Below are 72089 nucleotides of genomic sequence, written 5' to 3' on the forward strand. Positions count from 1 at the left end.
CTTCTCCATTTCTTACTGTGAAAAAAATTTACATGCAAATTATATTACAAATTGACTCCGTGATTTTCGATACGATATGATACAACAGGATAAAACAGTAGGTGAGAGAGGACAGTTGGACTTACAATATACTGTAATTGGTTGGCCTAAATATTTAGAGGGAGAAAGAAGAGTTGTTGAAGTTTGATCATAAATGTGGAGGGTTTTTGTTATATATAGGGTGAAATGAGTGATAGAGAAATTTGAGAATAGTAGTTAAGTTGCATGTGAGCCCCTAAACTTTGTGATAATTAATAAGGCCATAAATGCAAAAGATAGGTAAAGGAACAAGTGTTGGCTTCGCACGGCTCTACGCTGCAAGTGGGGATTTAATTCGAATATTTCTTTTTTATGTAAAATGAGGAAAATGCTATCTAGCTTTGGAACATACTAGATCTCTTAATTAACTTGCTTACATTCTAGTAAATGATTGTTGCATTTAAATTAGCTATCGATATTAGTATCGCTCAGGTAAATTAGCCCATTAAATTCTCTTTGCTTTTATATTTCTTAATTAAGCCATTGGTGACTTGTGCAACACAACGTTCTTTAAAATTCTATAATAAATTGTCGACATGCGTAGTTTATGGCTATGACTTAGTTGTTGTTTACTTTTGTGAGTTTTTTGTTTCTTGCTATTTGTGATTATAAAATTTCTCTGGCTAATAACTTCAGTATATATGTTGCACTCGTGTCCCTTGGTTTCTATTTTCTTGTGTTCGTTCGTTGTTTTTCTTATATAGTGGTTTTCGATCGAGTGTTTGTTTTTCTCTTACGCTTCATGTTGTTATTTCTATTGTGAATTGCTATTTTGGTGGTTCACAAATTTTGACTATCAGAAGTCCTTAATTTTTTTTTAAAGCAGTGTGCTTATTCTTTTTCAAGGAAAATAATAAGAAAATAATAACTCATATACATTTATATTTACATAGAAAATCAATGATCACGCGGTCACATTTTTATTTGAGATATCTCATGCAAGCACATTGGAAACATGGAATTTGACCAAAGCATATACTAATATACTATGCATGTGTTATACTATATAGGTTTCTCAAAATTGGCAACTGTTAAAAGTATGTTTAGTCAAGTGATGCACCAATTTATTGGGAGCCGTACAAATGCACATCAAGTGCACATTCAATGCTCACGAAATTAAGAAACATTCATTACGGAAGGAACAATTCGCAGGTGCCATAATACAACAAACTGTATATTCCAAAAGAAAAATGATTTAGAGACATAATGTCTCCAAGCCATAATACCATAACGAGGTTAAAATTGTAATCTTATATTATATTATATTTTTAATTAAATCTACACTTTTTTACATTTACCTTTTTGCCCTTACATCTTAAATAAGGATGTGGTAACTTAATTATGGAATATATATAAATGTGGAAGATATGATTTAAAATTAAAATATATACCTAAAGAAGTAGAATATTAGAGAAATGGGAGATTTATTCATAAATGTTTTATTCAACGTAATGTTCCAAAACTAAGGGAATAAATTATGAGATTTGAACTTAATGAATAAATTATGAATCCATTTTATAAAAATACTAATCCTATATTATTTTCTTCTTTTTTCTTATATAAAATATTAGAGTTTTAAACTCCATTCAGTATATCATTAAATAAATTATTAGTTATAATAATAATAATAATAATAATAATAATAATAATAATAATTGACTTTATAGTATTTATTGAGTTTGATTTATATAAAATATTAGAGTTTGATTTTTGAGTATTTATTTTTATGTTATTCCTATGTAAAATATATAATATACTCTATTGAATTTCACCGTTAGCTTTATTAGTCTTTATTATAGAAATTAGATCACCCCCTAATGATCATGCTAATTGATTTTATCCAAAAATAGCATTTGGTTATATTTGTCCATATATAAAATATAATTATGGCATAGAGACATAAGGGTATTATGGCATAGAGACAGTATGTCTCTAAATCACTACTCATTTCAAAATTGTGTACTTTTACAAATTATGTTACAATTTGGTAATTTAATACTCCGTCCGCTCCATAATAACTGTCACTCTTATTTTTGGCACGAGTTTTAAAAAATGTAAAAAAAAGTTGGTTGAAAAAATTAGTGGAATGTGAGACCCACTTTTTTATATTAGTTTTAAAATAAAATGTGAGTGAAGTGAGTTAATAGAATGTGAGACCTACTTACCATATGATAAAAAATGAAATGTGAGAATTATTGTGGAGAACGAATCGAAATGGAAAAAAGTGACAATTATTATGGGACGGATGAAGTACTATACGTAATTTTAGTTGATAAATTTTACATGAATATCATTTTGTCAGTAAAAATAAGTGCATCTACACTAATTGTATTTTCATGGTTCTATACGGTTAACTATCGAGCTTCCCTAATGTGTCGTTTGATTCATTATACTAGATAATAGTAGTAAAATGCAGTATGCACGTGATAAACCAAAATGGGGTTTTTCTAAGATATATAGAAGTGAGATGGATAATCGTGAGATACAGTGTAATCTTGACATTATAGATCACGCGCGGCTCAACATACATTGTTATAGATCTTTTGAGGAAAAAAGGGCAACCGAACAAGAGATAAAATTAGACATGATCTTTAGTCACAGATAATCATGACAACCGAAAAAACTCTAACAGTGTTCATTCTGTTCATCACTCGAATCCATCTCCACCTTACAAGTGTCCGGTGGTGACTCCATTTGTGTATGGAATATAGACAAGTTTCATAAAGATGGAGTGGGGGGTGTCTCTATAAATCATACTTTTAGCATTAATGTTGTTTAACCTCATTAGGTAGTTGCGATGCCGCCTAATGAAATCATGACTGATCAATGTAATAGTCTTACATGCAACAACATTTAATTTGAGGCCATGTTTTCATCTTAGGTTGCCTCTATGCTAGGGCATCTGCATCGCCTTTGCATACTTCTTAATCATCTAACACCTTTTTTCCTTTTCAGATATGGAATTTCTCACTTGATTCCGACGGTATATTTAAATGGTCCATCTTTTTTTTGTTTTCTGCTAATTTTGGTATCAACTTTATCCATATAATTTTTAGCATTTTATTCTTCGTCATGGTCTCATCATTCTTGCACTCATCAATATTCAATAATAGTGTTCGTTTGTGATGTTGTTACCAAACTCAGCTTCAAGTGTCGAGCTAATTAATAAACATGTCGAGCTTTAAATGAAATTTAATTCATAATATGTGCTAGAATGCTAGGTGTAACTCAAATTATTGGTTCTTAATTAAGAAAAATAACTCTAGGCGACCCACATGTTGCTGATCAAATGCTCGAGTCTATCCATTACTATTTATATGGATAAAAGGAATGTTTTAGGAAATATTCCATAACTTATTATATCATTATATTTATATATTATCATTCTTATTATCGGGATTAGTGGCGAAGCCATGATTTTTATGAGGGGGGCTCAAGCTAGTGTTAATCGTTTTAGGGTATTTTTCGATGTCGGTGACATCGAAAACTCAAAATAATCAATATTTTTAGTTGTTATATAAGGATAATGGATTAAATTTTTTATGACGTCTAAATGTCCATCATTTTACATTCTAAAGATTTTATGCTTAGTTGTTAGGTATTCTTCGATAAATGATGATGTCATGTAAAATAGAAAATATACACGAAAATACTACTATAAATTATGACGACCATTATAAAATAATTGCATTTATTAATTTTTACTAAAGTACATAATTGATGGATGAAAATAATTATGAAGTAAAAAAGATTTAAAACAATATAGTTAGTGATGTAAAATTGAAAATCAAATGTAAATAAAAAATAGTAATAATTATGTTGCATAAATAGAAAAAAAAATATGTAAATGTATAAGTATAGTAATGGAAAGAAAACAGTTATGAAACCAAATGTTTATCTGTCATGTTTTATAGAGCGTACGTACGTATCTTGAACATTTACAATTGAACTTCGTTTTTTATCTAAAAGTCATAGCTCCATAATATTATTTTGTTTCATAAAAGTTATAGCTCCATAATATTATTGTTCTTGGAATTAGTTTTCACTTCCTGTAGTTTTCTTTCAATTGTTGCAGTTTATTTTTGAGAAATTCATCAATAAGAACGAATGATCTTTATCTTTCACCTAGCTAGCTAATTGGTACACACACTATAAAAACAACTAAGTGGAGTATTTTTTTATTTAATTATGAATGTTAATTATATTTCTAAATACAATACATATGTTTTAAAAATATTTTATTTTTGTATTCCAACTAAACTTAAGAGACACATATAAAAGCATTACAAATATCAACTATTAAAAAAACCACCAATGCAATATGAATATTTTACTATATTTCGCCATCAATCATCAATGCATTCAAGAGATTTATAGAATATATATCAATTTTTAATAGAACCATATGTAGTTGATATTTGTCCAATTTAATTTGACCTAGCTATCGCATAAATAAATATGTGTCAATTTTCAGATAAATCTCAAGTAGGCTAACTTGTCAGTCGCCAATTAATACATGCAATAATTATACATAGTGGCCAAATGTTGTCATAGACTTTCAACTCCATCAAGGCATCAACCACCTCTTCTTCAAACACTAACCCTAAATCTATCATAACACCCACCTTCATCACCCTCAAATTCTTTTGTTGAACGCAACTAATTCGAAAATATGCATTTGGGTCAAATTTATCTCACAACTCAATCAAATTTTGATACGTATATAGGTGCCACACATACATATAAACATTCAAATTCGCATCTGATTAATAGAGCATTACTTCAAGGTCTATTAATTTAGAATAATATTAACCTCATAATTTCACAATCATGTAATTCTCTGAAAAGATATTTTTTTATATAAATTCCACTTTAATTGTTGCTTCCCTAGCTAGATGTGTATTAAAATCTTTTACACATAATTTTATATGAATTTAAGAAAGAGGGTGTAAATGAAAATAGACTTGGAACCCAAATGTTTCACAAGGGAGAATTAATATCCATAGTTTTGGGATATAGAATATATATGCGTGGAATTGTTGGAACAAAAGAAATGTAGAGAGGGGGGGATGGTGTTGGTCTCGTGTCAAAAAGTGGCGGTGCCGGCCTAAGCACGTGATAGGGACGGCGGAGGAGTGGGGCTGAGCCACCACACACGTGGTGCCAAAAATCTATTACTGCCTCTCTACAGCTTCCACGTCAACTCACACTATCACGATTCCTACATTATTTTCACTATCTTTTACATTCTTTATTTCCAGCTTTTATTGTTTTTTGTTTCTTTCATTGCTTTCCCGTTTCACTTTTCATTTTTATTTTCATTCATTTCACCCCATTTAGCTATTCCTTTCTCCTTAAATCTAATCCATTTATTCTCCATGACTAATTCTAGGGAAATTAATGATTCATATACCTTTTTTTTCTCTATGCAAGTAACGTTGATAAACAATGTCAAGATTCTTGCATGGTATTTAAAAAAACAAAAAAGATTGTTGCATGTGGTGGTTTTTGTTGAATTGAGGAAGCATTCGAGTACACTGAGGGGAAGTTAAATATATATATATATATATATATATATATATATATAGGGTCCTGTTAGGTTGAGATTTTTGGGCCTAATTGAGAATTGAGATGCAATCTCAGCCACCCATTCACAATCTTCGCGCGATGTCAACAGCGCCTGGTTTATGTCAACAGGGGGGTATTTTTGTCATTTTAGTTCTAAAATGTTTCAGCTGTATTCAAAACACGCCGTAAAACTCTCAAACATTTCTCTGAGTTCTCTCCCAAATTTCTCCTACAATTCTGCATCTTCTCTTCCCTTCGTCGCTATTCATCTCCTAATCTTAGACTTCGTTCAGTTTTCTACATCAATTAATTTCCAAAAATGAGGATCGAAGAAGTAGTTGAAGTTGAAGCACCGATTGTAGCCAGAAAAAGGCATTCCAAATCGGCGGTCGTTGAAGCGAATTCTTCAGGTTAAGAAATTGATTCAAATTTTAAGTATATTGCTTCGATTTTAGTGTATTAAAACAGATCTGGATTTGTTTTCTTCTGAATTCGATTTCTGCTGATTTTTTATTGTTGATTAGCGATGGTAGATTCGGAAGAGGGGGAAATCAACAAGGCTGCTGGAAAAAACGAAAGAGAACATGCATCTGCTTCCAGTTAAGGATTTGTTTAAATTTTTAAGATTATTGACATTTCATACAATAGCTATTGACATAGTTATGATAATAGACTTGTGTTTTCTATAAACAGCATATACTTGTCATTGAGATGATATTGTATACTGTTGACATAGTGTATGCTTATTTGGATTGTTGTTGACATTATAAACTTTAACAATTGATATAAAAGTAATAAGATAATTATGTTTGCTTTAATCATGATATACTTGTTATTGACATAGTGTATACTTATTAGAATCGTTGTTGACATAGTCAAATTGACATAATAGTAACCAGATAATTGTGTTTGCTATATATGAGATATACTTGTTATTGACATTGATTTATTATGTACTTTATCTATTGACATAATTTTAAGAATATACATGCACTTGCTGTCGATAGGGTATACTTGTTATTGACATAGATTTATTATGTACTTTATCTATTGACATAATCGTAATAACATGCATGCACTTGTTGTCAACAGGGTATACTTCTTATTGACATGATATCGTGTATAATTGATATTGATTTATTCTGTTTGATTTTAAAAATTTTAAGATTATTGACATTTTATATACTAGCTATTGACATAGCTATAATAATATACTGTTGACAGTAGTAGTGTATGCTTGTTTGAATAGGTGTTGACATAATTATATTGACATAGTGTATGCTTGTTTGAATGGCTGTTAGGATGACTGTAGAAAACATATAAATGTTTCTAGGTCATGTTGTTGCTCATGGACCTTTTAGGGAGGAACGACTCCCCTGTTTTGGTGTTGGTCTTGGATGGCTCTTGTAAGTTTATCTAGCAGTCATTGTCTACTTAATTATTTCAAAAATGCTTTTCTTAAGAGATAATGTATGCGGTGCAGCTGATAGTTTCATGATAGTTGAATGATTTACCATCTTGTTCAGTGAAATAGGAACTTCTCTGATTTTGCTGCTTTTTTGCTAGGTTTATTACTAGTTTCTTTCTGGGTGCAATCCCCTGGTATATAGGAGCTTTTCTACTGCTATGTGTCCGTATGGATGACAGGGAGAAGCCTGGACTCATTGCATGTGGCATAGCTGTAAGTCTTTTCAATCTCTACTAGAATCTCCTCAAGTGTCAATTCATGGATGTTCCCAACAGTTAGGGTCTTAGGGATGATGTGTAATCATATTTTGGTGTTTTATGCCTGTTTTTTATCCAGTGGATTTTGTAATTTTATTGTCTCTGAATAAGTATATGAGGTTTCTCTTGTCAATCAATACCCCCTCCCACCAGTCATCATATGTGTTTTGCTTCTTGATGCAACTGCTTGAGTTGATATGCACTTGGAAGCCAAACGACTTCACTTGAATCTGTGGCCGACAAGTTTCTTCATTTGTCCAAGACGTTCCTTCAAGACAAGCATGATACTTTTGATCACTGGAAAACAATATCTGAATCAATAGTTATTGCTGAAAAAGAAAAGGAAGTTCTTGAAGATTTGACCGAATTTCCAACTTTTAAATTTGGACATTTCTTTGATGAAGTAAGTACATCATTTTGTTTACATATGTTTCTCTGAGTTGACATTAGATTACTCCTACAGTTTATATACTAACATTGTAGAACTAATTTACAAGCAGTATGCAGAAGAAAGAAACAGAGAAAATATCCCTACATCGCCAGGTTATGATCCTAAAGGGGTGAGCCAATGAATCAGCCTCTCCTATCTCACCACCAGCTGCAAGCCCAATGGATGACGCACAAGTTGAAACGAACAAAGAAAAACAACAGGAGAAAAGGAAAGAGAAAGTAGAGAATATTGTTAAAATAAAATAACTAAAACTAAGATTAAATAGTATATTGTTTTTATAAAATGACTGAATTGTTGTTGACATGGCTTGAAAGTGTAGTTGACATTTGGTTATAATTGTTGTTGACATGGTTTCTATGTGTAGTTGACATGGCTTATAATTGTTGTTGACATGGTTCTATGTGTAGTTGACATGGCTTATAATTGTTGTTAACATGACTTATAATTGTTGTTAACATGGTTCTATGTGTAGTTGACATAGTATGTAACATAGTTGACATGGCTTGTACGTGTAGTTGACACGATATGTACCGTAGTTGACATGACTTGTATGTGCCGTTGACACGATATGCACCATAGTTGACATAATTATATTAGTTGTTGACATGACTAGTATATATAGTTGACATGATTTTTAATTGTAACTAACCTTAAAAACATGAATTATAATTGAGCATAATTAAATTATATGTTTAAGTAATCTTAAATTATATGACTACATCTCCATGTGTAAGTAATCTTAAATTATATAGTTGGATGGGTTTTAAAACTATTATTGTGGATTCTGAAGTTTGAACTTAGCAGTTATATCAAATGTTAATCAGTTCAACAAATTGTATTGAAATGTCAACAACCTATAACCAAATGTCAACAGCTTGTATAAAGTGTCAACAACTCAGAAAACAAATATTATAATTAATAAAGAAAATTATAAGATAGATGTCATTAGAGAGCAGAATCAAATATCAACAACTAATAAGATAATGTCAATAACTTTTAGTATATGTTAACAACTAAAAAACAACTCTGATTGTTGTTGACATGGCTTGTACGTGTAGATGACATGACTTATAATTGTTGTTGACATGGTTTCTATGTATAGTTGACATGGCTTGTACGTGTAGTTGACATAGTATGTAACATAGTTGACATGGTTTGTACGTGTAGTAGATACGATATGTACCGTAGTTGACATGACTTGTACGTACCGTTGACACGATATGCACCATAGTTGACATAATTATATTAGTTGTTGACATGGCTAGTATATATAGTTGACATAATTTTTAATTATAATTAACCTTAAAAACATGAATTGTAATTGTAATTACCCCTCCAGGCAGGACTGGGGCAGCCTGGACGCCCTCATCAGCGAGTAGCACGGAGGCAAGTCTGACTCCAACTTGTATTGAAATGTCAACAACTTATAACCAAATGTCAACAGCTTGTATAAAGTGTGTACAACTTAGAAAACAAATCTTAAAATTAAAAAAAAAAAACAAAATCATACAATAGATGTCAATAGAGAGCAAAATCAAATATCAACAACGGGTCTTGTTAGGTTGAGATTTTTTAGCTTAATTGAGAAATGAGATGCATTTTCAGCCACTCATTCACAATTTTCGCGTAATGTCAACTACTCAAACATTATGTCAGCTAGGGGGCATAATTGTCATTTTCGCGATGTCAACTACGGAGACAATATGTCAACTACGATGTCAACAACAAATGTTATTTATGGGAACCACGATGTCAACAACAAATGTTATTAATTGTATACGTAGTTGACATAGATTATATAGGTAGTTGACATGCATAGTTGATATTAAAAAAGGGAGATAACTAAATCTTAGCAACTAATTTTCAAATGAGAAATATTACCAAACAACCAGAGTGCAAAATATTTCATGCTTTAATTTGGAGAAATAAAAGAGAGAGACACGTAACATTTGCCTCAAAAGCAGAATTCTTTACGTATTTTCCGTTCCTTTCATACTTGATAAATCATCCAACAACAATAAAAAATTTGTACATTTAACATTTCTTCAATATCGAGAATATCGAATGTCAACGACTCGTATTAAAATGTCAACAACTAACAAATAACACTTATAATTGACATATCAATACCGAAAATATCGAATGTCAACAACTCGTATTAAAATGTCAACAACTAAAAAATAACACTTACAATTGACATATCAATACCGAGAATATCGAATGTCAACAACTAAAAAATAACACTTATAATTCACATATCAATAGCTAAAATATCAAATGAACTAAAACAAAGTTGAGATATCACAGTTAGTTAACAGTTAACAGGCAAGAAAAAGCAACAAAACTGCCATACATCCAATTCAATCATCAAATAAAAGTTCAATCATCAAATTGGTCAATCATCTGCGTCGGACTCACTACCAGAGGAACTCCCTAAATCAGAATCTGTAAAAAGCAAGCTCAAACGAATGAACATCTGTTTCTGTTTCCGTTTTCCATACTTTCACCCCCAACACAATGTAGAAACGCAAGAAGAATCAGTATCAATACCACTCGAGGATGACGAATCGCTACTTGAGCTGCCAGAACTGCTTGAGCTACTGCTGGCATTGCCTCTACCATCATTCTCCTGTCCAACAACACCATCATTCTCCTGCCCAACAACACCTTCTCTCTCAATCTCAATCTCCACCACAGCAGGGAAGCTCGCTGCTGGCATATCGTCATCAATATCTACATCTTCTTCATCATTTTCTTTCATCATCTTGCCACAATCATCATTCTTGTCGCTCAATGCGCCCTACACAACATTACCAACAACATGAATAAACAGTGAAAATACCACAAAAAAGACAAAAATCTTGATGCAAATTTAACTTACCACATCAGCATCAGTAACAAGACTGGAGGGAATAGAAACTCCAGCAGCTGGATTGTTGTTCATCATCAACGCTTGCCGCTTTGTCTTGCTCACCATCTTCTTCCAATTGGTCACAAACCGATCAAATTCCCACAACGTTTCCGTATCAAGAGCCTCAATATCAAGCTCAATTTCATCGCCATCCTGTGCCAAATGCTCATCCCTCTTCCTGATTATCTATACAAGTTGAGGCATTTTCTCTTGGGGTAAATTCTGCAACCCAAATCCAAGTTTTGTTGACATCCAATTCCTGATAATACTTCCAATTCCATAAACAAATCAACAATTAAGCTTGCAAAAAGTTCAAATCCTATAACAAAAGCAAATATTGGAAAATCAATCTCTCAAATGAGTTCACATCCAATACAATTGAATCATCTACTGCAAAAATATGGTAATATGGTTGCAACAGAAGCAAAAATCTCATAAAAATGTTGATAGCAAAAACACAAGTTAATAGCAACTCATCAAATCATGATCAAGGAAAAACAACTACTTAGTCTACAGTCATCACAACAAGCACTACAAGGCAAAAAAAAATTCACACCAAGCTGTATCCTACTGATATTGAGACAAATTAACAAACACATGGAATGCATAGACTATTTTCATCTTCACAAAAAGATTTCCCATTCCAAAACATGTCAATTAGCCACATTGCTGAATTGAAAACAACACAAAATTCAGTCAAATTCTAACATCTCCTAATCTGATTTATCTTGATCCATAAAAAAGAAAAAATTAATACACATACCTGCAACATCCTCTCCGTCATAAACGCCGCGGTGAACGGTGCCAAAAGTGCCCCGCGCCAGCACAGATTTGACCACGAATTTCGAGGCATCAATTTCCCAGTCTTGCCTCGCCGGAATCTCCCTCAATTCATCCTGTTGTTGCTGCTTCCCTCGATTCATCCATTCTGCCCTAATTAAAACATGAAATTACTGATCGCCGCTCTCTGGAGTCCTTACCGATCCTGCTTCTCAGATCCGGCGGTCGGATTTGATCAGAAAGCGATCACTAGCAGAATTTCAGCAGCAAAGCCAGCAAGGTTTGGAGTTCTATCTATGGAACGTGAAGATGAAATCCTAATTAAAACATGAAATTACCATTCTATCCTTTCATATTAAATTAATCTAAAAATATTTATTGTGTGGCAAAATCTGGACCACTCATTTAATAAAAATGAGTGGCTGATATTGCATCTCATTTCTCAATTAGCATAAATAATCTCAATTGATCACAATCCTCTATATATATATATATATATATATATATATATATAGGGTCCTGTTAGGTTGAGATTTTTGGGCCTAATTGAGAATTGAGATGCAATCTCAGCCACCCATTCACAATCTTCGCGCGATGTCAACAGCGCCTGGTTTATGTCAACAGGGGGGTATTTTTGTCATTTTAGTTCTAAAATGTTTCAGCTGTATTCAAAACACGCCGTAAAACTCTCAAACATTTCTCTGAGTTCTCTCCCAAATTTCTCCTACAATTCTGCATCTTCTCTTCCCTTCGTCGCTATTCATCTCCTAATCTTAGACTTCGTTCAGTTTTCTACATCAATTAATTTCCAAAAATGAGGATCGAAGAAGTAGTTGAAGTTGAAGCACCGATTGTAGCCGGAAAAAGGCATTCCAAATCGGCGGTCGTTGAAGCGAATTCTTCAGGTTAAGAAATTGATTCAAATTTTAAGTATATTGCTTCGATTTTAGTGTATTAAAACAGATCTGGATTTGTTTTCTTCTGAATTCGATTTCTGCTGATTTTTTATTGTTGATTAGCGATGGTAGATTCGGAAGAGGGGGAAATCAACAAGGCTGCTGGAAAAAACAAAAGAGAACATGCATCTGCTTCCAGTTAAGGATTTGTTTAAATTTTTAAGATTATTGACATTTCATACAATAGCTATTGACATAGTTATGATAATAGACTTGTGTTTTCTATAAACAACATATACTTGTCATTGAGATGATATTGTATACTGTTGACATAGTGTATGCTTATTTGGATTGTTGTTGACATTATAAACTTTAACAATTGATATAAAAGTAATAAGATAATTATGTTTGCTTTAATCATGATATACTTGTTATTGACATAGTGTATACTTATTAGAATCGTTGTTGACATAGTCAAATTGACATAATAGTAACCAGATAATTGTGTTTGCTATATATGAGATATACTTGTTATTGACATTGATTTATTATGTACTTTATCTATTGACATAATTTTAAGAATATACATGCACTTGCTGTCGATAGGGTACACTTGTTATTGACATAGATTTATTATGTACTTTATCTATTGACATAATCGTAATAACATGCATGCACTTGTTGTCAACAGGGTATACTTCTTATTGACATGATATCGTGTATAATTGATATTGATTTATTCTGTTTGATTTTAAAAATTTTAAGATTATTGACATTTTATATACTAGCTATTGACATAGCTATAATAATATACTATTGACAGTAGTAGTGTATGCTTGTTTGAATAGGTGTTGACATAATTATATTGACATAGTGTATGCTTGTTTGAATGGCTGTTAGGATGACTGTAGAAAACATATAAATGTTTCTAGGTCATGTTGTTGCTCATGGACCTTTTAGGGAGGAACGACTCCCCTGTTTTGGTGTTGGTCTTGGATGGCTCTTGTAAGTTTATCTAGCAGTCATTGTCTACTTAATTATTTCAAAAATGCTTTTCTTAAGAGATAATGTATGCGGTGCAGCTGATAGTTTCATGATAGTTGAATGATTTACCATCTTGTTCAGTGAAATAGGAACTTCTCTGATTTTGCTGCTTTTTTGCTAGGTTTATTACTAGTTTCTTTCTGGGTGCAATCCCCTGGTATATAGGAGCTTTTCTACTGCTATGTGTCCGTATGGATGACAGGGAGAAGCCTGGACTCATTGCATGTGGCATAGCTGTAAGTCTTTTCAATCTTTACTAGAATCTCCTCAAGTGTCAATTCATGGATGTTCCCAACAGTTAGGGTCTTAGGGATGATGTGTAATCATATTTTGGTGTTTTATGCCTGTTTTTTATCCAGTGGATTTTGTAATTTTATTGTCTCTGAATAAGTATATGAGGTTTCTCTTGTCAATCAATACCCCTCCCCCACACCAGTCATCATATGTGTTTTGCTTCTTGATGCAACTGCTTGAGTTGATATGCACTTGGAAGCCAAACGACTTCACTTGAATCTGTGGCCGACAAGTTTCTTCATTTGTCCAAGACGTTCCTTCAAGACAAGCATGATACTTTTGATCACTGGAAAACAATATCTGAATCAATAGTTATTGCTGAAAAAGAAAAGGAAGTTCTTGAAGATTTGACCGAATTTCCAACTTTTAAATTTGGACATTTCTTTGATGAAGTAAGTACATCATTTTGTTTACATATGTTTCTCTGAGTTGACATTAGATTACTCCTACAGTTTATATACTAACATTGTAGAACTAATTTACAAGCAGTATGCAGAAGAAAGAAACAGAGAAAATATCCCTACATCGCCAGGTTATGATCCTAAAGGGGTGAGCCAATGAATCAGCCTCTCCTATCTCACCACCAGCTGCAAGCCCAATGGATGACGCACAAGTTGAAACGAACAAAGAAAAACAACAGGAGAAAAGGAAAGAGAAAGTAGAGAATATTGTTAAAATAAAATAACTAAAACTAAGATTAAATAGTATATTGTTTTTATAAAATGACTGAATTGTTGTTGACATGGCTTGAAAGTGTAGTTGACATTTGGTTATAATTGTTGTTGACATGGTTTCTATGTGTAGTTGACATGGCTTATAATTGTTGTTGACATGGTTCTATGTGTAGTTGACATGGCTTATAATTGTTGTTAACATGACTTATAATTGTTGTTAACATGGTTCTATGTGTAGTTGACATAGTATGTAACATAGTTGACATGGCTTGTACGTGTAGTTGACACGATATGTACCGTAGTTGACATGACTTGTATGTGTCGTTGACACGATATGCACCATAGTTGACATAATTATATTAGTTGTTGACATGACTAGTATATATAGTTGACATGATTTTTAATTGTAACTAACCTTAAAAACATGAATTATAATTGAGCATAATTAAATTATATGTTTAAGTAATCTTAAATTATATGACTACATCTCCATGTGTAAGTAATCTTAAATTATATAGTTGGATGGGTTTTAAAACTATTATTGTGGATTCTGAAGTTTGAACTTAGCAGTTATATCAAATGTTAATCAGTTCAACAAATTGTATTGAAATGTCAACAACCTGGTAACCAAATGTCTATAACCAAATGTCAACAGCTTGTATAAAGTGTCAACAACTCAGAAAACAAATATTATAATTAATAAAGAAAATTATAAGATAGATGTCATTAGAGAGCAGAATCAAATATCAACAACTAATAAGATAATGTCAATAACTTTTAGTATATGTTAACAACTAAAAAACAACTCTGATTGTTGTTGACATGGCTTGTACGTGTAGATGACATGACTTATAATTGTTGTTGACATGGTTTCTATGTATAGTTGACATGGCTTGTACGTGTAGTTGACATAGTATGTAACATAGTTGACATGGTTTGTACGTGTAGTAGACACGATATGTACCGTAGTTGACATGACTTGTATGTACCGTTGACACGATATGCACCATAGTTGACATAATTATATTAGTTGTTGACATGGCTAGTATATATAGTTGACATAATTTTTAATTATAATTAACCTTAAAAACATGAATTGTAATTGTAATTACCCCTCCAGGCAGGACTGGGGCAGCCTGGACGCCCTCATCAGCGAGTAGCACGGAGGCAAGTCTGACTCCAACTTGTATTGAAATGTCAACAACTTATAACCAAATGTCAACAGCTTGTATAAAGTGTGTACAACTTAGAAAACAAATCTTAAAATTAAAAAAAAAAAACAAAATCATACAATAGATGTCAATAGAGAGCAAAATCAAATATCAACAACGGGTCTTGTTAGGTTGAGATTTTTTAGCTTAATTGAGAAATGAGATGCATTTTCAGCCACTCATTCACAATTTTCGCGTAATGTCAACTACTCAAACATTATGTCAGCTAGGGGGCATAATTGTCATTTTCGCGATGTCAACTACGGAGACAATATGTCAACTACGATGTCAACAACAAATGTTATTTATGGGAACCACGATGTCAACAACAAATGTTATTAATTGTATACGTAGTTGACATAGATTATATAGGTAGTTGACATGCATAGTTGATATTAAAAAAGGGAGATAACTAAATCTTAGCAACTAATTTTCAAATGAGAAATATTACCAAACAACCAGAGTGCAAAATATTTCATGCTTTAATTTGGAGAAATAAAAGAGAGAGACACGTAACATTTGCCTCAAAAGCAGAATTCTTTACGTATTTTCCGTTCCTTTCATACTTGATAAATCATCCAACAACAATAAAAAAATTGTACATTTAACATTTCTTCAATATTGAGAATATCGAATGTCAACGACTCGTATTAAAATGTCAACAACTAACAAATAACACTTATAATTGACATATCAATACCGAAAATATCGAATGTCAACAACTCATATTAAAATGTCAACAACTAAAAAATAACACTTACAATTGACATATCAATACCGAGAATATCGAATGTCAACAACTAAAAAATAACACTTATAATTCACATATCAATAGCTAAAATATCAAATGAACTAAAACAAAGTTGAGATATCACAGTTAACAGGCAAGAAAAAGCAACAAAACTGCCATACATCCAATTCAATCATCAAATAAAAGTTCAATCATCAAATTGGTCAATCATCTGCGTCGGACTCACTACCAGAGGAACTCCCTAAATCAGAATCTGTAAAAAGCAAGCTCAAACGAATGAACATCTGTTTCTGTTTCCGTTTTCCATACTTTCACCCCCAACACAATGTAGAAACGCAAGAAGAATCAGTATCAATACCACTCGAGGATGACGAATCGCTACTTGAGCTGCCAGAACTGCTTGAGCTACTGCTGGCATTGCCTCTACCATCATTCTCCTGTCCAACAACACCATCATTCTCCTGCCCAACAACACCTTCTCTCTCAATCTCAATCTCCACCACAGCAGGGAAGCTCGCTGCTGGCATATCGTCATCAATATCTACATCTTCTTCATCATTTTCTTTCATCATCTTGCCACAATCATCATTCTTGTCGCTCAATGCGCCCTACACAACATTACCAACAACATGAATAAACAGTGAAAATACCACAAAAAAGACAAAAATCTTGATGCAAATTTAACTTACCACATCAGCATCAGTAACAGGACTGGAGGGAATAGAAACTCCAGCAGCTGGATTGTTGTTCATCATCAACGCTTGCCGCTTTGTCTTGCTCACCATCTTCTTCCAATTGGTCACAAACCGATCAAATTCCCACAACGTTTCCGTATCAAGAGCCTCAATATCAAGCTCAATTTCATCGTCATCCTGTGCCAAATGCTCATCCCTCTTCCTGATTATCTATACAAGTTGAGGCATTTTCTCTTGGGGTAAATTCTGCAACCCAAATCCAAGTTTTGTTGACATCCAATTCCTGATAATACTTCCAATTCCATAAACAAATCAACAATTAAGCTTGCAAAAAGTTCAAATCCTATAACAAAAGCAAATATTGGAAAATCAATCTCTCAAATGAGTTCACATCCAATACAATTGAATCATCTACTGCAAAAATATGGTAATATGGTTGCAACAGAAGCAAAAATCTCATAAAAATTTTGATAGCAAAAACACAAGTTAATAGCAACTCATCAAATCATGATCAAGGAAAAACAACTACTTAGTCTACAGTCATCACAGCAAGCACTACAAGGCAAAAAAAAATTCACACCAAGCTGTATCCTACTGATATTGAGACAAATTAACAAACACATGGAATGCATAGACTATTTTCATCTTCACAAAAAGATTTCCCATTCCAAAACATGTCAATTAGCCACATTGCTGAATTGAAAACAACACAAAATTCAGTCAAATTCTAACATCTCCTAATCTGATTTATCTTGATCCATAAAAAAGAAAAAATTAATACACATACCTGCAACATCCTCTCCGTCATAAACGCCGCGGTGAACGGTGCCAAAAGTGCCCCGCGCCAGCACAGATTTGACCACGAATTTCGAGGCATCAATTTCCCAGTCTTGCCTCGCCGGAATCTCCCTCAATTCATCCTGTTGTTGCTGCTTCCCTCGATTCATCCATTCTGCCCTAATTAAAACATGAAATTACTGATCGCCGCTCTCTGGAGTCCTTACCGATCCTGCTTCTCAGATCCGGCGGTCGGATTTGATCAGAAAGCGATCACTAGCAGAATTTCAGCAGCAAAGCCAGCAAGGTTTGGAGTTCTATCTATGGAACGTGAAGATGAAATCCTAATTAAAATATGAAATTACCATTCTATCCTTTCATATTAAATTAATCTAAAAATATTTATTGTGTGGCAAAATCTGGACCACTCATTTAATAAAAATGAGTGGCTGATATTGCATCTCATTTCTCAATTAGCATAAATAATCTCAATTGATCACAATCTTATATATATATATATATATATATATATATATATATATATTTTTTTTTTGAAATGGGTTTTTAATTTAGCAGATTCCTATACATTAAGGTATAAATATGAGGTCCTATTAGACCGCTAACTAATTTAATTTATTAATTTTGCTAATTTGTCAACCTACATATAAAAAATGTCAACACGATGACATTAATATATCAATACAACTTTAATTGGCATACTTATATCTCTGCGTTGACATCTATATTTAAATGCCAACACGAGTATATAAGTATGTCAACTAGATTTGTGTTAACATGCTAATGTCATCGCTTGATATTTTTATTATTATTAATAATAAATTAGTAAAATTAACAAATTAAGCTTGTTAGCCATTGATCACCTCCTTATATATAATTTCTATGTCAAAATGGTACGGAGTAACAGATATGGACCGCCCTTATTTTGCTAGTTATTTTGTCAAGGAAAAAGAAGATTGAAAATTGAAATTAAGCAAAATTGGTATTAGTAGAAAATTAAACTATTTATCTTCAAGACTTCAACTACCGAAATGATTACTTTATTGTAGGATGAAACTTTTTTGTATGGGTACCCTATTCCTGAACCAATGACACATATATCCACGATGCTATAATTTATTTTTACAAAAGTGTAAACATTCACCAATCATACTTAGTAGTAATTTCATCCAATCAATGACATGCAACGCATAGACATATTGATAACTAACTTGTTTATTTAATTGAAAGAAGATCATTTCATATCTGGAGTACATTTTATCAGTTTTCCCACAATAGAAACCCACTATCCTTATATCACTGGGACAAAGCACGATAGTTCAATTAAATCGAAAAAAAATAACATATATATAAACACAAAAAACATATATACAATTATATATTATGCTGTCCTTTTTACAATACACATATATATGCAGTAATGAAAAAAATTAAAAAAGATGAAGAGGACAAGAGCAATTAAAAAGTAGGAAAATGTCTGGTAGCTATTTTGAAAATTGGGTTTTGCGATGTGAAAGAGAGTATGGACTTTGGCGTGAAAATTGTCATGCATCCAAACAAACAAAATGGACGTACTTGAATTACGTATAATTGTGGCCACACAATTGTCATAATATTAGAGAGAGATGGAATGAGGGCTGAATTTAAACAAATATGATTAGCTATCACAAGCCCGATGGTGGCTTCTTACGCAACCAAACATAATTAATTTATTTTAGTATATGTAGATGATATAATGTTCTCCACTTAGAGTGATTTTCTAAGAATGGTTATGGCATCAATAATTGAATATGCACAGCGTGTTCCCAAACTAATACTAATAAATTCTATTTATTCATTCCCAATGAGGCTGTGACAGAATTATATACTTAAAACACATTTTTATAATAATTCAGAAATATTACTCCATATACTAAAATTTAGTGATTTTTTTACTATGTTTACGATTATTAATTATATATAGTTTAACATTTAATATATATGGGGAGTGATCACTTGCTAACTCATCATTTAATTGCTAACTACAACTAATTTAAGGCCATAGGATTTTAGAAAATGTGTGGTCTACAATTTGCCACGTGTAATTTTCATTTTTATTAATAAAATAAAAAAAAAAGATAAAAAAAAACTCCAAATTATGATTTTGGATGAAAATGTCAATATAGTGTTTCGAAAATATCAACACAATGCTTTGAGAATGTCAACACAATGCTTTAAGAATGTTAACCCATGGCTTATATTGACATTCTACATATATTATATTGACATATTTTATATAGTATGTTGACATTTCTGTTGTACGAAAAAATTAAAAATTTTCGAATTTTGTTTCAAATTTTGACGTCAGAACATATGCATGTAGGATATCGTTGTAATCCTTATGGAAATTATCTTTAATTTGATATATGTTATATGAATTTAAAGTTTTGGGATTTCTTTTAAAAGTTAGTTATAACTAATTTTGTAGTTCATTGACATTAATACCCCTATTGATATTTTTTGGAATTAATCCTATGGCCTTATTGACGTTTTTTGTTAATTGTATTGACATTTCTGGGTTGATGATCTAAGCCCTTAATTTGAATATCTAATGACTATTATTTAGTTGTAGTTAGCAATTAAGTTATGAATTAGCAAGATAACACTCCCCTAATATATATTGTCTACCCAACAATAGATTATATATTAATTATAAATATTTTAATGCATCATATCAAACACGACACTAATATGTATAAATTGTGCTTTTATTATAGATCCGGTGTATTGGTAAGAGTAATGATGTATATAATGAATGTGATGACCCCAACATGTTTCTGATAAGCTAGGTTTTCGTAGTTCCAATATATAAATTGAACTGCAAAACAATTTTTGGCCAAGCTCAATTGTGAAAGACAAAATTTTATCAATTTAAAACATGTAATACAGTAGTAAACTATATTACCTACCCTTACATCCCATCCCAAGGTACACAAATGGCGATGCCACCATCTTCGGCAAATGGCGACAGAGCGACACTTGCCTAAACGAATGAGGGAGATTGGGAGAATATGAAAGGAGAACTGGAGAAGGTCGTTTCTCCCCAGTGAATTATGGAAGAAGAATCAGGAGATCTGGATTGGCAATGAGTTTCATTTAATGTTTACTTATTACTCTATTCGTATTAGGAGTATATTTCGAACTTCACTTAATATTACTAACTTTTATGAGTATATATACATACTAAGTTAGTGAATATATACGCTATTTTCTTATAATTAATTAAGCTAAATGGGTACCTTTTTTTTAATTTTATTATAATATTAAAACTGCTGCTGTGTGATACATCAATCATTATAATATTTTGAACAAAAGAAGGGAATTTGAAGCCTCACCAAGTGCTTTTGAAAAAAGAGTGTAATAGAAATTAATTCGTGCCATATAAAGAAAAATATAATATACTATACTCCTATTATAAAAGAGCTGTCGTATTATCTTGATGGTAAAATTTGACTAGCACCAATTTGTTAGTCAAAAGAGGTTCGAAATAACTGGTCGTATTAGTGCCATTGACCAAAAAAACACACCTATTGCTATTGTTAGTTTTTCATTTCATTTGTCCTTAATACAAAAAGTAACAGATATTGCAACAAAAATTAGTGACAAAAAGAAAAGAATAAATAATGAATGTGATGGAGTAAAGACTAATAATGATAGATGAAATGATTGTTTAAATCTCTCAACTCTAATGTTGCACGTCTGTAGTTGCAAGAAAACAAATGAACTTGTTCTACATAGAATGTGAGTGGTGTGTGAGACCTAAAACTAAAAGGAAAACTTGAAGGCACCCACCTTGGAATCAGTAACAGTCTCCCAGAAAGAAAGCTTCTTGGCCTGCTTTTCTTTCTCCTCTGCTTTCACTTTCAGCTCGTCTATCGTTCCGGGTAGAGCTGCATCGATAGCATTCCTAAATTTGTCATGAAGATTGACTCTATCTCTCGTTCCCGACACAAGACTGCTCGCATTAGGCCTCTTTAGAAAATCCAAAACGTTCAACAAATTCCTCCTGCAATATGAAAACAATCTTAACTTATTGCAGCATAACCAAGATGATGCTGGAATTTCTGGTCTTGTTATAGCAGCCCAACATGTTTCTTAACAGTATATTCTGTCTCCCTCACTAACTTGAATTTCCAACACCAAAAAAGGGTTGCTAACCATCCATGAATCCAAATTTTCATCACTAACTTCCTATATTCATTATTTGCTTAAACAGCCATCAAAATTAGATAAGTAATTGTGGATGCACAAGTTTTGCATTTGTTTCAATGAATATAATACCTCTAAATAACTTCATGTCAGTGCCCTCTAAAAGAAAGTATAGGATGTTGAGTTGAACTTGCAACATAAAGATTTTAAGGATACTCTTATAAGACTCATACAGGAAGATGACAGCATGTGAAAGTCCATAACCGAAAAATCATCACATTGTCAAGCCATCAACTAATAACTACTTGTAATAAGTAGCACTTAATCACCAAGGAAGACTGATTGAATCATGAATTGAGCATCAATGAATATATGGTGTAGCAACAAAAACAAAGGTAACATGATGGAGAGAAAAGTGTGTATACCTGCTAGCAAAATTTTGCGTGATGGCAACAGAATCTTCGAGGTTAATAACCAGATGCCACCATCCATTAGGCACAAATATGACTTCCCCTGCTTTACAAACGCATTCAATGGGCCTCTTCTCCCAACTTTTCGTGGCACAGTAGAAGTTCATAAACCACTCAATTATGGAAACGGGACAAGCAACCTCTGCACCATCTGGGCTCGGATGCACCCCAGGCGGCACCACATCAGGAGGAAACAGCACCCACTTCTTGGAACCTCTCACCACAGCATTCCAAGCAGAGGTCGAGTTAGGATCAATGTGGAAAGACGATCCAGACCCTGCCGGCCCAATAATAATCCATCTATAGTCCGGCCTCTCACTTCCCAAAACACTAAAAAGATCCTCACTGAAATACTCAGGTACCCCATAATCCATCCCCAACTGAGGAACTTTCTCAGCAAACTTAGGGTCAAAAAGATACAACGGCCGCTCCTCCTTCACTTGATCTGAGTACCTAAAGTAGTCCCCGAGCTTCATCTGCACCGGCCCAACCGAGAACTGTTCATCACCACAAACTTCAACCAGATACTCCCTGTCCCATTTCTCAATTGCAGGCCATTTCTCCAGACATCCTTCCAACAACACTGGCTTATTCGGCTCCTCAAAGCTCAGTATAAACTCATCAACAGAAATTCCCCTTCTCCTCACTATGTTATCCCTCTCAACCCACTCAGGTTTCATCTCAAGATTAGCACAGAGCCAGCTCTGAAACAAGTAATCAGAATAAAAATCCCTAACTCTAACCCCACTGCTAACAATCTTGAACGAGCTTTTATAAGAACTAACAAAAGTGTTTTTCCAAGTCCCTTTATACAAGAACCCATTTTGATAAGTATCCAGTACGAGATTCCTCCAAAGAGGCTCTTGATTGCAGAAAACATAGAAAGATTTGCTCACAGTTGATAAAACCCCCAATTGGGTCCCGCTGAGAAATGCAAGAATCTCGAGAAGGAGCTCATCTGTGAGGATTTGGAGATTGCCGAGGCCCGAGTTCCTAGAATTGGTGGGCGAAGAGCTGAAGTAGAGATTGCCCAACGGTTGGACGCCGTGAGAGTGGGATTGAGCCGAGTTTTTCAAGCTGAATTTACCTTCTTCAGTTTGCTCGAATTCTTCCTCTTCCGTTAATGAATGCGGCGGCGGTGCCACGCCTGTAGCTTGCTTTTTGAATTCAAGTTTTTGTTTCTTTGTGGCTGAGTTCGGCCTCTTGGAATGGGTTACGCGCGATTTTTTCGATTTCTTCGATCTAGCCTTGACCCATAAATTTTTGGAGCTCAGCATTTTTAACAACGGCGAGGTCGGCGGCTGTTTAAGCCGCCGGAGACTGTATGCTGGGATGAAGGCAAGAGGAGAGACAAGCCACGAACCCTTTTACAACTACATAAAAGGGTTATTCGATTCAAAGAAAAAACCAAAATTAATTACTCCTATACTTTTTAATTTAAATTTTATTAATTTATTAAATCACAACCATTAGGCAAATTAGCTTGTGTAATGAAGAAGATAGTCACTTTTAACATTTTATTTTTATGAAGCACATTAGTCAAAAAATGTAATTTATTAAGGAAAAAGATGATTTCTTTACTCACAGTATTTAGTTCTCTCACTCTATTTTATTTTATCCACAATTTACGAGAAAGGGTCTTGCAAGTTGCAATGGAAGGGTTTAGGGTTTCAGCATCAAAACTTGATTAAGGTGACGGCAGAGGTTGTCATTTGCGTCCCAAGAAGACTGGGCTTATGTGACGATTGGGGTACAAGAAAAATAACAGATCAACATTATAGTGAGAAGTAAAGGAAACAGAAAAAGAGAAGCACAAGCGAAATTGGCTGATCAACCACAAAGAATACAACTCCTATATCGACAAATTTGATGTATGCTATGCCACAAATTGAAGTGATGCGAAACTGCACGACGACGTGCCAGTATTACCAATCCCCTTAGCAACAAATTAGCAAAGAAAAAACCTTCACTCACAATCCAAACACCAGAAAAGCTCAAAACCACTCAGCATCCAAACAGTAGTGATGATAACAGAGGCTTCGGGGATGGAACAAAGACCAGTCAGTCTTAGTTTCGCAGGTTTACTGTTGACACAACCCTTCGTTGTCCGATACGAGGACCTTTGTCTAAAAGCATTAGCAAACCTTCATTCTTGGCAGACATCCCGAACGTGTACCTGAGACACTCAGAAATAAGAAAAATGAGCGAATAATGGTTAAATCATACAATGTCTAACTGCATTAATTCAGAGGATAGGTGCTATTATGCATTCTTATTTGGAAATATTAAGCTATTTTAACAAGTATTAGCAGACATAACTAAGACATCCATCCAAAAACAGACCTTAGCTAAAGACTAGATAATACCAATGGGCTAAGGATGCTCTATCAAGTAAACCAGCAGAAAAAGAGTAGAGAGCAAAATTTCTGATGTCCAATAATATCCACAACTTAATTAGACATTTTCATGGTATTGTATGTTACCTGCTTCTGCGTGCATTCCTTCTCCATAATATGACCCACTGAACAAAGAGAAATACATAGTCAGTATTCATGAAGAAATGGTAATTACAAGATTTACTAATGTCCTGCAATTAGAGTTTTAACAAACAGCTCCCACATGTGACCAGTGTTGCATGAAAATAAAAAACTTCAGACGGAAGTAATTTACAGGATCTTATTACAAACAATGGCTCTATTTGCTAAACAGCCAGAAGATGATCCCAAGTGTGAGCAGACATAATGTAAGGATAAAAGTTGGAAGAAGTCCATAACAATCCAAACCACATAGATCTTAATGGTAGATATCCTATCTACGAAAAGATGCTTAGAATCTACACTGTTTTTGTAATCATGAAGTGAGGCTTTCCCCATTAATAAATAGAGGTATTTGGCTGCACTTTCTTTTGTCTGAAACACAACTTGTGCTTGTACAGTGCTAACTGCTAAAGGTTGTGAGGCTTGCATAACCACACATATTAATCAAGTTTTTCCAAATACTACCGTATCTTTGATAAGAAGAGTGTAATTGCAGATAAAGCAGAAAAAAGGGCAATGTGTCTCTTTCATGTGTAGATGCAACTGGAATTTGGAAAAAAAAATCAGCATTTACCACTATCATTACCTTCAATAAGGAAACGGAGCTTAAACCCTTAGTTACTGGCTTCTTCTGGATAGGCATTGCTTTTGCTGGTGTCATTTCTTTGCACAAGTTCTCAGCTATCTCTTTCAACAAAATCATTTGTGCTTTATCAGTTCCAACAGAGATAAGAGCCTGCCTCATTGATTCTCTATCAGCTTCAAGAGCCTGAAGCCTTGCATACAGTTTCTGCATCTCTAGGTCCATAACATCAGAGTGGTCTAGTGAACCCTGGGAACTTTTTGAATAGTCCTCATATACGGATCCATCAGAACCCTTATGATCCATGACACCATTAACTGCAGACCGTTGATGGATGGAATCTATTGTGTAAACTCTGTCACTTATGTCATCTCCAGCTTCAGATGCACTATCCACTTTTCTGTAATTAGGATTCAAATCCAAATGGGAAAAAGTCGTCTTCCTAAAACTGCCGCCATATTTTGGGGAATCTGGCGCAAAATCTGGACTCATTTCTTTCACCATTCCAAATTGTGAATATGAGCTATCAGTAGATAACTTCCTAAGATGATTAGGCCGTCTTGGAGATTGACCAACAATAACCTTTTCAAGCATATTTTTTGTGCCAGAGTATTCCCTATCAGGCTCGATGGTTCTAGTAGGACTTCGCTCATATTCATTGAGCCTGTACTCGAAATCCCTCAGCTCATACCGAGAGTGTGGAGTTTCCCCAAAGGGATATTTCTCAATGTCAGCACTTTCATCATCACCATTTGGATAAGCTTGGGATTCATTTACATTGCACTTGAGAGGTGGGTAAATATCGTATCCAGGAAACTCATATTGTCCCTCTAGGTTCTCAGTCATGCTCGTGTTTTGGCCCACAACCTTTTCTCCATCGGCTTCAGACTCCGTGAGCCCAAAACTCAACATCCTGTGTTTGTAGGCCTGAATCTCACAGGTAAGTGAATGCACGGCCTGTTCCCTCTTATACAACAAATCGTCCAATGCCAATGCCACTTGCTGATCATGAGCCATTTTCTCCTCCGCGAACCTCTTAAACTGCCTTGCCTCCATATGAACCTCTGCCTTCTCCCTCTGCAGCCTCAGAATCATAGACATGGCCTCGTTTGCAGCTGAAGAAGATGCATTTCTCTCCTCGTCTAATTCGATAAGGAGATCCTGGATAGTCTGCTGTTGACTGCCGACTGTTTCACGCAGTGCCATACATTCATTTTCGACCTCCACACGGGCATTTTGCGGCACAACAAGTCCCGGGGCAGTAAATTTGTTTCCTTCCTCGACGTCATCGTATTTATGCTTGACAGGGCGTAGACACATCTCAGATAAGGCCGTGTCCGTCATAGAACAGCTGCAACCACAGTCACAACATTGGACATGGCTCATGGATTGGAGCGAATCATCTGATTCCATGAATCAGCCAATACACACCCAACGCAGATCAAGCCCCAGAAACTCACAATTTCACCCCAACTATCAGTGTTTTTAAACACGAAGAACTATAAAATACAATTAATAAATTCAGAATTAAAAAGCATTTCCTCCGCCCGTATGTATATTAATAAACTTCCCTTCAAATTATGCATGAATTTTCCCCTCTATTCATCAACCAAGACAAAAGAAACCAATGGTTCCGGATAAAAATGATTCAATCGCCACGGATTCCCTGCAAAGAAATGACCAAGAAATTCCATAACGAAAATTCGGGTGCAGAAATGAGATATTTCCTGAATGACGTGACGGGAAAACGAACCTGGAAATTCCCGGGAAGGCGAGAAGAGTGAGAATGATATTCTCCGGAAAGCCAAAGGTGCTCTCTGTAAGGAATTGTGATCGGAAGGGGAAACCAATCTCCCGTTGGAATTGGGAGATTGAGGGAAATGAAAGTATTATTGGGGGAGGATTTGAAACCCTATCCCTTCCGGTGATGAATTATTCTGTGTCAGGTATTTGTGTTTCGAGCTTCGAGTTTGTTTTCTGATTTTGATTTTGCTTTTGCTTCGTGTTTCGCGATGATCTGATAGCTGGTTTTTAGAGAGAGAGAAAGGTAGTTTATTGTTGATTTGGGAGAGAGGGAGATACCCAAGTTAGAGAGGCGTTTTTGACTAATCAGAGCGCGTGTGGATCGCGCGTCTTTTACCTGGTAATAGCAAATTGGATTTGGTTAATTCACCCGCTAAATTTTGTGTATTTACAAATTTCAATTCAATACTATTACCCTCCTATTAATGCAGGCTTTAATCTAACTTTTACTGCTTGTTTTTTTATTATCTAGTCCTAAACACCACTGATAGAGCCCTCAAGCATCTAAATGCACAATATTGCATCCAAACCTCTTTATCTTTTAATAGTATTTGATTTGATTTTGCATATCTTTTATAATTTTTTTATTTATTTATTTTACTTGTTTAGTAAGATATGTTTTAGGAGTAGAATTCTATAATATTTTCATTCATTGAAAAATAATAAATAAATTATTCTCATTCTTGGTTCTAGCGGAAATCGCTTCATAACACCTCAACTAGGGTTTATCTCGTTCTTCTTCTCACTTCAAATGTTCGTGCTCTAATTTGATAGAACTAGGTTCTACCAACCACCAAGTCTGATGAGCAGGCGGTGGAAGCAGCAGCTTGCATATATAAAATAATTTAACCTCATAAATACAAATTTAATTTAGACTATTTTTTTAATCGAATTAATTAGTTGTTAATGTTAATTAATCTAAAACTTCATATTATTGTGACATACTTTATTCTAGTAATATTTTTTACTCATCAAGAATCGATTTTTAGAAAAATTGGGTATACCACAATTATCTTAAAACATAAATGGATTCTATGTTATATTTAGTTTTTTAAATACTCCCTCCGTCCACGAATAGGAGTCCCGTTTTTCCATTTTAGTCCGTCCGCGAATAGGAGTCCCGGTTCATAATTACCATAAATGGTAAAGAGGCCCCACATTCCACCAACCCATTCCACTCACATATCATTTAAAACTAATATATACAAGTGAGACCCCTATTCCACTCACTTTTCTTAACATTTCTTAAAACCCGCACCGATAAGAAATGAGACTCCTATTCGTGGACGGAGGGAGTATTAAATATTTCATTACTCGTACGATCCAGTCAAATTATATTAACCGGGCTTGGGGTCCAACATAAACTACCCACATATACTTTTCTTTTACTAGTATTTGAGTAAAAATCATAATATTACATTCTCATTGCAATGAATCTTACTTCTACTAGATTTTTTTTGACGGAGTCCTAAAACTTTGTATATCCATCAGTTGATCGTCATGGCCTCCTTGTTCAAAATTTTATCCGAGTGGATGGCATCACGTTGGTCAGTTTTACCGTGTTAACAAAAATTAATGGATATTAGATTAAACTAAATTCGAGGATATAATGGAGCAGAATATGGCAGAATGGAATGAATGTTTGGATGCTTTTTTTTTAATAAGCACAAGGAATACCAAATGAGAGGAATGGAATACCAAAATTTTAATTGACTTAAATATTTATTTACATCTAATGATATACTCCATAAAATATGACATTGAGTTATGAGTTCGGATTAGAACTTTGACTCATTTCAATGTATGACAATCGCGAATTATTTAATAATACTATTTTAGATATGCACATAGTATTTGTTTGTGTAAGACAATTAAACATACATGTCGCAATCGTACATATATTTGCCTTGTTTGACGGATCTCAACCTATGAAAAAGTCCTACATTAGTTTTGGTAGAAAAAAAAAGAAGAAGCATAAGCAATAATCTCAAAAGTAGAGAAAGTTGATCTTGAAGAAATTTATGAATTCTTAGAATTGGGATGGTTAAAATCAAACTGTGCGTGCCGCTCAACCAAGAGAGAAAGCGTGTGCCATCATTTATTGAATCTTATATTCTTATTATCCATTCAATCTTATTATATAGTATTGTGACATAAATTCATGAGTGACCATCATTAATTGGGTAGGTTTATGTGACTTGAATATTTGTCCTGGGTCATGCTACTTGAGTTTCTACAGTAAAAGCAACATGGCGCCAAGATTTAAAATATGTCTCTAATGATATTTACATAATTTATATTCAAAAAGTGTTTTCATATAGCACATTAATATACGTTATGGGTCTTATTAAAACTACACATTTGAAAGTGACGTGTTTCAACTCAAATTCTAATTAACCTAATCAATTTATACATACGGAGAGGCAAAGCCAAGAATTTATATAGAAGAATTTTAAAAAGTTTCAGAGGAGATGAAATTTTAAACAAATAAATTTTACACTAATATATTACTCCCTCGTTCCGCTTTAGCAGTCCCATTGACTTTTCTGCTCTCTTTTTGTAAAAATGATAAAAAATAGTTAAAGTGGTGAAATGGTAAAATAAGTGAGACAATAATGTAGATAAGACTCTTCTCTATATTATTCTCTCTCTTAATTTACCATTTCTTCACTTTAACTATTTTTTATCATTTTTACAAAAACAAGGTAGAAAAGTCAATGAAACTGCTAAAGCGGACGGAGGGAGTACTACATTTGGGGGAATTGGAGGGGCTAGCGTGTCTTTTTTTAATGGATAATAAATATAAAGTCAATGATCGTGTCTCGATAAATATGAATTTAGAACCTTTTATTTGGTCTCATACATTACCACTCTACTACTTGCCAAACTCACGCAATATAAATATGTCCTTCTAGTTATATGCTAGATCAAACCCAAAATAAATATACTCACGTTATTAAATTCCACTAGTATGAACTTTTAAATTGTAGTAATTCGATATCATTTTCGAACTTTTGAGTCAATTTGACAGGCTAATTAATCAATTTATAGTGGGACCCAGTATTTAAAAAGTGGTCTAATATAGTACGGTGTTGTTTAAAGGATCTCTTCATCCACTTTTCCTTCTTCATTTCTCATCCACTAATATAAAATTGACACGTGGATCCATTTTTATATATAAAAAAATGCCAGTCAAATCTAATTCATGAATGCGCCGAACTAAATCAGCGCCAAATCAAAACAATCCTTCCATCTTCCATTTTTAAAATCAGTGCCTCTCTACTTTATTACTAACGGGAAGTATTTCTCCCATTCTCCATTGAAGCTTCTCCATTGAAGCTCACAATATACCATTCAATAAAAAGCATTCACAAGTAATTGTTTAGAAGCATCCAAAAAAGGTAAAAACTTTTCATTTTTTTTTTCTGATTTCACGTTAAATGAGTTATGTAAGAACATTTTTTTTTTTCTGATTTCACGTTACAGATGTATATCTACAGATGTGTTCTTTTCATTTTTTTCAGATGTGTATCTACAGATGTGTTTTTTGATTTCACGTTAATATGGAGTACTAAAAAAGTTGATGTTGTTATTGTTTATTTTTCATTTTTTATTCACAGGTATGGATGATACTATATCACAAGACTTTATTCCTAAGATAGGAATGGAGTTTGAAACAGAAGTTGAGGCATATGATTTTTATATGAAATATGCTAAAGCAACAGGATTTGGAACTCGAAAAAAATCTGCTCATAGGGATCCAATTACAGACAAGCTTTTGGACATAAGTTTTTGTTGTTGCAAAGAAGGTTTTAGAGGAACAGATCGTCGAGCTGTTACAGTGAAGAGACCTCGTCCTGAAATTAGGTGCGGATGTAGAGCTATGTTGAAAATCAACTGTAGAAACAGTGGAAAGTGTCATATTGTGAAATTTGTTGAAGAACACAATCATGATTTGTGTGATCCAGAACAATCTTACAAGTTTAGATGTTTCCGGGAAATGTTTAATGTTCAACAAACTCAAGTTGATGTTGCTCAAAGTTGCGGGTTGCCTCCAAAGAAAATTTTGGACGTAATGGCAAAAGAATCTGGTGGAATTCAACATCTTGGTTTCACTCATATTGATTTGAAGAATTATTTGAGAACTAAGAGGACCTCGGAGATTAAACATTATGTAAATTACAAAAACAACATTGTTGAGGTGTTCCATCATTTTCAAAGGTTGATAGATGATCGGCGCGAGAAAGAAGCTGCAGAAGATTTCAAAAATGCTCAAAGTTCTCCTGTCATGACTTTTTCGTTAGAGCTGCCATATATACACACAAGATATTTGCATTATTTAACGAGGAGTTGAGGAAGGCATTCGAAAGCAAGATCGAGAGTGAGAGTCAACTTGGAAGTTCAAGAATATATAAGGTTAGACCTCTTGATCGGGCTTATGAACATATTGTCACATATGATACCATAGAAGGTTCCATTTCTTGCAGCTGTAGAAAGTTTGAATTCTCGGGTATTTTATGCTCACATAGTTTAAAAGTCTTTACATTAATGAATGTCAATCGAATACCCGATGAATATATCTTAAAGCGATGGACCAAACATGCTAAGAGCGGGATGACAAGAGTTTGCAAGGAAGGAGCTGTCGTTGTTGATGAAAAAACCCGAAAGAGACAGCGATATAAAGAGTTGTGTAATTCATTCATACAATTGACAGGCAAGGCAGCCGAGAGTGAAGATAGTTATGTTTATGCCATGAAATGTCTCTTGAAGATGGGAAACGACATTGATGGAATGGTAGAGAAGGGAAAAAGTGTTGCTGTTGAGGCAAAGAAGGTTGGAGATGTTGCAACCGAAGGTGACTGCGATGAAAATCAAATTAAAGGCTTGAAACCTAAAGGAAGGGTTACATACAAAACATGTAATAGACCGAAGAATGCTTTGGAACAAGCTATCAGTAAAAAACGGAAACCAAAAGCAATAAAGAGTGGTGTGGAACATGCTTCTTCTACGCGGAAATCTGAAGGGATTGTGCTCATCAATGATGACTACCGGGACTTAACGTACACTGCTTTTGATCCTCAAAATACATCATAAATTTGGTGTAGAAAGAGATGCAAGCTTGCTTGCAATGAAGAAGAGCAAATTATCTGGATTATTGTTTTGCTATTTTTGAAATTTTCATGCACTAAGATCAATTGTGTTTGAGCTTGAACGGGAAAAAGATTGATGAACTCAATTATTTTGCTATGAACTATTTTTAAATTTTTATGGTAATTTCATGATTTCATTATTTTTGCTGCTTAGTTGGAGTATATTTGAAATCTTGCAGTTGCTGCTTCGTGGGTAATCTAGAAATGGAGCAGGCTGTTAGTAGGCATTTTTATATATATGTGTAAGGAATCTGCTATTTTTTTGTTAATTTTGGCTTTGTATCATCGTCTGAATGGTTGTGCATTTGTATTTGCTTTATTGATTTCTGATTATTGTTGTTGCACGAGAATAAATATATGCGCCTTTGAGACTGAGGTTGTTTCTAATTCGGCAACGTGATGTTAGTTTAGAGAATGCTTTCATTTCTTCAGATCAAATGCATATAGCGTAGCTGTACTGCTTCAACTTGTGTATGGTTTGAGTTTGTTGATTGATGACATCTTTTTGTTTGATCCATAGCGGATGAGGAATGGAGCAAGCTTTTAGTAGGCATTTTTTTATATATGAAAATGGATCCATGTGTCAATTTTATATTAGTGGATGAGGAATGGAGGAGGAAAAGTGGATGAGGAGATCCTTACCGCTATTTACATAGTTCGATGAGTGTTTATTATATCACGATACTTATTAAGCTATATTACTAAAGGCTTTATATGATTTTAATGTAGGCCCGCTTTGTATGACCAAAGCCATGAATTACAAAAAATATATCTTCGGAAGAGTAATCAAAATTAGGCATTTATTATAAGTTCATGTGCGGGCCTAGACATGCCCGTAATTATAAATTATAATAATCGAGTAGTTATATATTAGGTTAATGGGTTCTTTTAATTCTTATTATACCATAATCCAAAATTAAGACTAAATCTACGTTCTTGGATTTTAAAATGAGTAAATAAGATTAAAACTCACAAATTTTAATAAATAGTAGACAAAATATCAACAAAAGAGTAATATCGTCATTATGTTATCGTATGATAATTTTCGTGGGTGATTTATTATATCAACATAGTGTATTACAAATATCAACAATACTACATGAGAATATCTACACAAGCATAAGAAAATATCAACACAGTTTTATTGATATTTTATCTACATTATATTGAGATTTTGCATACACTATATTGAGATTTTTTTTTGTATTTGTTGATAAAATCTGCTTATCAACATGTACGAAAATTGAAATATAATTTATCAAATTTCATCACCCGAACATCGTCGGAACATATGCAATTGAGATCTTGTTGGAATCCTTATAAAATTATCTTTAATTGGTATTTATTTTGCGAAAAATAATTTAAACCGAGAGAGATAAGTAAATTTAAAGTCTTGAGATGATTTTGATGAGAGAGAACTGACATTAATACCCTTTAAATTTATTTAATAGTTTTTTAATTTAAAATATAATTGATGTGATATTATACCTCATAATTTAATAGCTAAGATTTGATCTTAATTTGTGATTGCTAATTAGTTAGCAATTGATCACTCTCCTTGGGTGGTGAATATTAATACAGCTTAACATATCTTTTATCAAGAACATGAGATGAAGAATAAATTCATCCATTTATATATTCTTTCTTGTAGGTTGATCCATACTTTATTATAGAGATCTGAATACTACAAAAGACAACGTGCAGATACATTGTTTTCAACAGCAAGGTGTTAAAAAGAAGATACTTTAAAGAAAAGAACCCTCAAATTCAATTGACGTGGGTTCATAAGTCATGATCGGTTACATAGTTTAGGCCTTTAATTAGAGTGCGAAGATTGGTTCAGGCTTTGGGTTTGTGAGATTGGGCTGCACAAATAAAATCGGCCTACGACTTGGGCTAGTTAGTGTTATCATGAGCTATAATGTTTCCTACGAAAAATGATTGATTTACTAAGATACTATGCTAGAAGTCTAGAACAAGATAATGGGATTTATCTGAGTTAATTAAGTCATGCATTTGGTATTTAAGTTCGTATTTAGTACTATCATGTTGCTTCGATTTTGAGAAGCACTATGGCATCTATTTGTATATATAGAAAGTAGTTCCATACCTATGATCGCATTTCTTTATCAACATATAATATGATCTCTCTTCTTAAAAAAATCTTGTGAACATGAAATTTCCTTGAAAAAATATAAACTGTCTTTCATAAAATTTTTACCTCTTTTACATGTTTTTGAATTAACAAATAAAATAAAATTCCAAAATAAATAGATTTAAATTATAATGTTAAAATTGAGGATATTTATAAATTGAATAAATTTATTTTAAAAAATATTGAAGTCCGCCTGGCAGGAACCGGCCACATAAGGTTGGAAATCCCACCGTAAGCGGCCGCTGCCCATGCAGCGGTTTCCACCGGGCTGCCTCTCCTTTCCCCTCTTGTAATAGATCCCCAAAATTAGGTGCACGCACCTGCTGGTGTTGGGGCTCTATTATAAATGCTCTAATTAAATAACTACTATTCCCTTCGTCCCATTAAAGCCTTTTTTTTGGATTGTCTCAACCAAGACTCATTACAAAAATTGAAAACATCTTTTTTATCTCTATTTTATTCTCTCTCTCATGTTTTACTCTTTCCATTCAACACACAAAATAAAGCTACATAAAATATCGTGCTGCCCAAGGAATGAGTCATCTTCCTTGAGACGGAGGGAGTACGATATAACCAGGTCAACATCAGATGACAAAGATTCGAAAATAAGAGCCTAAAATGCACGTTAATCCTTCTCAACTAATTAAAACTGTTGTTAAGGATAATAATTGAATAATAAGTATAACAAATAGAGAGTTAATAATAATGACTTGTTAAATATAATTTGGTAGAGAGAGCTTTGCTCAGCAACCTAAAAATTAAAAACGAACTACTCACAATTTGTTGTATAACACAGTTTGAGAAATGTTGGAACGAACAATACCACACTAATATCTAGGATTTTACTAGAGAACATAGGTTATGAAAAATGAATCTTAACAACGAACCAAAAACTATAAAAAATCTACTATTACTAGTTTTTATGAAAAATGAATCTTAACAACAAACTAAACTACCGAAAAATATGAATCCAAAAGACCAATGTTTAATTAAAAATATGAATCCAAATTTTTTGTCACCGGCCTAATTACATTTCCATCACAATCCATTATTCAACCTTGGATCTGTAATTTTGATCCTCCAATGTCCATCCGACAAGTTAGCTTCCTTGGCTTTGTTTCTAGTTTCCCAAAACCTAGTACGCATGAGGGGTGTCAAAAAACAGTTTTCCTTCATATCATCAGAAGCCTTATCATAAACATCCCACCAAATGTTGTTTGCGTAGTCACTCGCAAATTTTTGATTTTTGGGGCCATCCCAATTGCAGTCGTAGTCTCTGTAGCACCACCACGGCTTCCACCCGAGGTAGTGAATCGCATACACATCACTCGGAACTACATGCTTCCTATCTTCCTCGCCATTATTCGGATCAAAGTAGGTGAGATAGTTTATCTTGTTAGGGAGGCGATGCCACCATGGGAACATCTCATTGAGGAAGCCTTGATCGCCGCCGTTATACGATCTCACCACCCATCTCTTCTCCATTAAGCTCCTAAAAGTGCACATCGATGGCTCTAGGAGCATCAACCCCGAGTTGAACCGGTCTTTGTTGTTTCCCCGGGCGGAGATGCCCGGGTATTTGAAGAACTCGTCGAGGCTTTTTGTGACGATGAAGTCTGAGTCGATGAAGATGATCTTGTCGTAGTCTGTTAGCTGCCAGAGGCGGAGCTTGCTGTAGTTCCACTCGTTGTACGATATTTTCTTCGAGTGAGGGTTTCGTATGCGTTGGATCCGCTTTATCTTCCACCCGGCGGATTGGAGGCCGTTGATGGATTTGGGAGAGATGTGATCGTCGGCTAGCAAGATGAGGTCTTTGGTTGTGTTTAGTTTGATGATGCTTCTTGCTAGAGCTATTGCTCCACACACGTAGGTTTCTTTCGAGTGGACTATAGTAGCATAAGCCTCTCTTGGTTGCTTCAACCTCTCATCCTCTCTCTCAATCCATAATTCTTTACCTAAAGATAGTACAAGCACAAGTCAAAAAATTACATAGGGAGTGGTTGCAGTGAGATTTTTTTTTAAATGAGAATTTTGATAACTGAAAATCACATCTGTTACTACCTCCGTCCCCCAAAATTTGCTACACTTTGACCCGACACGGGTTTTAAGAAATGTAATGGAAAGTGAGTTGAAAAAGTTGGTGGGATGTGGGTCCTACTTTTAAGTATTAGTGTTATAATAAAAGGTGAGTAGGAATGAGTTAGTGGAATATGGGGTCCACTACCAAAAATGGTAAAAGTGAAGTGTATCAAATTTTCGGGGACGGACCGAAATGGTAAAATGTATCAAATTCTGTATATGATAACATTAATAGTAGCTGACATCACAAAACATACTATTAGTTACTGATATTGAGTTGGAAATTGATATTAATGAATCAACATATTTGCAAACTGATATAGTTTTGTGTTCTGACTTTAAGAAAAGGTTTGTCATGATCCATCTTTCCTTATGTCTCATTCAAAATGAAGCTCTTTTTCTTTTTAGGTTGTCTCATTCAAAATGATACATTTCTTAAAATAGAACCATCAGCTTCTCTACATTTCATCACTCTTATTTTACCTTCTTTCTAACTAACTCACAAAAAAACACTGCAAAAGATCTCGTGCCAAATAAGAAATGTTCCACTTCCGCCCATGATTTAAAGTCCTATGTTGACTCGGTGCGAGTTTTAAAAAATGTGAGGGAAAGATGGTGAAAAAAGTTAGTGGAATGAGTATCCCACTTTTATATACAGTATTAATTTATAATAGAGCGTAAGTATAATTAGTTAGTGGAACCAAAAATGGATAATAAACAACCAAATTTTGTACAACCAAAATAAGGTTATATTAATAATTTGATGTATTAATTATATATTAAAATAATAAATGTAGTAAGTGGACAAGTTAAAAAGACTTATTAGCCTTTAACCTCATTTTTTATTTTTATATTTGAATTTTCTTTCTATTATTTTTAAAATTTGAATTAAAGTATGCACTAATTACATTTATGGTTCCAAAAAAGTAAAAAAATTATACACAAATCATAAATATATGACCACAATATTATACACTTTCCATGTACTATATATGCATCCATATATTTTAATTAAATGCATAAATAAACCTTATTTTTTTTCAAAATAAACTAGTTTTTGGTTGTACAAAATTTGGTCACATAGCTTTATTGAAATGGAAGAAATATGAATATTATTTTATGGACGTTGCGAGAGTATATATAGCTAGGTCAAGTTTTGTAAAGCTTACCAATATGTGGTAAAGGAGAGTTGAGTTGGCAACTTCCGACAGGCATGAGTACAATCTGTCTGATCCTTGTCAACTCAGGTCTGTGAATCCAAGAATCAGCATCGTGCAACACAAGATCATCACATCGAAAGATCTCCGACATGGGCCCACTTGCCCCTATAAACACAGCAAATATTGGTCTACTAATAACCCCACTTTGGACTCTCCCACATCTCACTAACAAGTTAGCAACCACCAAATTCACTTGCAACCGAAAAACATCCTTCAAACCAAATTCATCCGAAGGAACCCTAGCCACCACCACGTCGAGTTGCTCGTAGTTTTCGAACATGGGCATGGGAACATTCGGGCACTTTGCATTGGTCTCATCGATCCACTCCGGATACAAGTGGGACCACTGCACTGCCTTATCCACACGGTCGAAATCCACCTTGACAATCTTCCCTTTTGTGGGGATCTTGTCTGGCAGTGTCGTTTCGTCGTCCATGTTGACCAATGCAACGTTGATGGCCTCGTGTCCCAGCTCTCGTGCTACGAACTCGAACCAATTGAGGCTCGTGGTCGGTGTAGGGTGGTTTACGGCATTCTGGACATCTTGATGCAGCTGGATTAGGTATTGGATGTTGAATGTGATGAGTGTTGCCAAGAAAATTATAGCGGGAAAGGTGAAGGGCTTCCGCCTTGAGGGCTTCGACGCTGCCATTGAGGAATATGTGTGCTTTACTCAGTTTTCTTATTGTATACATTATCAAGAGTTTGAGCTAAATATATGTAATATGGGATGGAAAAGAGTTTTAATATTCTCAGCCAATTAAACCTCCAAACCTTGCAACAAATATTGATTAGCTAGGTGTTGTATATTTATGTACTACTCCTATAAAACATGGTTTATTATGAGCTCAATAAATGACAATTATGATGTCCGGAAAAAAAAATTAACGATGGAAAAAGTGAAAAACTTTTTTTACAAATTACTAATATTGATAATGTATTTATAATTATAAAAAAATTGCAAATATGTCAATTAAATGTATATTTGGATTTTACATCTTAAGTCATCTCACCACGGTCTGATCTTGCACTATTTTTTGTGATTATTATTAATAGAAATATAGGTATTTTTAAAAGCATTAATAAAAATATAGGTTAACCACCAAAAGTTGGTTCTCTTAATTTAAATGTGAATTTGATTGATCAAACATTAAAAGCAATTAAGGTATCAATACCTTTATGAATGAGTTTGGTGACGTTCGTAATGAAACTTCTAACTTTATATTTAATGTTGGAAAACTGACATATAATTAATGTTAATTATTAAATAAAATTAATTTTCATCTTAAATAACAATATATATGCTATAGAGTTAACTTGCAAATAAAATTACCATCTATGTCCTAATTTGGAATTGAAATATCATTTTGAAGTGTTACAAAAAATAACACTAGTACAGAACCTTAATAAAACATACTGATAAAAGTGGAATATAATGTTGATGGAGAACTCTACTTTGAAATGTCAATTATATTAATTAGGTATGGATATATAGTTACAAGAAAGAGACCATTCAACAAACTGATAATGTAAATGTACACAACACATAGAATCCAATTCAAAGACCTATTTATTAGTCTTATTTAATGAGATCGAGGCGATTTCATGCATGGGGCATTAAAGTTTGGAAGTTTTGAAAGTTTATACTACTAATTTACTCATTGTTCTGAAAAAGTGACCACATTTCATTATATCCTTATCCAATTATAAATGGACCCAAACTCAAACATGGAAAAAAATTAAAGTATCTCACCAGCCCAGTAATTAGACCACTAATCGATCCACTATTCAATCTACTCCAAATCAAGGTATCCACTAATCGATCCAGTAAAGACTCACAACTCCAAAAATACATCTCTCATCAACTCCGTCCCACTGTACATCAAATATGCCGATTTTTCGCGTTTAATTGCTTAGTATTCTGTACGTAACGGTACTCATCTATTGACTTTCAGCTTTTTTCTTGAGTTAGGATCAAACAGAAAAGATGTTCTCAATATCAGACCTATTTTTATAATTAAAAAATTCTCTGGGTAACACCCTTTTCGTGAATGCGTATTTCGTGACGAAATACGCATTCGGTGAATAGCATAACCTAAATATATTAATGGTATGCGTAACCTAACGTGGTGTTCGATTTGCTAGATAAAATAGTACCAAAATATAACCTAATCAATTTATACTTACGGGGTGGCAGAGCCAAGAATTTATAAAGAAGAATTTTAAATATTTTCAGAGGAGATAGAAATTTTAAACAAATTAAATAGTAATTTTTACACTAATAAGTTAGTACTACATTTGGGGAAATTGGAGGGGCTAGTGTGTCTCTTTTTTTTTAATGGATAAATGAATATAAATTTAACAATTGTATCACCATAGATTTGAAATTGAGATCTTTAATTTGATCTTAGACATTACCATTCTACTATTTGGTCAACTCACACACTCCAAATTTGTCCTTATATTAGATCCGCCCCAAACTAAATATACTGACATTATTAAATTTCAATGGCATGAACTTTCAAATTGTAATTCGATATCATTTTCGAACTTTCGAGTCAATTTGACAGGCTAATTAATCAATTTATAGCAATAGGACTAGTAATTAATAAAAATTGGTCTAATATATTAAACGTTGCTTACAACCCACTAGCTATTTACTTAGTTCGAAAAGTGTTTATTAGTACTTATTAAGCTATATTACTAAAGGCTTTATATGATTTTAATTTAGGCCCGCTTTGTATGACCAAAGCCATGAATTACAAAAAATATATCTTCGGAAGAGTAATCAAAATTAGGCATTTATTATAAGTTCATGTGCGGACCTAGACATGCCCGTAATTATAATAATCGAGTAGTTATATATTAGGTCAAGCTTAAACATATCTTATCAAGCACATCCTTTAGAAAAATAAGGGATATGGAGGCAAAATATCTTTTATCAAGAACATGAGATGAAGAATAAATCCATCCGTTTATGTATTCTTTCTTGTAGTGTTGGTTGATCCATACTTTATTATAGAGATCTGAATACTGCAAAAGACAACGTGCAAATACATTATTTTCAACAACAAGATACTTGAAAAGAAAAGAACCCTCAATTGACGTGGGTTCATAACTCATGAGTCAGGTGTCGAACTGGTTACATAGTTTAGGCCTTTAATTGGGGATCAGCTTTGGGTTTTGTGAGATTGGGCTGCACAAATAAAATGGGCCTACGACTTGGGCTAGTCAGTGGTGTCATGAGCTATAATTTTCTAACAGAAATGATTGATTTATTAAGATAACTCAGTAGCTACTCCCTCTGTTCCATAGTAATGGAGGCATTTTTTTTCGGCACGAAGATTAATAAAAATTGTGTTAGGTGAGTTAAGCAAAGGGAGAGAAAAATGGAAAATGGAAAATGAAAAATGTAGAGAGATGAAGAGAGAATAAAGTAAGAGAGACTAAAGTAGGTGTGGAAAAGTGTGTTGACTTTTACTAAAAAGGGGAAATGACTCTATTACTATGGAACACATCAAAATGGCAAAATGACTTTATTACTATGGAACGGAGGTAGTATGTTACAACATGATAATGTGATTTATCTAGATTAAGTCATGCATTTGGTATTTAAGTTACTCCCTCCGTCCCGGCTAAGATGACACATTGCTTAGCCGCGACACGGGATTTTATGAGTTATTGGTTAAAGTGTAGAAAGTAGTTACATACCTATGGGCTACGATCACATTTCTTTATCAACATCTAATATGATCTCTCCTCTTAAAAGAATCTTGTGGACATGAGATTCCTTAGAAAAAATAGAAACTTTGTCTTGCATTATTTTCACGCCTAATTTTTTTTTTTTTTTTTTTGGTGTTTAAATAAATTCACTAAAACAAAACGAGATACAATCATAGCTCGGGTATACCCGAGGGATACAGCCAACTAGACAAGCTAGCGAGCCGGGGTGGGATCAACACAATACAACTGAACTTGGGCATACCCAAGGGCTTTTATCAAGCCGGTTACATGATGAACCAAACTATTGTCAAAAACCTAGAGAGCCTTGTAAGAGATTTGTGCATTTCGTGCCCTGACCTCTATATGAAATTTATCGTTCTTAAACCCAAAGTTATACTGCTCAGTTCGGAAAACTTGGTTAAAATATATATAAGAGTGGCCCACTGTGGTGGGGGTGGGCCACGCGGTGTTGCGGGCAAGCCGCTGGTCTCGAGACCGCAACCCCGAGTCCCTTCGGTAGACCCTCGGACAGTATGGCTTGTTGGTATCTCGAGACCGCAACACGAGCTGCATCGGTAGACCCTCGGACGGTTCGGCCAGGTATGTGTGCATGTTGTACGCATGGTCACGCGTTGTTACGGGCAAGTTGACGGTATACCGAAACCGCACGAAGTTGCCTCGGTAGTCCCTTGAGCGGTTTGGCCAGGTTGGTGCGCATGTTGTGCGCATGTGCCATGCGGTGGTGCGGGCGATTTGCGGGTATCACGAGACCTCCACACCGGGTCATATCGGTATTCGATTGGCAGTTTGGCTTGTCCGCATGTAGTGCACATAAAAGAACAGACGCATAAAGCCATCCTACCATGAAGGAACTCCAATGGCAGTGGCATACACACACACCAAGGCAAAAGCCTTGTGACCTATCTTATTATATAAATAGTTAGTGCCCAATGGATGATACAACAAGATCTTCAGGGAACATTAAGTAAAGGGTGATGTACGTAACCCTTTTAATCTCAAAAAGTAAACAGTCGGGATCGAACGGTTTGGTATCAAAGATCAGCGAGTTCCTTGCTCTCCAAGTGAGACTTACCATAGCCGCAAGGGCTATCCATTTAGCTTTCTTCTTGACTGCTGAGCCCATGTTCTCTCGTGCCATCCATTTGATGGCACTTGGTATTGTTGTGAGGGGTCTTCTGATACCAAGCCACCTCTTGATTTCATGCCAAGTTGTTCGAGTTTTGTTGCATGAGAAGAAAAGGTGGGCGGCTGTTTCTGGTTCCTCATTACAAAGAGGACAAACTCGATCAATGTCAAGGTATGTGAGTCTGTCCCGGGTTGGGAGTCTTCCCTTGATGGCCTGCCAGGTGGTAAATGAGTATTTTGGTGGAATATAGCTCCTCCACACAAATTTGGGCCAAAATTTACGTTCGCCCTTCGGTCGGAACCATTCGTATGCTTGTGTTGACCCTCTAGCCTGGTACCAAGTCCCCAGCAAGCTTGCTACATCGTGTCGAGGGATATGTTGGAGAAGACAATCCCGGTTGGCCAGTAGCGCTTTGATCAGTGGCGGGTCTCTCTTCCTCGCTGTCCAGTCCCAAAATCTCTATTTCCGATGTACACATTGTGCACCCATTTAATCCAAAGAGAATCCTTTTTGGAGAAGATATTCCAAAGCACTCGCGAGATAAGCGCCGTATTCCATGATTTAAGGCTTCGGAAGCCAAGACCTCCTTCTTCCTTCGGAAGTCAAAGGTCGCGCCAAGCTACTGGTGCTTGTTTTGAGCCCCATAGGAAAATACGCGCCAAACGTGTGATCCTATCAATGACCGTCCCAGGCAAAGGGAACACTTGGAGCCAGTAGCACTCCACTCCTTGCATAACTGATTTGATAAGTTCGGCTCGCCCAGCGTAAGCAAGGTTCTTATCCGTCCATCTCTTTGTCATGGATGCAATTTTGTCCACAAGGGGCGAGTAGTGTGCCGCTTTGGGTTGCATTGAGTTTAAGGGCACTCCAAGATACCTAATGGGTAACTGTCCCTCGGCAAAGTGGAAGACTCCCTTAATTTTTTGAAGCTCGGGTCCGTGTACTCCGCTGTGAATAATTGAGACTTGTCCCTATTAATCTCAAGCCCTGAGCACCTTGCAAATTCATCCATTGTCTTGGCTAGGATAGTCAAGGATCCCACGTCCCCCCTACAAAATAGCATCAAGTCGTCCACAAACGCAAGGTGTGTGATGCGTAGTGCTGCGCACTTAGCATGATAATTGAAGTCCACGGCTGTTCTTTCTGACAAGAGTCTTGAGAGATATTCGATACATAAAATGAAGAGGAACGGTGACATTGGATCCCCCTGTCGTAACCCTCTCTTGCTTGGGAAGAATCCATGTGGGCTGCCGGGGCTGTTCTTTCACGCCTAATTATTATTTCTATTTATAGTGGATTTATTAAATAGATCATTTATTATTAATTGATTGGTGGATTCCATAAATATCCAACATTATACTTTCACTAATAGACACTACTATCTAATGTTTTAAAAACCGGACCGGCGAGCAACCGGCAAGACTATTGGTTCACGGTTCAACTGGTCCAACCGGTCGAACCTCGGTCAAACCGTTTTACTGTAGCTTTATATATATATATATATACATATGAGTATATAATTAAATACATATTTATTATAAAACACTTGGTTTCAAAACATGTAAATAAACAAGCATTAATGCAATATATAATTTAATTTTAAATAATATAGAGATATATAAGTATAGATAAAGCATATATATATCAATTCTTAACGAGTAATACTAGTAATGTAAAAATACATATTCATATGTTTATTATACTATGTATTAATTTTCATGTTATGAACACTTCTCCCATTATATATTCTTGTTATTTTATTTTCAATCTAAGCATTAGTAATTAAAACTTTATTTGAAAGTTAATTAAGATTTGTTAATTTTAGTTATGACATAAAATATGTATATAGCTTTTAATTATAAATATACAATTAGTATATAGTTGATAGTTGATATAATATGAAGTAGTACATATTAACAAAACAAACTACATCCCACATTGAAAAAGTGAAGGCAATAGATTGTAAAAGATGACTATAAAATAAGCTTTTCATCCCACATTGAAAAATGAAAGAACAATCTTGTGGAATACTTCTATAAAAGAAAGACACAAATGATTTTTTAAGCTAGTTTTTATAAATTCATAGGCCCAATACAAGTATGGGTTAATATGAAATGAAAGTTTAGTGTAAATTTTTTTTAAATTGATTTTTAATTCATTTTTAAAAATCAAAAAATTTGGTAACCGGTTCGACCGGTTCCCGATTTCCGGTCCAATTGGCCCGTTCACCCGGCCCAAAACGGTTCAATGCTCCACTGGTTTTATATGATGAATCGGACCGGAGAGGTCACCGGTTCACGGCCGAACCGGTCTGACCGGCCGGTCCAAACTGATTTTTAAAACACTGAACGTTTATAAACCTATGGAGTGTATAGAATTGAAGTGAAACTACTCTAATTTTCTGAACTCAGAGTTATAATTAATAAATCTAAGATTAGGAACAAATAAAGACATCGACTATAAGGGCTCCCATTTAGCTTCCCGTTTTCTTTTTACTATTTTTGGTAATGGGCCACACTCCACTAACTTTATCACACTCACATTTTATTATGATTCACCTTCCACTAATCTTTAAATATGTGTTGGGTAAAAAAACCCTTGTATTGATGGACGGAGGGAGTACGATGGGACAAACTCAACATCAGATAACTATTTAAAGATCTGAAAAATAAGAAAGTCAAGTGCACGTTTATCATTCTCTATCTCTTTCACTACAAAAAATGTCAGTTTACCGACGGAATTACTGAAGGAATTACAACTTCCGTCGCTAATTTTTTCCTTTTTTAATTAATGTATTTTCCGTCGGTAATTCGCCAGTAAAAAAAAATTACCGACGAGTTCTTTACTGATGGACAATTAGCTAAAAAATTTCCGTCGGTAATTCGTAGCGAAAATTATCCGTCGCTATTCCGTTGATAAACTGATATTTTTTTGTAGTGTAATTTTCTATAAAAAAATAGTAAAGACACATATACACACACCACAACCATAACTAATTATAATTGTTGTTAAGGATAATAGTTGAAAAGTATAATTTAGAGTCACTAATAATGGCATGTTAAAAGAATAGACTATAGTTTGCTGGACAGCTGGAGAGCTTCGCTCAGCAAACCTATTAATTAAAGACGAACTACTCTCAATTTGTTGTATAACTAAGTCTGAGCAATGTTGGAACGTGAAACAACTTTAAAATTAAAGTTTTTGGATATGGGTTTATCTTGCCTATAGTTTTTGGATATGGGTTTTTGGATATGGGTTTATTATAGAGTGAACTACAAAGAGGGTTTTGGGGGGTTTGGGTAATTTGATCTTTTTACACTTTTAACATTTTAAATATGATATTATTTCAAAATTATCATTCTTCTTCCCTTTTGTCATCCTTCATTTTTTTTTTTTATTTCAATATTAGATTTAATTTTATAAAATTAAATTTTAAATTCTGATTTTTAAATATTAATAAATTTTTTTAATTAAAACTATTAATTCATGGACACTATAAATATTGATTAAAACTATTAATGTTTGTTAGTTAATATAATATTCAGCTGAATTGAAGAAGTACGGAAAAAATAATATTAATCATGATGAAAAAATAAGAGCTATACTATTTAGCCTTCGTTCGGTTGTCTTAATTGCTTGTGATTGAATATTATGAAGTTGACTAAAAATTTGATCCTACTAACAATTTTATATAGGAATATTTTTGTTGAAATTTTCTAGTAAATTTTTATTGTTTTCAAATTAATAAACAAAAATTATATTAGACTTACATTAGATGAATATTTATTTCAAAATAAATCGTGTTATATGATCTATTTATGATTAAAGCTATTAAATATTGATTAAAACTAAGGAGTTGTCATACCTTATTGATTAAATATTAGACACTATCAAATATTGATTATGACTATTAATTTTTGTTATTTAATAATTTTTATAATTATAAAAATTTATTGATATTTAAAAATTGAAATTTAAAATTTAATTTTGTAAAATTATATCTAATATTGAAATAAAGAAACAAAGTGAAGGATGACAAAAAGGAAGAATAATGATAATTTTGAAATAATATCAGATTTAGTACATAATTGTAATAATATCAGATTTAAAATGTTAAAAGTGTAAAAAGACCAAATTTCCCAAACCCCTCAAAACCCCCAAAAAGGGCATTTTCAGTTATTTAATAATTTTTATAATTATAAAAATTTATTGATATTTAAAAATTGAAATTTAAAATTTAATTTTGTAAAATTATATCTATGAACCATTTTCGTAGTTCACTCTTTATTATAACACTAATATCTAGGATGTTACTAGAGGACATTAGTTATTATCTTTACAGGTGAGTATTCAGATTTCGATTTAGATTTTGGACTAATCCAAACCGATCTGAAAATCTAGTTTTAATGAAAGTTAAAATAATTATAAATAGAAAATTAAAACTTAATTATACAATAGTACAATTTAAATTTTTTATTTTTTGTTTAAAACACACCAAAAATTGGACAAAATTGGATACTTCCTCCGTCCCTGATTAATTGTCACTCTTTGACCGGGCACGAGTTTTAAAGAAAAATTTATTGGAAAAGTTAGTGGTATGTGAGACCCACTTTTTTATATTGGTTTTATAATAAAATGTGAGTAAAGTTAGTTAGTGGAATGTGATATCTACTTACCATTTATGGTAAAAATGAAGTGTGACAATTATTGAGGAACGGACCGAAATGGAAAAGAGTGACAATTAATCGGGGACGCGGAGGGAGTATGTTCCAATCCGAAACTCTTTTAAATTTTAGTTCAGTTGTTTTTGTCACCCTAATTACATTTCCATCACAATCCATTATTCAACCTTGGATCTCTAATTTTGATCCTCCAATGCCCATCCGACAAGTTAGCTTCCTTGGCTCTCTTTCTGTTGTTCCAAAACTTAGTACGCATTTGGGGTGTCAAAATACAGTTTTCCTTCATTTCATCAGAAGCCTTGTCATAAACATCCCACCAAATGTTGTTAGCAGAGTCACTCGCAAATTTTTTATGTTCGAGGACATCCCAATTGCAGTCGTAGTCTCTGTAGCACGTCCACGGCTTCCACCCAAGGTAGTCAATCGCATACACATCACTCGGAACTACATGCTCCCTATTCTTATCACTATTATTCGGATCATAGTAGGTGAGATAGTTTATCTTGTTAGGGAGGCGATGCCACCATGGAAACATCTCATTGAGGTAGCCTTGATCACCGCCGTTATACGATCTCACCACCCATCTCTTCTCCATTAAGCTCCTAAAAGTGCACATCGATGGCTCTAGGAGCATCAACCCCGAGTTGAACCGGTCTTTGTTGTTTCCCCGGGCGGAGATGCCCGGGTATTTGAAGAACTCGTCGAGGCTTTTTGTGACGATGAAGTCTGAGTCGATGAAGATGATCTTGTCGTAGTCTGTTAGCTGCCAGAGGCGGAGCTTGCTGTAGTTCCACTTGTTGTAGGAGTTTTTCGTCGAGTGAGGGTTTCGTATGCGTTGGATCCGCTTTATCTTCCACCCGGCGGATTGGAGGCCGTTGATGGATTTGGGAGAGATGTGATCGTCGGCTAGCAAGATGAGGTCTTTGGTTGTGTTTAGTTTGATGATGCTTCTTGCTAGAGCTATTGCTCCACACACGTAGGTTTCTATCGAGTGGACTATGGTAGCATAAGCCTCTCTTGGTTGCTTCAACCTCTCAATCCCTAATTCTTTACCTAAACATAGTACAAAGTCAATAAATTAATAAACATATACTCCTCCTGTATAGGGCCGGGATCGGTTCCTATGACAACTTTTTTAAAATTAGAGCTTCTATAACTGAAAATCACATTAATTATCTGATACATTAAAATATTAGTAGTTGGCATTACAAAAGATATTGGTTGCTAATATTGAGTCAGAAATTGATATAATGAATCAACGTATCTGCGAACTGATATAATTTTGTATTCTGATTTTAAGAAAAGTTCAATCATGATCCATCTTTCCTCACATACCATTCAAAATTTAAAAAAAAAAAAAAAAATTCTTTTTAGGTTGTCCCATAAAAGATGATGCATTTCTTAAAATAGAATTATCAGTTTCTCTACTTTTTCTCACTCTTATTTTATCTCTTTTCACTTGACTCACAAAACAATACGTATTGAATAAAATTTCGTGCCAAATAAGAAGTGCTTCACTTCCTTTCACGATGTAAAGTCCTATTTTGAGTCAATGCGAGTTTTAAGAAATGTGAAGGAAAGAGGTGGAAAAAGTTAGTGTATTAAGTATCCCACTTTTATAGTACTCCATCTGTCCCAATATAGTAGACCCCTTTCTTTTGGGCATAGGAAGTAGACCCCTTTCTTTTGGGCATAAGAATTTAGGAGATGTTGTTTAGTGGTGTAAATGGAGTTGGTAATAAAATAAATTTTTACCATAAAGATAAATGACTCAAGTACGTTGGGACACCCCAAAATGGTATATGAGTCTAATATCTTGGGACAGAGGGAGTATTAGTTAGGTGGAAAGTGGAGTCCACTTGCCAAAAATGGATAAAACAAATTTAGACGGAACAAAATGGTACTCCTCCGTCCCACAAAAGATGTCACACTTGTGGGACGATACAAGATTTTAGGAGGTTTTGTTTTGTGTGTGAAAGTGGAGAGAGAAAATATAATTTCTATATTAATGTGAGAGAAAACTTTTATCAAAAATGGAAATGTGACATCTTTAATGGAACAAACTGAAAAGAAAAGTGAGACATCATTTATGGAACAGAGGGAGTAGTAAATATGAACATTATTTTATGGACAAGAGAGTATATAGCTAGGTTAACTTTTGTAAAGCTTACCATTATGTGGTAACGGAGGGTTGAGTTGGCAACTTCCGACAGGCATGCGTACAATCTGTCTGATCCTTGTCAACTCAGGTCTGTGAATCCAAGAATCAGCATCGTGCAACACAAGATCATCACATCGAAAGATCTCCGACATGGGCCCACTTGCCCCTATAAACACAGCAAATATTGGTCTACTAATAACCCCACTTTGGACTCTCCCACATCTCACTAACAAGTTAGCAACCACCAAATTCACTTGCAACCGAAAAACATCCTTCAAACCAAATTCATCCGAAGGAACCCTAGCCACCACCACGTCGAGTTGCTCGTAGTTTTCGAACATGGGCATGGGAACATTCGGACAATTTGCATTGGTCTCACTGATCCACTCTGGATACAAGTGGGACCACTGCACTGCCTCATCCACGCAGTTGAAATCCACCTTGAAAATCTTCCCTTTGATGGGGATTTTGTCTGGAAAGGCCGTTTCGTCCATGTTGACCAATGCAACGTTGATGGCCTCTTGTCCCAGTTCTCGTGCAATGAACTCGAACCAATTGAGGCTCGTGGCTGGTGTGGGGTGGTTTACGGCATTCTGGACATCTTGATGCCTCTGGATTAGGTTTTGGATGTTGAATGTGATTAGTGTTGCCAAGAAAAAAATAGCGAAAAAGGTGAAGGGCTTCCGCCTTGACGGCTTCGACGCCGCCATTAAGGAGTGTGATGAGTTTTCTTATTGTATACATTATCAAGCGTTTGAGCTAAATATATGTAATATGGGATGGTAAATAGTTTTAATATTCTCAACCAATTAAACGTCCTAACCTTGCAACAAATATTGATTAGCTAGCGTTGTATACTTGTATATTTATTCTACTCCTATAAAACATGGTTTATTATGAGCTCAATAAATGACAATTATGATGGAGAATAAATAAGGGATAACTTTTTGTAAGGGTCCGGAAAGAAAAAAAAATTAACGATGTAAAAAGTGAGAAGTTTTTTACAAATCTAATATTGATAATGTATTTATAATTATAAAAGATGCAAATATGTCAGTTAAATGTATATTTGGATTTTACATCTTAAGCCTTCTCACCACGATCCGATCTTGCACTATTTTTTGTGATATTTATTATTAATGGAAATATAGGTTTTTTAAAGCATTAATAAAAATATAGGTTAACCACCAAATGTTGGTTCTCTTAATTTTAATGTGAATTTGATTGATCATTTAAACATTAAATGCAATTAAGGTATCAATACCTTTATGAATTAGTTTGGTGACGTTCGTGATGAAATTTCTAACTTTATATTTAACGATGGAAAACTGACATATAATTAATGTTAATTATGAAATAAAATTAATTTTCATCTTAAATAACAATATGCTATAAGGTTAACATGCAAATAAAATTATCATCGATGTTCTAATTTGGAATTGAAATATCATTTTGAAGTGTTACAAAAAATAACACTAGTACAGAACATTAATAAAACATAATAAATACGGAAATGATAAAAGTGGAATATAATGTTGATGGAGAACTCTAAATATGACTTGATCTACTTTGAAATGTCAATTACATTAATTAGGTATTGATATATATAGTTACAAGAAAGAGACCATTCAACCAACCTGATAATGCACACAACACATAGACTCCAATTCAAAGACCTATTTATTAGTCTTATTTAATGAGATCGAGGCAATTTCATGCATGGGGCATTGAGTTTGGATGTTTTGTAAGTTTATAATTTACTCACGGTTCTAAAAAAGTGACCACATTTCATTATTTCCTTATCCAATTACAAATGGCCCAAACTCAAACATAGCAAAAATTAAAGTATCTCACCAGCCCAGTAATTAGCCCACTAATCGATCCACTATTCAATCTACTCCTAATCGAGGTATCCACTAATCGATCCATTAAAGGCACAAAACTCCAAAAATACATATCTCATCAACGTCCTCCCACTTCACATCAAATAAACAAATATGTCGATTTTATTGCGTTAAAACTATTTATGTAACAGTACTAATCTATTGAATTTCAGCTTTTTTTATTTATTTAGGATAAAACAGAAGAGATGTTCTCAATATGGGAACTATTTTTCTAATTTACAAAATTATATGTGTAACACCCTTTTGGTGAATGCGTATTCAACTAAATGTAGTAATTGTATGCAGGGGGCGGAGTCAGAAATTCAATTCAGAAGGGGCAAAAATATTTATATAAAGAAATTTTAAGAATTTGTGATGGAGCATTTATAGAGGAAATTGAAAAAAGTGGAAAAATTATAAAATAAAATAATGAAAAAAAGTATGTTGAGGAGGGGCAAATGCCCCTTATCCCCTTCATGCAGCTACGCCCCTGATTGTATGCGTAACCTGAACACACATTCACTGAATGCGCAACTCACATAATCTAAACACGAAAAAAGACTCCCTCCTCATTTCGGACAGTTAGCTTAGAGGCCGCTGCATTTTTGGCGAAAAATCAGGAAGTTTTAGTTTCCCCTTTCTTTAGTTTCTCGACCAATTATATTCGACTAATTTAGGGTATATAAAATGTATTGGATTTTTGGGTAAATAAAGTTGAAATTGTTTGTTATGGTTATGGATTTATTTTTCCTTTACTATGTTTTGGTTGATTGTTGCGTGGATTTATTAAATTTGGTTAGGTTTATTAATATTGATTTGTTTGTATAAATCTGAACGTGGCTGCCTAGCTAACTCTCTCTAGTGTGCAAGATCACCAAGTCCAATCACTATTTCTCGTGGGTAGGGGTATGTATTCGGGTTTCGGTTCGTTTTTGTAACAACCCGCCCTCCTAGGGTACAATAAATGCGGCGGCTGCTACCCAAAACCGACTCCAAAGAAAAAAATTGAAAAATCGAAAAACCGAAAATACCGAACTAAAAAAACCGAATTAAACCGAAAAACCAAAATTTTCAATAAAACCGGAAAAGCAAAAAAATATGGAGCATATATTAATATATATATATATATATATATATAATTTATCTTATTTTATATATACTAATATAATATAAATATATAATATAAAATTAATAGAATATATAAATACATATTATATAAAATATAGTAAAAGAATATATATTATATATATGATATAATAGGGGAGTGATCAATTGCTAACTCATCATTTAATTGCTAACTACAACTAATTTAAGGCCATAGGATTTTAGAAAACGTGTGGTCTACAATTTTCCACGTGTAATTTTCATTTTTATTAATTAAATCGAAAAAGATAAGAAAAAAACTTCAAATTAGGGTTTTGGATGAAAATGTCAATATAGTGTTCCGAAAATATCAACACAATGCTTTGAGAATGTTAACACAATGCTTTAAGAATGTTAACCCGTTGATTATATTGACATTATACATGTATTATATTGACATATTTTATATAGTATGTTGACATTTTTGCTGTATCGAAAAAAATTAAAAAATTTTGAATTTTTTTTCAAATTTTGACGTCGGAACATATGCATGCAGGATATCGTTGGAATCCTTATAAAATTATCTTTAATTTGATACTCCCTCCGTCCCAGATAATTTGACCCAATATTCCATTTCGGACCGTCCCACATAATTTGTCCCATTTCACTTTTACCATTTTTGGTAGTGGACCTCATATTCCACTAATTCATTCCTACTCACATTTTATTATAAAACTAATACTTTAAAAGTAGGACTCACATCCCACCAACTTTTTCAACTCACTTTCCATTATATTTTTTAAAACCCGTGCGGGTCAAAATGTCCCAAATTAGGGTTTAGAAAACGTGTGGTCTACAATTTTCCACGTGTAATTTTCATTTTTATTAATTAAATCGAAAAAGATAAGAAAAAAACTTCAAATTAGGGTTTTGGATGAAAATGTCAATATAGTGTTCCAAAAATATCAACACAATGCTTTGAGAATGTTAACACAATGCTTTAAGAATGTTAACCCGTTGATTATATTGACATTATACATGTATTATATTGACATATTTTATATAGTATGTTGACATTTTTGTTTATTAAAAAAATTAAAAAATTTTGAATTTTTTTTTCAAATTTTGACGTCGGAACATATGCATGTAGGATATCGTTGGAATCCATATAAAATTATCTTTAATTTGATACTCCCTCCGTCCCCGAGATAATTTGACCCAAGTATTCCATTTCGGACCGTCCCACATAATTTGTCCCATTTCACTTTTACCATTTTTGGTAGTGGACCTCATATTCCACTAATTCATTCCTACTCACATTTTATTATAAAACTAATAGTTTAAAAGTAGGACTCACATCCCACCAACTTTTTCAACTCACTTTCCATTATATTTTTTAAAACCCGTGCCGGGTCAAAATGTCCCAAATTATTTGGGACGGAGGGAGTATATGTTATATGAATTTAAAATTTTGGGATTTCTTTTAAAAGTTAGTTATAACTAATTTTGTAGTTAATTGACATTAATACCCCTATTGATATTTTTTGGAATTAATTCTATGGTCTTATTGACTTTTTTTGTTGATCGTATTGACATTTCAGGGTTGATGATCTAGGTCTTTAATTTGAATATATAATGACTATTATTTAGTTGTAGTTAGCAATTAAGTTTGAGTTAGCAATATAACACTCCCCTGATATAATAGAATAAATATATATACTATTTTATTTAAAATATAATTCGGTTTTTCAGTTTTTTTTTTCGCTCGAACCGAACCGAAAAATCGAAAAAACCGAACCGAATTTCAAAATTTCGGTTTGGTTCGGTTTGGATATTCGGTTTTCAGTTTTTTTTTCTCACCCCTATTCGTGGGAGCGACATCTGCACTTACCTTATATAAATGATTACTCCTGTTGGAACAAACAGATCCTATTGAGTAGATTTGGAGACGTGCATACGACACGCGTGGTTTTTACACTATGATATCAGTTTAAACGCGAAAATATGTTCTTGTAGCGGCACCACAAACTGGATGCACCTTTTATTACCACTAAAACCAACTACAAGTATACAGTGCAACAATAGTATATCTAAAATACTTCATCCGTCATTGAAAAATACTATGAACTATTTCATTTTTAGTCCGTCCTAAAAAGTATGAACTTTCTAATTTTTGGATACTCATTTCCTTCTAATGAGGTGAGATTCATTCTCCACTAACAATAATTTAATAAAAAAAAATTCTATCTCTGTCTTACTTTTCCAATTATACGTTAAAACCTGCGCCGAACCAAATGTTCATATTCTTTTGGGACGGAGAGAGTACCAAATAACGAACATGGAGGTAAAGTTTATAAACTGTTTACCACGTACTCAACTTCATATACTATTTGGAAAAATATGGTTTTTGAGTTTGGTTCAATTATATCTAGGCAATTGATCAAAGTAAATATATAAAAAATATGATTTTTGAGTTTGGTTCAATGATGTCTAGGCAATTGATCAAAGTAAATATATACACACATATATAACAAACAAAGTAATCATGACAAGTGAATTTGCCTGGGATCCTTCACCTTGATCCTCCAGTGTCCATCACCAAACTTAGCACGCTTTGCCTTAACCCTATTGTTTCTAATCCTGGCATCCGCCTCCGGCGTCAAGGCGCAGAACTGCCTCAACTTCTCCGGCATGCTGTCATACACGCGCCACCACCTCTCATTGGCAGAGTCGCTGGCGAATCTCCGCGTGGCCGCCTTGTCCCAGTTGCAGTCGTAGTCCTTGTAGCACATCCACGGCTTCATTCCAAGGTAGTGCAATGCGTAGGCATCATCCGCTATCCGGTGCTCATGGCCCCCATCCGACCGGAAGAACTTGAGGTGATTGATCTTCTTGGGGAGGCGGTGCCACCACGGGAACATCTCGTTGAGAAAGCCCTGGTCGCCACCATTGTAGGAGCGAACCAGCCACCTGTTTGCAAGCGAAACAAAAATAAGTATAAAAAAGATCATAAATTAGTTTTTGAAAAATTAATTAAACCTTGCATCGCACACATAAAATCCTATAAATTCCTATCACGAACCTTCTCTTCATTAGAGTTCTGAAGGTGCACAGGGAAGGTTCGAGAAGCATGAGGCCCGAGTTGAAGATTTCCTTGTTGTTGGGGGCGGCGGAGATCTGCGGGTGGGTGAAGAAGTGGTCGAGGCTTCTGGTGACGATGAGGTCAGAGTCGATGAACATGACCTTGTCGTAGTCTAGGAGCTGCCAGAGGCGGAGCTTGCTGTAGTTCCACTCGTTGTAGGAGTTCTTCCTCGACTGAGGGCTTCGTATCCGTCGGATTCGCTTGATCTTCCAGCCGGCTGATCGGAGGGCTTCAATTGATTCGGGGGAGATGTGGTCGTCGGCGAGGAGGATGAGGTCTTTGGTCGTGTTTGTTTGGAGGATGCTTTGTGCTAGAGCTATGGCTCCACACACGTATGCTTCTGAGGAATGTAGCACTGTCGCGTATGCCTCTGCACCTCTTAATTCTGAACCTAAACACAACCAACCTTTTAATTTTGATCTCAATTAGTTAGATTAATTTGCTAACTATATTACTCAAGAAACAACTCTCCTTCGTCTAGTATATCAAAGTAATCAAACCAACTTTCTTCCTACTATAGGAATTACCATACTATGCTTTTAATGATTTATTATCCTATGTATAAGAGCATGGAAAACTCACATAATTTTATGTCCAAAAAGGTAAAACGGGGCTAAAAAGGGTTCCTAAAGAAAGGCGAATTGCCAAATAAACTAGAAAGATAGTCAAATTCGAGTTCTTCCTACATTTTTCAAAATTAAAATAATAAATCACATAGTTTGAGATTTTCACTATTATAAAATACTTCTTTTTTAACAATTAATCGTTGATGTAGCAATCGGTTTAAAACACATTAACAAAACAATATTCAAAATTAAGTACGAAATGACGTCCACATATTTAAATTGGTTGCTACATCAGCACGTAATTCGCCGGAAGAAGGGAAGGATGTGATAATAATAGCGAAAATCTCAAACTTTGTAATTTATTTTCAATAAAAAAGTGTCAAATGGACCAAAATTTGACCATTCTTTGTGATTTATTTAACAATTTTCCCTCAACGAAACGGGTAATGGTTCAGTAGCTCACCGGATTGTGCTAATGCCGGGCTGACCTGGCAACTTCCGACCGGGAGGTGCACCAACTGTCTGATCCTCCTCAACTCAGGTCTATAAATCCAAGAATCACCAACTCGCAACACAAGATCATCACATCGGAAAATCTCCCACATCGGACCACAACACCCTAAAAACACCGCCAAAACCGGCCTCTCACCTCCCACTCTCCCACTCCTCACCAACAAATTAGCCACCACCAAATTCACATGCAACCTAGCAACATCTCTCCACCCACTCCCCTCACACACCCTACAAGGAACCCTAGCCACCACCACATCCAGCTCCTCGTACCTCCCGAACTCCGGCATGGGCAGCTCCGGGCACCTCGTCTTCGTCGAGCTCTCGTTGATCCACTCTGGGAACAAGTCCGACCACCGCAACCCCTCATCCAGCGTTCCCATCTCCACCTTCAAAACCCTCCCTTTAGTCACCAACGCTGCGGCTTCGTCCTCATCCATGTTCACCAGCCCGATGTTGAACCACTCGTGCCCCATTTCCCGTGATACGACGTCGTACCAGGCTGGATTCAGTGATGGTTTGGGGTAGATTTGGAAGTCGTCGTGAAGCTGTCTTAGGTAGTATGTGGTGAAGACTAAGAGGGCTATCAAGAAGAGGAGGAAAGAGGAGGTGAGGGGCTTCGGCTTCGAGGGCTTCGAGGCCATTGAATTTTGATTGCTGTGTTTGCCATGGATTGAGAGGGTTTGAGGTAGTTAAATATGGGATGGATGGAATGTAGGTGGATTGTAACTGTAAGAGTAAGACCATGGATGCACGCTGCAATATTGTATTTCCTTGTCTAATCCGTTTTGGCAGTTTTATTGTATTGCTTTGCTTTTCCACAATGCGGGTGACATGTAATTAGCATTTTCAACATTCTCTACCGACTCATATTTTTATTATATAACTAATTCTTGTAAAATAGTAGAAAACAGTTTTAGCATAGTACATCAATATTCAGATACTCCTCTGTCCTAGGCTAATTGGGGATAGCTCGAGTTTTAATGGGTAATTGGTAAAGTAAGAGTGAAGAAGAAAAATTAGTTGAAATAATATAGTGGATGGTGAGATCAATAAATAATAAAGTAAAAGAAAAGATAAATAAATTCTATAATTAAATATGAAATATTTCTACCTCTTATAAAACAGAAATTCAGTTTATATGTATAGGACAGAGGGAGTATTAAAAAGCATAGTAACCGAAAATGACAGCATGGAAGAAACAAATGCATTTTATTCTAAGAGAGCATTAGAGTGACGTTTTAAAAATTTTAGCCAAATATTACATTTTCTATATAGAAATTTTCTTTTATTGGGCGATAGCTAAAACTGTTACAAATTTCATAATTATTAGACTAAATCAACGTATTTGTCCAAAAATCAGATGGGCAAAATGACTTGAACTTGTAGTTAGTGTTGAGGTACGGTTTTGGACGATCAGATTGGTAATGAGTAAAAATTGAGTAAGCTAGAAATTTGGGTATTAAGTGTAATCCAAGGCTTGCTCAATGTGTCAAATCTATTTAGTATGGTCGTACCTCAATTTTTCAATAAATGAACTACTGTGGATAAATAAGACATGTCGCCCTTAACTATTCTACCTGTACAACTGACTAGCCCAAGTTGAAGGCCCATTTTATTTGTGGCAGCCCAATCCCACTAACCCAAAGCTTGAACCCAACTTCCCCACCGATATAAATGAGATATTTTCTCATTCTCTCATGGCCCAATAGTATTTCAAGAGTGAGTGGAAGCAGCCCAATTTTTAGGTGAAAATTTTGCGAGATTTTTCCTGCGTCTACATGACTGTCACCGACCGAGTACTTAAGTGCTTAGCCTATTTAGGGGCTCTTATTATTTTTTCATTTCTTGATTTTTTCAATGCCAAACAATACTGAACACTAGACTTCGCGTTCGAATTATGCTAGGTAAATACGACAGTTACCGATCACTTATTTGCTCATACACCTTTCGGAAGTCTCTTTTCCAAAATATTACTCCCTGCGTCAATAATTAAAAGGCCAAATTTGATAGGACACAGATTTTAATAAATGTACTCCCTCCGTATCTTTTGGAATCTCCTTTAAAAGTAAAACAATCTATTTAAGGAAACTTTTTCTTCTCTAATGAGGTGAGTCCGATTCTCCACTAACAAAAGTAGAATAGACCCCACACTCTCATAAGGCATAACACACATGGTAAAAAGTGGATGAAAAATGCTAGCGGAAGGTGGATCATTTATTGGTAGATGAACGAAAATGGCAAAATTAGACGATTATTGGTGGACGGAGGGGGTATTACTCATTTGAGTTTGGGGCGGGTGTAAAGAAATATAAAGAAAAGTGGATAAAAAAAATAGTAGAATGTGAGTGAAAAGGGTTAGTGGAATGTGGGATTTCCCTTGATATTTATAGTAAAAGTGAATTAAGATTCTTATTGGCGGACGAACCAAAATAGAAAAATCCAGGTCTCTAATCACAGACGGAGGAAGCATCAATTAGGGGAATAATTTAATGTTCCGACAGCATAAGAGAAAAACTAGTGAGGAAACTTTAGAGGAAAAAGGAGAATGAGTTACGTAATTCCGTCACCTTTGCATTAAGAAGGCTGTCATGTGGAAATCGCAACAACTTTTCCCCTTGTTGTGTGCCTTTAATACACATATGCTTCCAACCACTCTCATATAATAATAAAAATTTGGTGAAATAGTTATTGCGCTAAAAATGTTTCTTTTTTCAAACCAAAAACATATATAGAACCGAATCAAATATACGTCTCACAACGAAACGCTGCAAAAAAACAGGATCAAACGCCAATTAATCTAAAACATGTAGTCATTCACTTTAATCTTCATCAATCTTGATCTATCTCCTAATTAAAGGCTGTGTCATTTTCATTACATTACTTATTTAATTCGGAGATACATTCAAGCTAGCCCAACTTGTTTAATTATAGTTAAATTAGATAATCATCACCAACAAATACAAACTTTTTTGTGCATAATTATATATTCGCTCTCACATAATTAGATTAGAAGACCTAAAATCAATGTGTTTTAGAAAAGAAATTAAATCGCTTTAGCCCCCACATGGCCCCTTACGCGTATTTGAAGGTCGAAAAGCATAAGTCTTTTGAGTAGATAGTGCCATACATTGCTTTTCGTTAATAGTGCTTTTAATCTACTTTAAGCAAGAGAGAGAAAAGATAATTAGTGGGGGTGCTAATCCTCTATTATCTCCTGACACACACTTATACTTTTCTTTTATTCTTCTCAACAAATATAGTGTAGAGTGTGGACTGGTGAAGAGAATTTAGATAGCTAGATATGTGAAGAGATAATTAAATTTAATATGACTAATAGTTTTGGTAGCTTTATCTAGATTTAACCTATTTGAACAAGGTTTCTTTACTTAGGGAGACATCAAAGCAAGGGTCAAATAGTTATCAAAAGGAACATATATACATAAAGAGAGAGAGTTAAATTTGGTTCAAACGAGAGTGCTTTAGTGGTAGTAGAGAACTTTTCATAATTCATACAGTTTATTTGGGTGCTCTTAATTTGGATGTCTTTTTAGGCCATCAAAGATAGGAAGACCCCTTTTTGACTGAGACTACCTTTGAATGAAGATAATACTTAGCTATATTTATACATGAAAAGGTGCACATCAAATACATAAGGCAAAAACCCTAAAAATCAAGGTGATTTATACATACCCATATTAACATATACACATATACTGTACATGTATATACTATGTGTTTTCATGCATACATACATCTATACAAATACATATATGTAGGGACAAGACAAATCTTGAGTAGTATACAACAATTTCGAAATATTCTTGCTTGCAGAATTTATCATGTCTTGGGTCCCCTGAGCAGAACCTTCTCAGTTTTTCTTCACTTCTACAGAGAATTAAAGTGCACTTTTCTCCTTTCCTAGAAGTAGAGCACACACATAAACTCAGAATTTTGATCCTAGCTATTTATGATTGCTAGCTTTATTATTTTCACAATGTATATTATTGAAGTGTATTGGTTTTGTCGTTTGACCTTTCTTTATGTTCAAGAAAGCATTAGGTTAAAAGGGAGAGAGAAATGTAAATGATTCATTAAGATGAAAATTATTGAGTTATTCTTTTCATCCATTTCATCAATTAGGTTGCTAAATTATTGAGTTATACTAATATTCTTTTCATCCCTTTTATTTCTTATCCGAATTGAATATCAAAGATAGAGATTGATATGAAATGGATGGTGACCAATGCATGGGTTCATCTTTCTATACCTAACACGCTGAGAAAAATCAGGATGCAGCTCAAACAAGGTATTGCCCCAAAAATAAACTCGATGTAAATTAAATAATTATGAGCCATTCCATATATACAATAATACATCTTGTATACATATATACAGAGATGTGATAAGTCAAAATGAAATCCACTATTTATAAATGGTTTGGAAACCCTAATAAATTAAAGGAAAATAAATTAAAAATAAAAACAATAAAAAGATAGCCCTAATAATTTAAAGGAAATAAAACAAAATCACGGAAATTAAAAATAAATCCGGAAAAACAATAGAAAGACCACTCCTCAGCCTGTTTCACAAGCGCAATGCGAATTTCACGTTATTGTAACACAATTGACGTCTTGGCGTTATCCACTGGACCTACATTAACAAGGGTTATTTTGGAATAATTATCATTTGAGTGAACTATAAAAATGGTCCCTGGACTATGGGTTTATCTCGCCCATAGTCCCTGGACTTTAAAAATATCGCCAGTAGTCCCTGGACTAAGGGTTTATCTCGAAATTGGTCCTTTTGGCTTTTTTTGGTACGAAAATACCCTTTGATATTATTTTGGGGGGTTTGGGCAATTTGGTATTTTTACACTTTTAACATTTTAAATCTGATATTATTTCAACTATGTACTAACTTTGATATTATTTTAAATTTATCATCCTTTTTTCCTTTTGTCATCATTCACTTTGTTTCTTTATTTCAATATTAGATTTAATTTTACAAAATTTTAAATTTTAATTTTTAAATATCAATAAATTTTTTTAATTATAAAAAATATTAAATAGCAAAAATTAATAGTTATAATCAATATTTGATAGTGTATAGTACTATGTAATCAATAAGGTATGACAACGCGTTAGTTTTAATCAATATTTAATACAGTAGCTTTAATTATAAATAGATTATATAACACAATTTATTCTGAAATAAATATGCATCTAATGTAAGACTAATATAATTATAGTTTATTAATTTGAAAACAATCAAAATTTACTGGAAAATTTCAACAAAAATACTCCTATATAAAATTTTTAGTAAGATCAAATTTTTAGTCAACTTCATAATATTTAATCACAAGCAATTATAACAACCGAACGGAGGCTAAATAGAATAACTCTTATTTTTCCATCATGATTAATATTATTTTTCTGTACTTCTTCAATTCAATTGAATATTATATTAAATAATAAAAATTAATAGTTTTAATCAATATTTATAGTGTCCATGAATTAATAGTTTTCATTAAAAAAATTTATTGATATTTAAAATCTAAATATTAAATTTAATTTTATAAAATTAAATCTAATATTGAAATAAAAAAAAACAAATTCAGTGAAGGATAACAAAATGGAAGAAGAATGATAATTTTGAAATAATATCAAAGTTAGTACATAACTAAGATAATATCAGATTTAAAATGTAAAAGTGTAAAAAGACCAAATTGCCCAAACCCCCCAAAATAATATCAAAGGGTATTTTCGTACCAAAAAAAGCCAAAAGGACCAATTTCGAGATAAACCCTTAGTCCAGGGACTACTGGCGATATTTTTAAAGTCCAGGGACTATGGGCGAGATAAACCCATAGTCCAGGGACCATTTTTGTAGTTCACTCTTATCATTTAAATCACATTTTTTTGTTAATTTTAGTCAACTCTATAACTTTTTGAAACTGAAATATAAAATCGTAAATTTCACTACTTTTTACAATTGTCCTCTAGTGGTTATAATCAAAATTGATGCAGCAACAAATTAACTTTAATTTTGTATATTTATGAGATATAAAGTGGGTATATTCAAATTTCAATTGTTTTTGGAAATGAATTAACAACAATGAATCATATACTCTATCATACTCTTAGCACATCAAAAATAATATCACAAATGCCCGCAACGTCTTCAATGTAATATACAGTGTCGCTGCATATTGTAATCAAGACCGTTTAAAATTCAAAATCAATAATAGATACTCAATCAATTTTTAAAATTTAGTATACACGAAGTTGTCATTGGCTTGTTCCACTCTAATTAATCATTTGTTTTATTATAAGAGAGAAAGAGAGGGGTGAGGGAATGGTTAGGAAGTTCATAATCCCCATGCAAAATAGAGAAAAGGAGGTTGCATGCAAAGCTTTATAAACTTTAGGTAAATGGAGAGAGGCTTTATTCGCTTGGTTGAAGAAGCAAAATCGTACACAGTTCCCGATTCCTTCAAACAGACAGCCCCCACACCTTGCTTCACTTTTTCACCTCCTCGTTTTCTGTGTTTATTCATTCTACCATACTCATATTTTTGTGTTTGTGCCCATAAACTACTCAAAATATTAAAGCGTTATTTTATTCATCATTTGGTAAAAAAAATTTGTAAAACTTTTTACCCGATTCAGATAACTATAGAACTACAACCACCTGCATTGATTGGGATAAAAGGAAAAGTTGCACTTGGTTATAATGATAAAACATTCTCCAATAATTAGAGAATAGTAGATATTGATTAAATGTCAAGCAAATTATGTTCGCCTCCAAATTTCTAATATAGAATCATAAAGAAATAATAATGAGATATTAGTGGTATTCACATTCATAAGGATGAACAATCATGGTACAAATTGCAATCACTCCATCACACAAGTGCAAAAGGAGCGAAAGAATCATAGAAATGGTGATTATATTAATTTAAGTAGTGTATAATCTGCATGAAAGGTAGAGTCCCACTAACACCACAATAAATATATATGCATAGAATAAAATGATTATAAAATGTATGGAGAAAGAATGAGATAGAGATAAAGCTGATTTGCCTTTGGTATTCCTCCTCCTTGTCAGCACATGCATTCCACTTTCCCACTGCAACATTCGACTTTGGACTAATGCACTATTTCTATAATTGCCATCACAACCATACATTATTCCTCATACATATATGTATGTATTCCTACACACCCAAACATAAGTGTCACAAATCGGATAACACACTTTTACTTTTATTCAAAAATTTATTTTATTTTACCTCATCTACAAGAAAAGAATTCCCATTCTCCTCTATCTATATTTATAAGAAATTCCCCAACAACAAACGCAACATCCACTAATGTTTATTTCCGTTTTCATGCAACATAACTAGTAATTGAAGCAAAATGAGAGCTAGCGGCAGCTCTGCGGTGCAGCAAGCCCTGACGGCGGAGGCAGCCGGGATGGTGAAGCAAGCAGTGGTGCTGGCGAAGCGTCGCGGCCATGCACAAGTGACCCCACTCCACGTGGCCAACACCATGCTTTCCGCCTCCCCCGGCGGCCTCTTCCGCGTGGCCTGCCTCGACTCCCACTCCCACCCCCTCCAGTGCAAGGCTCTCGAGCTTTGCTTCAACGTGGCCCTCAACCGCCTCCCGGCCTCCTCCTCCCCCTCCCCGGCCATCTCCAACGCCCTCGTCGCTGCCTTCAAGCGCGCCCAGGCCCACCAGCGCCGCGGAGACAACATCCAGCAGCAGCAGCAGCAACAGCAACAACCCCTCCTTGCAGTGAAGATCGAGCTCGAGCAGCTCATCATCTCCATCCTCGACGACCCCAGCGTGAGCAGGGTCATGAGAGAGGCCGGGTTCTCGAGCACGCAGGTCAAGATCAACGTCGAGAAAGCAATCTCCTTGCACCTCTCCACCTCCTCCTCTCCCTCTCCTACACCAAAACAAACCCTCTCCTCATCTCCAGCCAGGAACGAAGATTTGGATGTCATAATCGACACTTTACTATTCAAGAAGGAGAAAAGGAGCTTGGCCTTAGTTGGGGAGAACACATCCAGCTTAGAAGCTACTGTGAAAGCTTTAATGGAAAGGGTTGAGAGAGGGGAGGTGGCGGAGTCGTTAAAAGAGGTGAAGTTCATAAGCATCCCGCCGCTCTACACGTTCAGCAACCTCCACCGCGACCAGGTGGAGCTGAAGATAAGGGAGCTCACGCGCCTCGTGCAGAGCCTTGTCGGGAGAGGGGTGGTGCTGTATCTTGGAGATTTGAAATGGATCAGTGATTATGTGGAGAGGGAAGGGAGCTACTACTGCTCTGTGGAGCACATGATCATGGAGATTGGGAGATTGGTTTGGAGCGTTGGGGAGATGGAGAGGTTTTGGCTGATGGGGATCGCCACATTCCAAACTTACATCAAGTGTAGAAATGGCTACCACTCTCTCCAAACTGTTTGGGGGCTCCACCCTCTCACCATTCCTGTTAATAGCTTGGCTTTCACCCTTGTTTCCCACAGGTATATTTGTTTTCCAAGATTTATCATTACTATAACCTAAGTTGATTATGAGTGTGTAAATACTTATTTACAAATTTCTGTGTATTGGTTCAGCGATGAGAAGAGTGAAGGTGGAGAAAATGGAGAGATGAAGCTTTCTTGCTGTGTGGAATGTTCAGAGAAATTCCACGGCCAAGTACGAGACATGGAAGCCGGTGCTAACGGCCCAGCCTTGTCGAGATTGCCTTCTTGGCTTAAAGATGAAAGTAGAAGACTAAATGACAAAGACCAGGTGCCTACCTATCTCGTGTTTTAGTATTGTATACTATAAAGTCCAAAAATAATCATACCCCTACAAAAAGCGAAGATATTTCCGTTGCTATACAAGTCCGTTCGATTAATTGCACGTTGGATATTTCCGTTGGTACACAAGTCCGTTCGATTAATTGCACGTTGGTAAAATCTCACCGACAAGGAATGTCCGTTCGATTATTGTTATCGTGCATCATAGTTACCGAATGACAGCGGATAAATATCATGCTTTTTAGTAGTGTTAGGCCTTCACTTAGTCCTTCCTCTTTGTTTTTTGAAAAATAAACTAAAAATTTAAAGGTCACGTCACAGTGAATTCGAACACGAGACCTTTGACATCAGGCAGTAACCAGACTACTACTAGGCCAGCGCACGCACACAAGTCCTTCTTCGTCTTATCTTACTTGTTTACTTCATAGCAATAACTAACTAATTTTTTATTTCAGAAATCTGATGCGATGAAGGAGCTATGCAAAAAATGGAACTCATTCTGCAGCTCGGTTCACAAAACACCTTCATCCTCGTCACCACCATCACTCGGAGACGCCATGGACACGGACGGAGCACAAAGGTTCAAAGAATTTAACGCAGAGAATCTGAATCTCCTATGCAACGCGCTGGAGGAGAAGGTTCCATGGCAGAAGGAGATCATCCCGGAGATCGCGGGAACAGTCCTGCAGTGCAGGTCGGGAATGCTGAGGAGGAAAAGCCAGAGCAGCGACGTTAAAGAAGAGACATGGCTCCTTTTCCTCGGCCCGGACCAGAACCAAGCCAAGGAGAAGATCGCCAGAGAGTTGGCCAAGATCGTGTTCGGCTCACATTCAAACTTCGCATCATTCGGGCTGAGCAGCTTCGTGGATTCGGATTGCCGGAACAAGCGGGGGAGGGACGAGTGCAGGAGCTTCATCGATAGGTTTGCAGCGGCGGCGGCGGCGGATCCACACCGAGTTTTCTTGGTGGAGGATTTGGAGGAGGCGGATCAGTGCTCGCAGATGGGGATCAAGAGGGCGATCGAGAAGGGGAGGATTGTTGATCAGAATGGGGAGGAGGTTGGCCTCTGCGATGCCATTGTTGTGTTGAGCTGCGAGAGTTTCAGCTCCAGATCGAGGGGGTCTTCTCCTGGTGATGATCGGAAAGAGGAGGAGGCGGGCGGTATCTTGGATTTGAATATGTCGTTTCAAGATCAAGATCATGATGATTTGGGAATTCTTGAAAATGTTGATAGGCGCCTAGTGTTTAAGATTCAGGATTTGCGGTAATACTAGTTTTTTCTTTTTTTTTCAGTAGAACGAAAATGAATTCATTTTCTAGGTAAGTTGGGTTATTTAATTGGGTATAATAGAATTCTCAGTTCCCACCATAATTTCTAAGTCGAAAAAAATGAATTTAATCCATAATATTTTCCTACATATTAGTATGAATAAGCACAACCTTGTGCTCATATATAGGTGCATACTAAGACTTGGAGCACCAGTACTCCCTCAGTCTCCCTATTAATTGACATCCGCTTGACTTGGTATAAATATTTAAAAATGTAGTAGAAAATGAGTGAGAAAAGTTAGCGGAATGTGAGTTCTAATTGTATATATTATTTTTATTATAAAATGTAGATGGAATAAATTAATGGATTTGAGGTCCATTACCAAAAGTAATACTACCTTCGTCTCCCAAATTTTGACACACTTTGACCCGGCACGGGTTTTAAGAAATGTAATGGAAAGTGAGTTGGAATAGTTGGTGGGATGTGAGTCCTGCTTTTAAAATATTAGTTTTATAATAAAATGTGTTTAGGAATGAGTTAGTGGAATATGGGGTCCACTACCAAAAATGGTAAAAGTGAAGTGTGTCAAATTTTCATGGACGGACCGAAATGGTAAACTGTGTCAAAATTTGGGGGACGGAGATAGTAGTACTCTAAAAAATAATGATGTCAATTAACTGGGAATGGGCGAAAAATGAAATTGGTGTTAATTAATTGGGGACGAAGAGAGTAGCATTTAAGTTAGAGTAATTGAATATTAGAAAAATAACAAAAAAAAAAATAACAAATTTTGGTCAATATCTAGTCTATCGTTTAACTTTAAAAAATGACCAATTAAATTGTAACTTTGATGATTTTCTCAATTGTCCCATAAAGTTGAATTTGGGGAGAATTGAACCTGACATGGACGCCGAGAACGTATGACGCGGACGGTGGAATTGAATAAGTTTTTTGAGATTTTGGAATATTGATGCATTACGTTCACGTCATGCTCAATTCTGGGGTCCATGTCACACTCAATTCTACAAAATTTAACTCGATGGGATAATTTAGAGAATTGTCAAAGTTATGATTTACTACTACTAATTAATTAGTTATTTTTTAAAGTTAAGAAATATATCAGAATTTGATCAAACTTTGAGGGCGTTTTTCGTTGTTTTCCCTTGAATATTTTTGAATAATTTTTATGTGAAAAATAAAGATCAAGTAGCAATAAAAGAATTAAACTTTGAAGTATAAAATATAAAGTCTCAAACACAGAAAAGAATATGAATAGTACTCCATCAATTGCACTTTTAGACTAGTTTGGCTTTATTCTATAAAATAAATTTTTACTGACATTTTTTTACCTACTCAATATAGAAGAATGAAGATCAACTCCGTCAAAGAAAAAAGAAAGCAAAAATATAGAAGCCAAAAGCAAAGTTCTTAATTAAGAAGAGTTAATTTCAAATTCTCTTTCTAACATTTTAAAAAATTGTACTCCCTCATTAATCTTTTGTCTCAAAAGTCAGGCATTAAACAACTAGGGAACTGGCCAAGGATTGGCTTGACCTCATGTCTAAGTCTAAGAGCATCTCCTACAGCGGACGTCGCGGTAGGACGTCGCGGAAGTCCGACCGGACGTCCGCCGCTGTGGGAGAATGGTAGGACACGCCCGTCCCATTTGCCCGTCCGATGGGCTCGCCCATCCGACCGGACGTCCGCCGCTGTGGCGTGGGTGTCCGATTAAATTTGTTTTTTTTTTTTTGTTTTAAAAAATTCTATAAATAGGGCTCGTTGAACTTTATTTCATTCACACCACTTGTGTTGACAAGTTTCTCTCTCTAAACTCTATTTTCAAATATTTCTAGAATGGCTAGTAGTCGTGCGGGTGGTAGTGGCGGAGGCGCTAGTGATAGTGATAGTGATAGTGAAGATGAATTGGATGTTGCTATGGACGGGGCGATTGATCGATTGTTACGACAGAGGCAGCAGCGGCGGCAGCAGGCGGCGGTACCTCGGCCGATCCATCACCGACGTCATGTACCCCGGGACCACATTGCTGCACATATGCGGTTGTATGAGGACTACTTCGCTCCGCAACCGCGTTTTAAGGATGCCTTATTCCGGCGACGTTTTAGGATGCATCGTCGGTTGTTTATGCATATCGTTGGTGCTTTAGAGAGAAGATATGAGTTTTCAGGATCAGGGAGGATGCGGCTGGCAAACCCGGACACACGCCCTTACAGATGTGCACTGCCGCAATCAGACAGCTGGCGTACGGAGGCCCGGCCGACATGTTCGACGAGTACCTACACATTGGCGAGTCGTCAACCGTCGAGTGTCTGCAGAATTTTTGAGTGGGCGTTAGAGCGATATTCGGGGATCGCTATCTTCGGAGTCCGAGCCCCGTAGACTGCCAACAGCTGATAAATATGCACGGGTCGGTGCACGAGTTCCCTGGGATGTTGGGCAGCATAGATTGTATGCATTGGGAGTGGAAGAACTGCCCCGCCGCCTGGAAAGGGATCCACACTTCCGGCTTCAAAGCCAAGCATCCCACGATGATCCTTGAAGCCGTAGCTGACTACCGATTGTGGATATGTCATGCTTATTTTGGAGTCGTCGGGTCGAACAACGACCTCAACGTCCTCCAGTCGTCGCCCCTGTTCAACGATCAGTGCAATGGCATTGGTCCCGCCATCGGTTTCGTCGCCAACGGTAAGCAGAGGATATCATCGAAGAGGTTTGGACGCGGAGGGGTGGACGTTGAAGTGGTTAATTTTTTTTATTGACTATGTAATTTTTTTTTTCGAAGAATGTATGTTTTTTTTTAATGAAATATTCGCTTTTCCGCGTTCGTATTCGTGTCGAAATTTTAATTCCGTAAATTTTAATTCCTTAAATTGAATAATTGTGAATTTAATTTTATTGCGGGAAGTCCTAGTGCAATGGGAAGTCCTAGTGATGACGTGGCATGAATTTTGTGTGGGAAGTCCTAGTGGGAAGGTGATAGAGTTTAAGTTCCCTATCGAGAGATTTGTAGAGCACGCGAAGATTGAACCGAAAGAAATCGATAATTCCCTAGTTGAAGTTCTAGGGTTTTGGAACAAGAATGAGAAAAGAAGTATTTTATTTCTTAATTCTCAATGAATGAAAATACGATAGAATTCTATTATATAGAATTCTAAATCCTAAACCTATCTTGCTAATCAAGCAAGATATAAAAGATTACAAAAGATATGGAAAATAACTAAAGATAAATAACTAAAATAAGAGATATGCTAAATCAAATAAAATCAAGAACGGAATATTGAGGCTGATCTTTGGTGAGATTGGCTAGATCGAGGACCCTATCAACTCTCCCGCCCTCGAAAATCACCTTGCCCTCAAGACGGAAAGTAAGGAAATGTTGTTGGAAATCGTCCACAGAATTGTCTGGCTATTTTCGCGGACAGAAGGCCACTGACCGATTGCTGACAGTAGGACAAGAGCTTGAGTAACATCTTTTTGACCTCTAAAGTTGCTGGAAAAAAATGCAGCTCGGAGTTGACTTCTGAAAGGAATTTGCCGAATATTTTCTTTCTATCAATGAGCCTATCAACAAATTTGACAGCAAAAGAACCTCCTGGATCGAAGTAGTGGTCTCGTTGTTTGTCACCAACTGATTCAGGTAAACTTATAGTTTGATGATGAGCATGCCTGCATAAAGCCTCCAAAAACCGGTTTGCATCAATCCCAAAAATCTCTTCACTGATGCAAAATGAGGGGTGAACAAGAATTATTGAACCAGATTGAATAATTGCACATCTCCATTCATCATCTTCACAAGAGGTCACTTCCGTTGTCATGGAATCCATCGAATCCAAAAGACTGTTCTCTACCTCGGTTCTCCCTCTTGGAGAAACCGCCAATCTCTATAATTCTCTCAAAGTCACGGTTGTTCATATAATTTCTCCAGATATAGGAATTAATCTCATATTAATTCCTATCAAATTGGTGCTTTCATTAGGTTCTCATCCTCCTATTTATTTCAACCACCATGTCCGTCTTGCTGTCGAACTCTCCTCCAGACTCTCCTCCTCGATTTTCTGGTGTTAACCCCGTGAGATGGATTTTGGATGTTCAGGAGTATTTTGACTATCATTTGTTTTCTGATACTGATCGTTTATTTTTTGTGAGGTTATTTTTTGACCATCCAGCATCTGTATGGCTCCATGAGTATCGACGCTCGAATCCTAATTGCTCATGGCAAGAATTTCTGGATGTTGTTTATCATAACTTTGATGAGGATGCCATTTACTTCGCCGAGACGAATAAACTTCTCAACAAAATTTCGGAGGTAGTTGCATATTTAGCAAAAAAGGAGGTCATGGCTAAAAAGGAGGCCACATCTGATTCTGTCGTCGAGACTATTGCAATTGCAAAAAATGACGATGTGTCAACAATAAATGTCAAGTCTGGTCCCATCATCGAAGAGATGGTAAAAATTGATGACGAATCACCTCAAAAGCTGGATGAGCCAATGGTTTTGGTGGAAACCAAGCTTCCTTCGAAATCCCATAGTCCAAAAATCACTATTGTCATCATTGGTTATGTCACTGAAGTTCCGGAAGAGATCTCATGTCCAAAGACGGATTCTCCATCACTCGTTGCGGTCCCAAACGATATAATTTTGTTTGCAAACGAAGATCCAAACAAAGACGGCGACAACGAGATGGAAGATTATTTTTCTGACTTCCACCTTGAAGGCAAGGTGGTTTTCAACGGTGGGAGAGTTGATAGGGACCTGATATTCTATTTTATTCCGGAAGGGAGCTGATATTCTCTCCGTATATTTATTTAGTTTATTTATGTTTTAGTATTATTTAGTTATTATGATTTTATTTACTTTCCATAGTGGTTAGGATTTGATTTGCTTTTGATTTGTTTTCCTAGTTTATAGAGATCTTTTTGTACCACACATATTATAAATATGTGTAGAGTCTTTTATTATTATCAAGCAGAATGAAGAATTAAAATATTAATCTCGTTCTCTACCTCGGTTCTCCCTCTTGGAGAAACCGCCAA

The 72089-nt window shown here is 34.9% G+C and overlaps 7 protein-coding genes, 2 long non-coding RNA genes and 2 pseudogenes across 10 annotated transcripts in view; 3 read left to right on the plus strand and 8 right to left on the minus strand.

The window, feature by feature from the left end:
- Positions 1–260, minus strand: part of LOC125201749 (ABC transporter G family member 22) — a 5362-nt gene extending 5102 nt beyond the window's left edge. The window contains exons 1-2 of the mRNA XM_048099988.1: positions 126–260; positions 1–15 (exon numbers count right to left, since the gene is read on the minus strand). The exon at positions 1–15 is cut by the window's left edge and continues 382 nt beyond it. Coding sequence (XP_047955945.1) covers positions 1–9 — 9 coding nt within the window. The 5' untranslated portion in view covers positions 10–15; positions 126–260. The remainder of the gene's footprint in view (positions 16–125) is intronic.
- A 6696-nt stretch (positions 261–6956) lies between these two features.
- Positions 6957–7288, plus strand: LOC125214294. The gene is made up of 2 exons (XR_007175097.1): positions 6957–7052; positions 7213–7288. It is a non-coding gene; the product is annotated as an uncharacterized LOC125214294 (long non-coding RNA).
- A 2929-nt stretch (positions 7289–10217) lies between these two features.
- Positions 10218–11656, minus strand: LOC125194158 (annotated as a pseudogene).
- A 384-nt stretch (positions 11657–12040) lies between these two features.
- Positions 12041–13650, plus strand: LOC125203397. Its single transcript, XR_007173360.1, has 4 exons — positions 12041–12418; positions 12533–12607; positions 13310–13414; positions 13575–13650. It is a non-coding gene; the product is annotated as an uncharacterized LOC125203397 (long non-coding RNA).
- A 2936-nt stretch (positions 13651–16586) lies between these two features.
- Positions 16587–18025, minus strand: LOC125194166 (annotated as a pseudogene).
- A 3504-nt stretch (positions 18026–21529) lies between these two features.
- LOC125202269 (F-box protein At5g06550) lies at positions 21530–23907 on the minus strand. Its single transcript, XM_048100639.1, has 2 exons — positions 22487–23907; positions 21530–21918 (listed from the first exon to the last, which is right to left on the minus strand). The coding sequence occupies exons 1-2, from the start codon at positions 23806–23808 to the stop codon at positions 21678–21680; spliced, it is 1563 nt and encodes a 520-aa protein (XP_047956596.1). The 5' UTR covers positions 23809–23907; the 3' UTR covers positions 21530–21677.
- Positions 23908–24312: 405 nt separating this feature from the next.
- LOC125201770 (myosin-binding protein 7-like) lies at positions 24313–27732 on the minus strand. Its single transcript, XM_048100014.1, has 4 exons — positions 27405–27732; positions 25655–27317; positions 25015–25052; positions 24313–24707 (listed from the first exon to the last, which is right to left on the minus strand). The coding sequence occupies exons 2-4, from the start codon at positions 27062–27064 to the stop codon at positions 24599–24601; spliced, it is 1557 nt and encodes a 518-aa protein (XP_047955971.1). The 5' UTR covers positions 27065–27317; positions 27405–27732; the 3' UTR covers positions 24313–24598.
- Positions 27733–35667: 7935 nt separating this feature from the next.
- Positions 35668–38726, minus strand: LOC125215431 (putative UDP-glucuronate:xylan alpha-glucuronosyltransferase 4). Its single transcript, XM_048116883.1, has 2 exons — positions 38008–38726; positions 35668–36714 (listed from the first exon to the last, which is right to left on the minus strand). The coding sequence occupies exons 1-2, from the start codon at positions 38708–38710 to the stop codon at positions 35798–35800; spliced, it is 1620 nt and encodes a 539-aa protein (XP_047972840.1). The 5' UTR covers positions 38711–38726; the 3' UTR covers positions 35668–35797.
- Positions 38727–47681: 8955 nt separating this feature from the next.
- Positions 47682–50489, minus strand: LOC125224521 (putative UDP-glucuronate:xylan alpha-glucuronosyltransferase 4). Its single transcript, XM_048127967.1, has 2 exons — positions 49782–50489; positions 47682–48663 (listed from the first exon to the last, which is right to left on the minus strand). Exons 1-2 carry the CDS (start codon positions 50479–50481, stop codon positions 47759–47761), a joined length of 1605 nt encoding a protein of 534 aa, XP_047983924.1. The 5' UTR covers positions 50482–50489; the 3' UTR covers positions 47682–47758.
- Positions 50490–55261: 4772 nt separating this feature from the next.
- On the minus strand, positions 55262–59605 carry LOC125192813 (putative UDP-glucuronate:xylan alpha-glucuronosyltransferase 4). 2 transcript variants are annotated; one of them, XM_048090580.1, is made up of 4 exons: positions 59526–59605; positions 56909–57612; positions 55820–56264; positions 55262–55707 (listed from the first exon to the last, which is right to left on the minus strand). In XM_048090580.1, the coding sequence occupies exons 1-4, from the start codon at positions 59546–59548 to the stop codon at positions 55281–55283; spliced, it is 1599 nt and encodes a 532-aa protein (XP_047946537.1). In that variant the 5' UTR covers positions 59549–59605; the 3' UTR covers positions 55262–55280. The 2 variants fall into 2 exon arrangements, with proteins under 2 accessions (XP_047946537.1, XP_047946464.1); XM_048090507.1 differs by having other exon boundaries at positions 55820–56270.
- Positions 59606–64204: 4599 nt separating this feature from the next.
- Positions 64205–67138, plus strand: LOC125202676 (protein SMAX1-LIKE 3). The gene is made up of 3 exons (XM_048101124.1): positions 64205–65485; positions 65579–65756; positions 66223–67138. Exons 1-3 carry the CDS (start codon positions 64377–64379, stop codon positions 67033–67035), a joined length of 2100 nt encoding a protein of 699 aa, XP_047957081.1. The 5' UTR covers positions 64205–64376; the 3' UTR covers positions 67036–67138.
- The last annotated feature ends 4951 nt before the right edge of the window (positions 67139–72089 follow it).

This window comes from Salvia hispanica, chromosome 1, assembly GCF_023119035.1.
Source record: "Salvia hispanica cultivar TCC Black 2014 chromosome 1, UniMelb_Shisp_WGS_1.0, whole genome shotgun sequence".
Taxonomy (NCBI): Eukaryota; Viridiplantae; Streptophyta; class Magnoliopsida; order Lamiales; family Lamiaceae; genus Salvia; species Salvia hispanica.

Excerpts from the sequence above, each read along its gene's own strand:
- LOC125202269 (XM_048100639.1), bottom strand. The coding sequence starts at position 23,808 with ATGCTGAGCTCCAAAAATTTATGGGTCAAGGCTAGATCGAAGAAATCG. Across the intron at positions 21,919-22,486 it reads ACGCAAAATTTTGCTAGCAG|GAGGAATTTGTTGAACGTTT; the intron begins GTATACACACTT and ends TTCATATTGCAG.
- LOC125201770 (XM_048100014.1), bottom strand. The coding sequence starts at position 27,064 with ATGGAATCAGATGATTCGCTCCAATCCATGAGCCATGTCCAATGTTGT. Across the intron at positions 25,053-25,654 it reads GCTCCGTTTCCTTATTGAAG|TGGGTCATATTATGGAGAAG; the intron begins GTAATGATAGTG and ends CTCTTTGTTCAG. Across the intron at positions 24,708-25,014 it reads AGGAATGCACGCAGAAGCAG|GTACACGTTCGGGATGTCTG; the intron begins GTAACATACAAT and ends TGAGTGTCTCAG.
- LOC125215431 (XM_048116883.1), bottom strand. The coding sequence starts at position 38,710 with ATGGCAGCGTCGAAGCCCTCAAGGCGGAAGCCCTTCACCTTTCCCGCT. Across the intron at positions 36,715-38,007 it reads CTCTCCTTTACCACATATTG|GTAAAGAATTATGGATTGAG; the intron begins GTAAGCTTTACA and ends TACTATCTTTAG.
- LOC125224521 (XM_048127967.1), bottom strand. The coding sequence starts at position 50,481 with ATGGCGGCGTCGAAGCCGTCAAGGCGGAAGCCCTTCACCTTTTTCGCT. Across the intron at positions 48,664-49,781 it reads CCCTCCGTTACCACATAATG|GTAAAGAATTAGGGATTGAG; the intron begins GTAAGCTTTACA and ends TACTATGTTTAG.
- LOC125192813 (XM_048090507.1), bottom strand. The coding sequence starts at position 59,548 with ATGACAGCCTTCTTAATGCAAAG. Across the intron at positions 56,271-56,908 it reads CCCGGCATTAGCACAATCCG|GTTCAGAATTAAGAGGTGCA; the intron begins GTGAGCTACTGA and ends GGTTGTGTTTAG. Across the intron at positions 55,708-55,819 it reads AGAACTCTAATGAAGAGAAG|GTGGCTGGTTCGCTCCTACA; the intron begins GTTCGTGATAGG and ends GCTTGCAAACAG.
- LOC125202676 (XM_048101124.1), top strand. The coding sequence starts at position 64,377 with ATGAGAGCTAGCGGCAGCTCTGCGGTGCAGCAAGCCCTGACGGCGGAG. Across the intron at positions 65,486-65,578 it reads TTCACCCTTGTTTCCCACAG|CGATGAGAAGAGTGAAGGTG; the intron begins GTATATTTGTTT and ends GTATTGGTTCAG. Across the intron at positions 65,757-66,222 it reads GACTAAATGACAAAGACCAG|AAATCTGATGCGATGAAGGA; the intron begins GTGCCTACCTAT and ends TTTTTATTTCAG.